This window comes from Nicotiana sylvestris, chromosome 12 (genome assembly GCF_000393655.2).
Source record: "Nicotiana sylvestris chromosome 12, ASM39365v2, whole genome shotgun sequence".
Taxonomy (NCBI): Eukaryota; Viridiplantae; Streptophyta; class Magnoliopsida; order Solanales; family Solanaceae; genus Nicotiana; species Nicotiana sylvestris.
Window position 1 is genome coordinate 138,109,803 of NC_091068.1, and position 69,647 is coordinate 138,179,449.

Genomic DNA, 69,647 nt, shown 5'->3' on the forward strand with positions numbered 1-69,647 from the left:
ATCGTAGAGGTTCCAAGTGTTGATAGTCTCTCAAGAACGCATACAACTTGTAACAAAGAGGCAAAATACAATCACCTCGCCTTTTTCCTATTTTTTTTAATGAATAGCTTCACTAAAAATTACTTACCTTATTTGACTTTTTCTTATGCAGTTAAATGCCATTGGGCATCCTATGGTATCCTACATGACAACCCGCAAGTGAGTGATGAATCTATTGGAGGGCTTACATCTAAAGTGAAGCCATCTTCAAAGGCATCATCTCTTCCTCATGAATAATCCCTAAAAAGACAAACTCCAAATGGGATAACTCGCGTTCCACCAATGAGCAATATCTATTTTTGAAGGAAAGAGCTTTGTCTTTAATCGCAAAAAGGAATTCATCTTGGGACTTTGGGAGGATATTTGTAATAGACTCTCCAAAACTCGTGCAGAATTGCTCTCATCTTATAGGGAGCAAATCATTGAGATTTTTGAGGATATGTAAAAGGCAAATATTTTGGATCTTTCTCCATTAGAGTGTTTACTGTATTCTCTTTTCGAGCTTGTTGCTTCACATGACCAAGAGCAATCTAATTTGGCTGATAAGACGAGTGAAGATGAGAAGTTAGAGCTGATTTCCAAAGCTAAAGAGCGTCTCGAATCGTTCAAACTTGAAGCAAGTGAGAAAGTCAAGAAAGTTTCCTCTAGTGAAATAAACTAAAGAGAGTTGTGAAGAAGTTGCAGACATTACAACAAGAGAGGGAGCATCTCGAAGGTGTTATAAAAGCGACTCAAAAGGAAGTTGAAGAGATTCAAGCAAAATTTTCAACTGCCGAGACTGCGGTCTCTTCATATGACAACGTAAATTTGCTGATTGTTGATGATTCAAGCAATCTGGAGGAGAAGAAGAAGAAGAAGAACGTGGAGACTAGCTGTCAAAAATTGATCAACTACAAGTTCTGTTTAGATTAGGCTATTAGCATTATTTTCCCTTTTATATTTATGTTAGATTGACCTAGTGGATATTTATTTAATCTTATATAAGATTGCTTCTGTTTTGCTTTATATTATCGGACTTTTATCTTAGTCGCTTAATTTTCAGCTTTACGCGCTTGTAACAAAAGATTCATATCATGTCGTAGGAAAGTCCCAATAAAGAACCGTTAGATTTTTCAAAAAATTATACTTCAATATCTAAAATATATACCCAAAACTTAGAATCAAACACCTTCTGAATCGCCCCAGATAATATTTTCAAACCAAATTTTGATTCCACCACGTTGAAAATTTCAGATTTGCACAGTCTCACCAAAAAATCATATCTTGGTGTAGAAAAGTCAAAATCGTAGACCGTTTGATTTTTTGGAAGATTAACTTAAAAATATATAACATATCCAAAATGCAAAATTTAATGGCCTAAGTATAGTTTCATATAATAGTTCGAAATCAATATTAAATTCAGACACACTGACGATTTCAGATTTGCATGACTTCACCAAAAGTTTTGTATTTTGATGTAGGGACGTCGAAATCATGAACCGTTTGATTTCATGAAAACTAAACCTCAAAATCTAAAACATATCCAAAATGTAAAATTTAATGCCTTAAGGATAGTTTTAGATTATAGTTCGAAGTCGACTTTGGTTTCCGATATGCTGACAGTTTTAAATTAGCGAGACTTTGCCAAAACTTTTATGTTTTGGTATGAAAGTCTCGGGATCACAAGACATTTTTCTTGCTATCAATCGAAATTCAAGATATCCATTCTCACAAATATCTTGGGTTCAAGTCTCATTGAATTTGAAACGTTGCGCCAATCCATCTTTCGTCTTATACTTGTGTTCCCTTTTGACGCCTCTCTTTTCTTCCCTATTATTTAGGGAAGTGAGTGGATATGAAAACCAACAAACTTGAATGTTATGCGAACATGAAGACATAGAGAATCCCCAGACTTCAATTTCAGATACTTTGTAGCCTCCTAAAAGATATTAATAATTTCATTGAAGACACCAATTTACCATAGCGGCTTGCCCCCTTTAAATCAAATGGAATCTAAAGTTTAACAGAATAATGGTATCTCAGCTCTATTTTCAAGTGTTGAATGAATGGATTATATTTCATTGTACTTCATTCGGACAACGATCGGGGGATTATGTATCTTTTGAACTTATGCAACTGAACTCAGAATGAAACTCTAAGCTGCCTACGTACCTCGGTGAAGAGGATCAAGTCATATCCTAGTGCAGAATGGGTGATTTTTTATTTTTTTTACGTCCTAACTTTTTCCTAGGCCACCTCTTTCGAGGTTTTCAACCTAGCGGACACTTTTTTGGTGGGCCGTACACAGTTTAGACTCATACGAGCTAGGAGTGTAGGAACATGCAGTTTAGGCTCGTGCATCAAGGAGCGTTTCAACTTCATGGATGATACTTCTTCAAAAACATGCCATTGATAGGGTCGATTCTCATGCCATTTGCATCAACCAGTTTGTAAGCACCACTTGAATAAGCTTCTTGCACGACATATGGCCCATCCCATTTTAAAGTGAACTTCCCTATAGGTTTATGGGAAGTAATAATGGGTCTTCTTATTCCAAGGATTTTATCTCCTACTTGAAAGGATCTTGGGCGGACTCTTTTATTGAAGGCGCAAGACAATCGATCTTGAGAACATTCAAGACTCCGTTGAGATTCCAACCTCTTCTCACCAAGAGCCTCCAACTCTGCTAATCGAAGTCGAGCATTTTCTTCATTAGTGAGCTCTTCTTGAATAGCTAATCGTAATGAATGTATTTGACGCACGAGTGGCACGACAACTTCGACTCCATAAATGAGTGCATAAGGGGTCACTTATGTTGTCGTGCGGTGAGTTGTCCTATATGCCCATAGGGCTTCTTCCATATGGCCATGCCAATCCCATTTGGATTTGGAGATGAATTTCTTTAACAAGTTGCATAGAGTCTTGTTAAATGTCTCGGCTAGACCATTGGCGGCAGCATTGTACATAGAAGAGTTATGTTGCTTGAAGCCAAAGAGTTCACAAATCTTGTTCATTAACCTATTGTTGAATGCCTTGCCATTATCCGTTATTATGTTACGTGGTATGCCAAAGCGATAGATAATATTTAATCAGAAGAAACTTGCAACATTTTCCTTCTTTACTTCCTTAAGAGCAACAACTTCAGCCTATTTTGAGAAGTAGTCAGTTGCAGCCAAGATGTATAGATGCCCACCAGAGGACTTTGGAAGTGGTCCAATAATATCCAATCCCCAAGCGCCAAATGACCAGGATGCAACAGTTGGGTGTAACACTACAAGAGGTTGATGAATAAAATTCGCATGGAATTGACAAGCCTTGCATCTTCAAGCGTAGTCCAAGCAATATTTTACCATCATTGGCCAATAATATCCCATCCTTTTTATATGAAAGTGGAGCTTTGCTCCAGACTAGTATGACCCACATACCCCAGAATGTGCCTCTTGAAAAGCTTGGAGTGCTTCTTCTTCCCCTAAGCATCGTAAGAGTACTCCCTCGAATGACCTTCTGTATAGGGTATCTTTGTAGTAAAGGAAGTGAGGTGCAGGAAACGGATTTTAGTCCTTCTTCTCGGATTTTCTGGAAGTATCTCATAGCTTAAGTAGTCGATAATGGGTTGTCGCCATTCTTCTTTCTCATCTTTAGAAACAGCGACAAGATGTTTGAGTTCATTTTCTTCACCTTCAACCTCATTTGGCGGCGGTACTACCAATTTTTGGCAGACAATAACTTCTGCTTGATCAGGCAGGGTTAACGATGAAGCTAGGGCAGATAAAGCATCAGCCTTCTTGTTTTCTTTCCTTGGCACATATTGAATAGTCGCGTCATCGCCCAACCCTATTAATTTTTTAGCATAATCATAGTAAGGGCGTAGTTCGGGTTTCTTGACCTCGTAACCACCGAAAAGCTGGTGATCACCAACTGAGAGTCACAAATACTTGCAATTGCAATCGTTTCATTTCGATAGCCATCTCAAGCCCAAGTATTAGTGCTTGTTACTCAGCAACGTTGTTAGAGAAGAGTTCCGTCAACGTAAAGGAGTAGAGCAGAGAACTTCACTTTGAGAAGTGACAAATACTACACCAGCACTAGCTCCTCCGCATGTGCAGCACCATCAAAGTACATCTTCCATGGAGGTTGAACTTCAATGACCATTTTGTCCTCATCAGGTAGTTCGTCATCCAACTTCCAATCATCAAGTATATGGTGATTTGCCAAGAAGTCCGCTAACGCTTGTCCTTTTATAGCCTTTTGAGGGATGTACACAATTTTAAATTGTTGAAACTGGAGGTACCACCTTGCTAGTCGATCACTAAGGACAGGTTTTGATATCACGAACTTGATGGGATTTGCTCTAGAAACCAAATGAACGACATGAGCTTGAAAGTAATGCTTCAACTTTTGGATTGAGAAGACTAGCGCCAAACATAACTTTTTGATTGGCGAATAATTCATCTCATTTGGTTTCATCATCATGTTCAAGTAGTAAAGGGAGTTTTCTTTCCCTGTACTATTTTTTTGGGCCAACATCACTCCAACAGACCTTTCTTGTGCGGAAATACATAGTATCAACAACTTTTCAGGTATAGAGGCTGCTAAAACTGGAGGCATCATCGAGTAGGTTCTGATACTTTCAAAGGTATTGCTACAAGCTTGGTCCCACTTGAAAGGGACGCCTTTCTTCATGAGGTGATTGAATGGTTGGCACCTCCCAGGTAGGTTTGAGGTGAATCTCCTAAGGTATGCTAGCTTTCCTTGGAGACTTTTCAATTCATGAATATCGCGAGGCTCAGACGTTTTCAAAATGGCATCCACTTTGGCTTGATCAATCTCGATCCCTCGATGTCGGACAATGAAACTAAGGAACTTTCCAGGAGTAACTCCAAAGGCACATTTAATGGATTCATCCAAAGTTGGTACCTCCAGAGCAATTAAAACACTATTCTCAAGTCATTCAAGTGGTTGCCCTTGTTTCTTGACTTTACCACCAAGTCATCCACATAGTATTCAACATTCTTGTGGAGAAGGTCATCAAGATATTTTGCATAGCCCGTTGGTAAGTAGCACCAGCATTCTTCAAGACAAAAGGCATTACCTTATAGCAATAAATACATTTAGAGGTGTGGAATGCAATAAGCTCTTAATCTTTTGGTGCCATGCGAATTTGGTTATAGCCCAATGAACCGTCCATGAAAGACATTGCCTCATAACCAGTAGTAGCATCGATCATCAGCTCTAGAATATGAAGCAAGAATTCATCTTTCGTACATGCATTGTTGAGATCCCCGAAGTCAACGCATACTCGAATCTGGCCATTTTAATTCTTTATAGGGACAATACTTGAAACCCTTGTTGAGTATTTAACTTCATGAATAAATCCAACTTTGATGAGTTTGTTAACTTCAGTTTCAATCAGAGGGACCAGGTCCGGCCTAAAACGCCTTTGAGCTTGCTTAACAGGATGCGTGCCATTCTTGACTACAAGGTGATGGACTGCTACTTTAGGGTCCAAGCCAGGCATCACTTTGTAACTCCAAGAAAAGACATCTTTAAACTCCTTAAGTAACTCCATATAAGTGTTTTCTTCATCGGCCGCTAGTAAAGCACTTAGATAAGTGGGGCTCGGTTCTTCATCAGTGGCAAAGACTTCTTTCAAAGCGTCCACTATTGTCTTTACCCCTTATTCAAGTTTAGGCGGAGCATCCTTTGCATTTTTATCTTCTTGAGGGCCCCCATCATCAAAGGATATGTGGTAACACGGTGAAAAATCCTCCAATTCTGCATTATCCTCCATTGAAGATAGAACACCGTGCTCGCTTTGTGCAGTAACATGATACGAAGAACCCACACTTTCTTCGTCTTTATCACGTTCTTTAGTGTAAACCATAGTGTATGGCTTCACCTTTAGTACCTCATCATACGAAACCATGACTTTTGTTTGTCGCCTTATTCTAGAAGGAACCAGATTTTGGAAATCCTTAGAGATCTTCTGAATTTTAGGCGAAACGAGTGTTCTTGTGTTTCGATAATTTATCTAGAACTTATTTCTCTTTTTTAATGGACCCACTCTCTCAAATACGGAAGTCCTCATAGTTGATTTTCCAAGTCGATCAAAGATAGAAGGCTTGTTAGAAACGACAGATTCATTTTCTACAGTGATATAATTGCTGCTCGCGCTTCTTATAGAGATGCGCACTGGTGACAGTTTTTTGTATCCCAAACCTTCACATGGTTGCCTCGTCGCAACTTCTGATGAGAGCTTCCCAAACTTTGATAGCTCATTGGGATTGTATCCAGCTTTTGCAAATAGCATGTAAGCGTTAGGATCAAAACCTTCATCTGTTCGCTTTGTATGGAGTGCTACATTCTGCAAATGATTTTGAGCCACAAACCCTGCAAATGGCTTTGAGGACAACTTTACCGCCTCAATTCATTTTACCGGAAGAGTTAACTCTTTTAGCATGTTAGTTTAGAGATTAGATGATTCACCTTCATATTTCTTCCTTTTTGGAACATATTGGAGCGCATGAGTTACTTTCTTGCCATAAGACACAATATCCCCTCTATAAGATTTATTCGAGTTAGGTTGTACCTCCTCAGTAACAGCTTTGGCTTTACCAGCAGCCACATCAGCTCTTTTAGTTGTGGGCTCGTTATTCTTGCTTTTCATGACATCACCATCTTTTAGCTCCTTCACAATGCGGTTCTTCAAGTAGAACTTTGCATCGGGTAAGTGTGACTCAGCCTCGGTGAATGGCTCATCATCATCAACTATCTTCTCTTCGACTTAACCCTCGTAGTATTTTAAACATTGATGGTAAGTAGATGGAATTACTTTATTCTCATGTATCCAAGGCCTTCCAAGCAGGACGTTGTATGAAATCTTTGCATTGATCATATGCATCCATGTACTTGATCGCATATCTTCAATAGTGATCCCCAACCTAATCGCACCTATGGCTCTTTGCCCTACTTGGTTGAATCCTTGGATCATCACACGACTTTCCGAGAGTTCGTTCATGGGAATACCAAGTTATTTCACTATGCAAATTGGCAAGATGTTCACTGAGGATCCTCTATCAACCAAAATTTGATTTACCCTTTCATTATGCATATATCCAACCAGGTACAACGGGCGGTTATGAAGAGTGTCACCTAGTACAAGATCGTCATTTATGAATGTAAGTTTTTCCTCGCACGCGTTAACTTCTTGAGGAATAGACTCGATGAGATTTTATGAAGATGGTGCCAAACGGTAGGTCATCACTCTTTTCTTCCCCTTTATCAGCATTGCAACAAGAGGCCTCAATACCATTATAGGAAATCTTCATGCGGAACCAACATGGAAAGAAATCCTCCAAGGTCACCGGATGTCGTGGCTTTTTAGGGTGGTGCACCTCTATTTTTGCTTTCTTCAAATGCCTAACTAGATTCTGTTTCATTGGTCTTTTTACCATCATTTTTTTCGTAAGTTGTTCTATTGATTCTTTTAGTGGGCTCCTTTTTTGGTGCCTATGACGAGTCACCAACGTCCAACCTTCATCATCATGAGGCTGATCGACTTTAACTTTGTTGTTCTCCATTAATTCTTCATCTTTACTTTCTTTAAAATCACATAATTCATCTGGGCTGAATGAGCCAAAGGTGATAGAGACTTGGTTTGCGCTTGGTTTCTCATCTTCAAGCACGATCTTCTTTTCACTAGCCAAGTCCATAAATTTGTCCTTAAATACAAAACACTTCTCTAGAGGGTGGCTTACAAGTCGATGGTATTTGCATTAATTTGGGTCATTCGTTTTACCAGCTTCATTTGGCCATTTCATCTCCGGAAGCTCAATAAGATTTAATTCGAGGAGTTCTTCAAAAATTGTTGGCACATCAGAATCCAGAAATGGGTGCTCCTTCTCTTGCATTTCTTTTAGAGTCAACTTCCCATTTGGTTTATCTTGAAAAGAAGTGGATTTCATACTCTGCTTTTTGCTCACCTTCGTTGTGAACTTCACAGGTGATGTGTTGACATTCATAGCTTCTTTTCTTTCAGACCTGGGTACAGACTTGCTCCATTTCCTAACTTCTTGCTTATCGTTCCCTTTGCGAGGCTCATAGATATGCAACTTTTCGTTTCCAGCGGAGGCCATGCTTAACTCTATGTCATGGGCACGAGTCGTAACTTCTTCAAATGTGCTAGGCTTGATACCTTGCAAGATGTAGCGGAGTCCCCAATGCATGCCTTGCATGCATATCTCTATGCCATAAGCTTCACTAAGACTTTCTTTGTAGTTGAGGCTTGCATTCCTCCAACGATTGATAATTTCGATAACTGGTTCACTCTTTCGTTGATGAGTATTTGTAAGTTCTATCATACTCATAGTATGTCTCGTGCTATAAAAGCGATTGGGAAACTCTTGCTCTAGTTGATCCCAGCTATCAATAGATCTAGCTTCAAGGTATGTGTACCAGTCAAAAGTATTTCCTTTTAGCAAGCGGACAAACTTCTTGATGAGGAAATCTCCATAAGTCCCATCATAGTTGCACATCTCAACAAAGTGCGCCACATGTTGCTTTGGATTACCTTTACCATCAAACTGTTGAAGCTTTAGAAGTTGATAGCCAACAGGGATCTTCAACATATCGACCCTTGCAGTGTACGACTTTGCATATGTAAGGGAGAACTTGACAGCAACTTCATACTTGTTCTTAATAGTTTCTTCAATGAACTCATTCAGTTGATCGTTTGGAATCATCCCTTCAGATGAGATAGGAATAGCCTTAGCGGATGCTACTTATCTTGGGTTAGAATCACTCTCTAGAACTTCTGGGAGCTTGCTAGTGTGTGGGTGGATTCTTCTTCCTCAAAATTCCTACCCTATATGTTAGCTTGTCGATTCTAGCATCTTGATTTGTCATGCACTTGGTCAAGCTAGTGATTGCTTCCGCCAAGTTTGCCAACTACTCCTCCACAGATTAAGTGTTTGTCGCCATGGCTTGCATGATTGTTGTGGGCGATGGAGAGTAGCATGGATTGTCACACAGATTAATCCTCAATTGGCTCACACTATGTGGTGTAAGTAGAGAGGATACATCACTTGAAGCATCATCATCTTCCTTCACAGCAGAGTTTTTTGATTCGGAGAGGTTAAGCAGAGCAAGAGTTTTCTTAATCTTTTCAATAATATCGCTTCCTTCTTCGGGTACGTTTGTGGAAGATCTTGCTCATTTTTGAGGATGAAGATCCGAAAATAGGGTTGATGCGGACGACGCTTGGAGTGCTTGTTGTCCTAAAAAGCTTGTCTTGATCTTTGTAGTCGGTCCAAAACTTCCAAAGCTAACATCGAGGATGCTTTCCACATCAGCATAGAACTTGGAATTGGCAGCCTTGGTGGACGTTGATTTGGAGTTGATTTTCTTTGAAGCCATTTCGATGTTCTTGAACTTTGGTGATCGAAAAGTTGAGATGAGAGGTAGAGATTGTCCCACTGGGCGTGCCAGAATTTGTAGACAATAAATTTGCTTCAAGAAAAATAAAATCAAGACCGAAAAATATTGCAACAATCGTAGTATTTGATTTCAAGTAATATAAGTATACAATCTCTATGAATCCCCTGATTCTTCTTTCCAATAGAAAATAAATTCAAGGGCCTTCAAGCTTGATCTTGAATTTATATTTTTGCCACGAACGATGATCTTGAATTTAACTAGCACGAACTTTGATTTGAACTCGTACTCCTTGAACCTTGATTTGTTATTTGTTCTTGAGCTTGAACTTGATTTCTTGAACTTGAACTTGATTGCTTGAAGCTTGAAACTTGAAGAGAAATTTGCGGCATTTGATCCACGAGCTCTCTCTTGCTTCTTGTTATAACTTCTGGTGTCTTTTATGGGTTATGAAGACCCCTACTTATAGTTGTGGGATGGAAGAGTTGTGATAAGAACAAACTCTTTCCGGCCAATTTAAAGTATGATAAGGCCGCATTTGATTGGCCAGAACATATCACTTGCACACGTGTCGCGATTTCATTGGCCTTTTAATGTGACTTGGCATGCCTTGTGATTTTGACACGTGGCATAATCCTATTGGCTCTTCCGTTTGACTTGGCGTGCCACGTCATTTGACACGTGGCACCAAATTGGGTCTCTAGGAAGATGACATTTCGGGCTTAATGAAATGGACTCATCACTTTAGCCCAATAAGACTTATTTATTTAATCCATATACATTAAACTTATATTATTAATTCATTTATATTAGCCCTTAATATTTATTTGGACTAATACAGTCCAAATTATTTTATTGAATTTAAATTCAATAACTTTTGCATGCTTACAATTCATAAACTTCAAATTCTGAAACAGTCTCTGTCGATAGCCTCCTCTTCTATTATCGACGAGCTTTAAACTATTTCACAAAGTAATGCATCTTATTTAGTATAAGTCAGAAATATAGCAGACTAACCACTAGAATGCTTGGACGATAACATTGATAGTTTCTACATTTTTTTGATAAGTGATAGTTTTTATACATGCAAAGATCCTTTCTTGTTCCCTTCAATATCCCCATAGGAGCTAGAAATAAAAGGAGAAAACCCCGTAATGTTTATTAAATGGATATGATGATTTTGTTGGCTGGATATAAGTAAGGCATTTCGTGTAAAGTTCCTCTATTGTCTGCGTGAATAGGTTGGGTCGTATTATGCTCTCTCTACAAGCCATCTTTTTAATTGTGTAATACTAAAGTAAAGGACTACCTTTTCGAAAGGGAAGCTTCATTTGAAATATTACAGGAGGAATGTATTTGAAAGGACAAAGATAATACTTTTGAAACTTGCTAACTTATGCGAAGGAATGAGTAAACAGTAAATAATCTGTCGCGGATTAAAAGTAAAAAAAATCTTATGAAAAAATGATATTGTATAGCTGAGAATTTTTTTTTTTGGAATTAATCCAGACCAAAAAGAAGAGAGGTCTTTGTTACTTTGATTACTAATATTTTTTTTTAAAAAGGAAAAATAATAATAATAATAATAATGCGGTTGGATAAAGATCCAAATATAGCAGTCGCAGGGGATTAGGTCCCAATAGAATACCCCAACAAGCCAAAAAATAATTGTGATAGCTTCCTACTACAAGAAAGGGGGCGTTGGTTGAAGGAAGCGTTCTGTATTTTTCGCTGACTCAGAAAATCTTCCCCTTTTTGCAAGTAAACATTCTTCATCTTTCTCATTCATCTTTCCATATAGAATTTTTTTTTAATTTAAATTTGTTTATTTTTCCTCTCTGCAATGATCTCACTTTGTTTATTTACATTAAAGACATAAATGATGCTGATCTTCCTTGAACAAATAATTTTCCTGCTTTTTTTCCTTAATTATTTTATGGGTTTATTCTTGTCTTTGCAGTCTTCTTATTGTCTATGTTTCTATTAAATTCATAGTAATATGTACCTATTCCCTGTTCACTGGATCAAACTTCAAACAACGGGAAGAGGGTGGGGGGGGGGGGAAGGGGGGATTCAGCTGCAATCCAGTTTGTAAATTCAAAAGATGAAACCTTTTTAAGTTGTGGAGGAATCTAAACCTTATTGAAGTTGATATCATGGGAATATAATTTAGTTATTTCTGCTGAGAGTAGAAGTAGCTGAGATTGTTGCTCTTATCATCTAATTTAGTCGTGACTCAAGTTAAGTTTGAAATTTGATCTGTTACTATTTTGGGATTGAGGCTATTGAGGCGTAATTGATTGATCGATATGGCTGTCAAACACTCGAGCAAAGTTGGAGTGTTTGATCAGTCAGTAGTTTGAGATTGAGGAATTGTTGATTGATTGATATGATGTAAAACACTCAGCATAGGGATCAGCTTCTGGTTCAAAAGTAATTGGATGGTTTTGAATTTGAGCATTATTTTATAGGAGTTGTATCTTGGCTTTTATGACAGGAGCAAATTTGACAGTATATGTGAGACTGTAAATTTATTTAAAATACACAAATACTTTTGAAAGGCTGACGTTGATAATTTTAATGCTATAAAGTGTAGAGGCAGTATGTCTAGTCTTAGTCCTTGGCAACCTGCATATGCAACTGTTGGACTGAGTTAAGAGGTAATTTATTGCTTATTTGATCAGCCTGAGACAAAGCCAGCATGAACCAGATAGATTCTCAGCTTGAATATTCAGTGTAATTATTGCAAAGGAAATTATGAGTCTTCTTGTTTTGCGTCGGGAGTCTTGTGTGACAAGAAAGTGCCACCGTTACTAAAAGGTAAGTTTTATAGAGCAGTGGTTAGGCCTGCCATGTTATATGGAACTAAATGTTGGCCGGTAAAGAACTCACACATCCAGAAGATGAAAGTAGCAGAGATGAGGATGTTGAGGTGGATGTGCGGGCATACAAGGATGGATAAGATTAGGAATGAAGATATTCGAGAGAAGGTGGGTGTGGCCCCCATGGAGGACAAGATGCGGGAAGTAAGACTCAGATGGTTCGGGCACATTCAGAGGAGGAGCACTGATGCACCGGTGAGGAGGTGTGAGCGACTGGCTGTAGTGGGCACGCGGAGAGGTAGAGGACGACCTAAGAAGTATTGGGGAGAGGTGATCAGACAGGATATGGTGCGACTTAGGATTACTGGTGACATGACCCTTGACAGAGAATTATGGAGGTCGAGCATTAAGGTTGTAGGTTAGGGGAGAGTTGGGAATATTTCTACAGCACAATAGAGTGAGACTAGCCAGTTAGGAGTTAGACTAAGAATGTCATTGGTCGTCTATTGATGCAGGGCTTTACCTTCTAGTTTTACTATACCAGCCATCTATTTCGTATTTCGTATTCTGTATTTCATATCTCTTATATATTGCTGTTATTTTATTATGCATTTCTATGGTACTAATATATCGGCTCCTGTTGCTTTTTTGAGCCGAGGGTCTCCTGGAAACAGCCTCTCTACCCTTCGGGGTAGGGGTAAGGTCTGCGTACATATTATCCTCCTCCCCAGACCCCACTTGTGGGATTATACTGGGTCGTTGTTGTTGTTGTTGTTGTTGTTATGTGCACTTCAACTTTTTTTTTCCTCTCGTGTTCCTATTGTTCTTCTCGTTTGAGTGAATAGTTCTTAATGAATGACTGTGAGATCAGTTCTATTGAAATAAAAAGAAGTCTTCAAGACCCATTTTTTGAATAAACTTGTCCATGGTAAAAATGCTGACTTCCAACTCTTTAGCATATTGCTTGCAATGTCTAGATATATTCGCAAGCTAGAAGAAAAATGGTGATAGCCGTATGTGTGTGTGTATATATATATATATATATATATATATATATATATTATATATATATATAAACATTTTAGAAACTCAGTATTCGATGCTGCAAATCCTTGATAGACCTTGTGATAATTTATTTATGAACTTTTTGAGCGGCCAAAGTTTTCATCTTTAAGTAAATGTAAGCAAAAGTTATACTCAAAACAATCTCTTTAGGAGAGCCAATTTTGCATATTTCTGTCAGATCCCCCTTCTGAAGTATGGCTACTTCATTCACAAATCATTTTCTTCTGCTGTGTAACCAAATAAGGTTCATTAAAGAAACCTTGTTGACAAAATGGACTTGTAAGCAAAACACCAAATATAATAACAATAACTATGTGTCAACCAAATTAGTTGAGCTCAGCTATATGAGTCATCTAAATTGAATTAGGGTTTCTCTAAATTTTTAGACTCATATATCTTAAACTTATAATACTCCCGATAAGCACTAGATAAACTTTTGTCATTTATCCTCTAAGGATGTTAGTTTCAGCTTATGTCAGACATGGTCATTTGTGATCTTCTTGTATATCCACACATTTATCTTAACATTCTCATTTTTAAGACACTCATGTTGTGGATATGTTGGGACTTAGAGGCGCAACATACAGTATTACTGATAACATAATTTTTTGATAGAATTTGTCTTTCATCTTGGTAGGTATTTGTTATTGCATAGCAGTCCTATAACACCTCTATTTCAACCACCCTATTTATTTCTATGTGGTACATCTTGTTCTCGTGCCATTTTTCTTTTAGTCTGAACAATAACTACAACAACAACAACCCAGTAAAATCCCACAAGTGGGCTTAGGCATCACATTTCCGTCTAGTCTCACTTAAACTTCATTCTTTCTGTCGGGCAAATGCCATATCTTTTCCCTATTCTTATATGGAATTCTCACAAATGTTACTTTGCACGTATGTTTATGTGGGTTCGAAACACATAATTAATGCACGATAAGAAAAGACAGCTTCATGTGCTTGCAACTGTCATTCTTCAAGTGCTATTAGCATGTCTCTCGTTGATTTCTCTTTTTTGTACTTTATTATGCTATTTCTTGAATCTGGACTTACTGTTTCACTTGGCAGCATGGATGTCAAGGTCTGCCTCTGCCTTCTCATACTCGGTGCTGTGTGTTGTACTGCTAGAGAATTAGCAGCCCCTGACCTCCTTATTAAAGAAACCACGGATGTTTCAGGTACTTTTCCTATTCTTTTGTTACAAGTGCCAATGGCTTTAGTATTGTGTTTGGATATGATTTTTGTAATATGGATTCTGAAATAATGGGATAGCTTTAAATTACACACACATAGGAAAATGATGACTGCTAAATAGTAAATCTGCAGCCGTAAAATTTACAAATTCTGTGAACAGCATTGATGTCCTTCTATGGTCAGCGACCTATCCATAATTAACGAGAACCTCTTGGATTTTCCAGGGTAGATGTCTAGTGGAAGTTTGTGATTTTCTTGCTAGTGAAAGCATTTCCTAAGCTAAGCTTTGAATATCCTTGCAGTTTATTCATTTACTAATTTTCAGTTCCTAAAAACTCTTATAGTAATGACCTTTCTCTTCCATTTTTTCCTCCCCAATCCTCTAAATTTAAACTGCAACATCAACTTTCTCTAAACCAAAGATTTTTTTTTTCCACCTATTACCAACCAACCAGTCTCTTGAGGAAGTACCGTCAATATATTTGCCATGGGGTCTTCTGTTTTCAAGTCGATTTGGTTTGTTAGTTCCGTTTATTTAAGATATACTTCATATGACTTATAATGAGATCGACATCGATTTTTCCTATGTGTGTATTATACTGTTATGTCAAATATGGCCTGTTTTTATTAAATAGAGGGATAGACTGTGGAAATACAAACTTGGAAGGTCAAGTGTTTCATTTTATTTGCTTGGTAGTCTAGGTCATAATAGCAGTTTACTTCATTTTAATAAGGGGTTCATGATAATTTGAGAAACTATGGTGAAAAGTTATCCTCAGAATCTTGACTTGGATGCTTGCCTGCAAATTTCAAATTAGCTACTTATATGGCTTTATTGTCTGTTTATCCTCCATTATTAAGATTTTGTTAGATGGGGATGTAAGTGATTTTTCCGTCCAATTATCTTTCTGGTAGATTTCTTTTATTCATGCTTACTAGCCTAATCTATGTTTAACTATATTCTTCTGTGGCAGATGCTATCATCTTGTTGATATATTTATGTGAAGTCATTTATATTACTTGATTGATTTAGGAGTATGGAGTACCTGAATAAAAACTTTATTATGACATAACATTGATCTTGGCTTTCTTGCAATAGCATTGTGGATAAGTAACCTACAGGCACAGAAACAACTTCAGTCTCTGAAAGACGTCGAAGGATTGTGCACATTGTGTGAAGAATATACTGCTAGTGCACTTGGTTACCTTTCTAATAACGAGACCCAAACAAAGATACTTGACCTACTTCTCAACACCTGTTCGAAGATGCCAATATACAAGCTCAAGGTACTTGTGATCTGACCTAAATGTCCATCTATTGACCGTTAATTGGGCCCAAATGATTAATTCACACTGTCAATAATGCTACTAAATTGTTAATAATTCCTAATCTCACACACACACACACACACATTTGCAATAAATTTATCACTTTGCTGTCTATATTTGTTAGTGTCGATGTATACTGGCAATTAGGTGATGCCTTGACGCTTTGGCACCTGCAGGAAAGCCCCTTATAAGGGAGGCGAAGTTCTCAGCCTGTGTTGCGCATAGCTTGATATTTTTAGGATTATGCAACAACATTGATAATGTTATTTTCTATCTTTTGCAACATTAATTTTCAAGTGACTTTCTCTTAAAATCTTTTGCTTGTAGTGCACTGCCCTGGTGGATCAGTATGTTCGTCCCTTCTTCTTAGTGATCTCCACTATAAAACCTGACGATATTTGCCAAAAGGTTGACCTTTGTCAGAAAGTGGTTTCCATCTCTCAACAGTTCTCTCAGAATGGCTGTGACTTGTGTCATCAAGTGGTTAAAGAGACACTTTTGAAATTGAAAAATCCTGACACTCAGGTACTCGTCTTTCATTATATATATACATTTTATATGTCGAACTATCGACAGAAAGGACAAAAGAACCATGTTTTCATGGTTAGCGTCCACTTACATTTAGCCGAGAGTCTGAACTATTACAAAGGTCGGAAGGTGGTTAATCTGACTCTCTAAATGCTACATAAAAATGTCAATCCAAAATTGCAAATTTGTTACTGATAATGATACGTCATTTGGAAGAAGTCACTAATTATGTGCATTTTGTTTGATAAGGTACAAATATCATAATATACTTGTATTTACCAACACATTTATGAAAATGTATTTTCTCAACTTTGTGAATGCATAAAAAATTATTTTTTAGCATTTCTTTGTAGCTGCAAGTTATTCATACAAGATAGTATGTATGTGTGTGTCTACTACTACGGTGGTGCTGGGACTCTTTTGGTCAAGCTTGCACATACCTTGACTATTCCACCGGGTACCTGCTAGTATGTCAATGGTTCGGTTCGGCCGATTAATTTATAAAATTTGTATAGTAGCAGTTTTTCGGTTACTCTACTATGTATAACCAAAGTTAGACTTTTGAAAACTGTCCCAATCATCTCGGTTTGTCTTCGGTATTAGTTTGGTTCGGTTAACTTTCAGTATTTTTCTTAAAATGTCATGTAAGGATTGATAGTAGAAGTTAGAATGTGATAACATATGTACTTACATAGGACTTTGGTAAAACTTTCTAAACATTTTTACTGTTTAAAAATGGATGAATCAAGGGAATATGAAAGATGGCTAGAAGAGAGATCCATCTCACTAAAAGAAAGTAAGCGAAGACAAGAGAAATATAAATCATACAATACAAGTAGGAATATATTAATCAAGTTGGGATTCAAAAATAGAGTTTATTAGAAGATTAAGTATCCAATAAGAGAAATGTAAATCATACGAGAAGAAAGATATTCAACCTTGTAGTTTGCTACTTAAGATGCAGGAACTAGTTTAGTTTCAATAGGTGTAGCAGAATATGTTTGGGAGCTGGGACTTTTTGTTATAATTACTTGTTGGCTTGTAATTGTTTTCAAAACTAAGGCCCAAGCAAAAAAAATAATGTTTTATTATTTTTAAACTTAATAATATAAAATATATTTTTCATGTGCAAATTTATTCGGTAGGGTTCAGTATTTTCTCGGTTTATTTTTATAAAAATAAAAAACCTACTCTAATTATTGGTACGGTAATATATTCATCTAAAAACCTACGGTTTTATTAAAAGAAACCTAATAATCAGTTGGGTACCGTACGGTCGGTCGGTTTAGTCGGTTTTTAAAGATCCATTGATATCCCTACCACCTCTCGCCAGAACAGGTTCCGAGTAAATCAGCCACGAAAACTTAGGCAGATAGAAAGATTCCCCTAGCTTTTTTGTTCCCTCTACTATGATTTGAGTCTTGATTTCATGGTTTTCATTCCCACTTCTTTGATAGCTAGCCTACACCCTTGGGTGTGATATCATGAAGAAATATTGTTGAGCATTGTTAGTAATTAAAAAGACTATGTCATTGGATTTACTGGTTCGAATCTGGCAGGTTGGATGTTTTATTTCATTTATCCTCATACAAAGAATGTCATTAAATTTACTATAGATGTATATGGAGATAGTAAGTGGTTGTCTTTTTTTTCTTTTTTTAGTGGTTAGTGACAGTATGTGGTTGTTGTGTGACAGAATATATTCACTTGTGATTATCTTCAGCAAACTCATTTTCTTCTTGTATTCTTTCAGTTAGACATACTTGAGTTGCTCCTGAAGGCATGTGGATCTGTTGAAAAATATGCTAATAAGGTAAAAACCCTCTGAAACTAATCTTCTATCATAACTATAACTTAATGCCTGCTTTTACTTCGTAAATTCCATCTCAGATAACTCCTTGAATTGTGATAGCTAACAACTATTGTACTTGTTTTGGACTTTTTGGTGTCCTTCAAAAGCTTTTGCAAGCCCCATGTGTCCACAACTATGTTGCTTGGACTCTCCGGAAATGCCACGGGGTGCATGTTGGATCCTCCAAAAGTAGTACATTTTTTGAGGATCCGACACGGGTGCGACAGCATTTTGGAGAGTCCATTGCAATATAGGTCCACAACCCTGAATTGTTAGAAGAAATGAAATGCTTGTCAATGAATGTTTCCTCCGCATTAAGGGGCAAGTTTGCAAAGGATATCTGATGATCCATTATATTTTACTTTGAGACATGCTGTAATACGTGATCACAAGACTTAATTGAGGAATAAGTGCCAGGATCAAGTTATATTACTTGCAATATTTCTGTATCCAAGAGCATTATGAAGTACTTGATGATTATACGTGGAAGGATAAAAGGTCGTCTGATAACTGTACTGATGTTTCTTTTCTTTCTTTGTCTTGCCGGTTTTTTCTTTGTGCCTCGTGATGTTCTGCAGTGCAAGAAAATGGTCTTTGAATATGCACCAGTGATCCTCGTTAATGCGGAACATTTTCTGGAGAAAAATGACGTATGCACCATCTTGCATGCCTGTGAGCCTGCTGTTGGTAAGGAGGAAGTGTTACCAAAGATGCAAACTTCAATGCATTCTACCTCTTAAGGAATACAGGTTATTGACACTAGCTTTGGGATGTGTTATAGTTAAACAATTGGATACCATTTTTCTGTTTGTGCCTTATTGTGTATAGTGTGTGAAATTGAAGTGCAAACTTCATCTCTTGTTTATATGCATTGATGTTTATCTAAGAACCAAATTTAATAAAAGTCGGTCGTTCTTGATTGCTATGAGCGCTTAGATTGTATAGTATTTTGTTGTCTTATTTTCTTGGGTTAGACGGGCGCCTGGCTTGCTCTAAAACCCAATTGCCCCCGCCTGCGCGTTATTTACACTAGGTGACCACTTTTGTCGCCTTGTATTTAGAAGTTGGCCACTCTTTCGAAATTAGACATTGTTTTGAATATAGTTTGAATTTTGAGCTTTAGATCAGGTTATTACTTTTGAACTTCAGACCATTGGTCTAATTTTGGAAAAATTGCCAATTTCTAAATATGAGGTCATAAAATTGTTGTGTGTAAATCGACGGGGGATTTGCAGCCGTACCCTATTTTTATGCCACCTTTTAACCTATACCATATTTTTAAAAACTATTGATTTTGTAACCAATTAACAAAAAATTCATAATAATATGACCATTATACCCCTTCGAAAACATATAAAAGATGCATCAAGCATACCCAGATTCAAATTCCAGATCTTCTCCGTATCTCCTCCATTAGTCCGTCTCTCCTGAGATTGCCTCTCGCAAACCAGATTTGAACCAGATTCAAATTCCAAAATACCAAAACATGCTAAAGTTTTTGTCGTAAAGCCTTTTCAAAAAATTTCGGCCAAATGTGTTGAAGTTTTTAGTATATTTCTAAAAACTTCAGCACCTGATAAGCTAAAGTTTTTTTGTTTGATTCAATAGTTTTTTTCGTAAAGTTTTTTTAAAAAACTTCGGCCCAATGTACTGAAGTTTTTTAGTATATTTCTAAAAACTTCAGCATCCGATAAGCTGAAATTTTTGTGTTGGATTCTATAGTTTTGTTATGACTTTTAACCAAAACTTCAGCTTAAAAAGCAGAAGTCATTTACTTCATGCTTAAGTTTTTTCAAACAAAAATATACTTAAAATTCATGATAAAAGACACAAACATATTTGTATGACACAAAAGTGAACTAAAAAAGTAATTAATGTATATTCACAAAATTCAAATTATGTTCAACCAATCCTCTAATAAAAAAATTCACACAGAGTCTCTTCAAAATCTCCATAATCATGTCCTTTTTGTTCTTCTGGAGTTTCATAGCCGCTATCTTTTTTTACAAAAACAAAAACTTCAGCTCTAGAGCTGAAGTTCGACAGTTACAGAAACAAAACCTTCAGCTTTAGAGCTGAAGTTCACCAGTAACAAAACACAAAAACTTCAGCTCACCAGTTAAAATACACAAAACATTCAGCCCCATGCTGTAGTTTTTACAAAAAAAAACACACAAATTCAAATCCAAAATAATGTAAAACATGAAAAATAAACTCCAACTCCTATCTAAGGTATCATCACTTTAATAGTATCATCTATTTAACTCTCAAAATTTTTAAAAATTTGGACGTCTAATCACTGAAGAATTTATAGAATTTTCATCAACAACATAAAAACTCGTTCAAAAAACCTAAAAACACAATCTTAAAAGTAAAACTAATGCACTTTCAAACTAAACACTAAGAAACTATTTAATCATAAATACATGACTATCAAAACCAAAACCAGAAAAAACCCCCCAGAAAATCGTAAAATAAAACCCAGAAAGTTAATGCAATGTACCTGTGATTAAATCGTAATGTGGGAACAACGACGAATAGCAGTTGAAAAATCAAAACAACGATGAAAACCCTTTGATTTCAGAAAAGAACAAATCAAAAAACGCGAATAATGGGAGAGAGAGACAGAGACAGTAAAGGACTAGCGTATACTTGGAGAGAAAGTAATCTTTTAATGAAGAAAGGCAAAATAGTCTTTTTAAAAGGCTTTTAACAAAAAAACGGCTACAGATGCAAACAGACTCCTCGTGCAATTTTTACTAAATCGACTGTCGTCCGTCAAATAAAATATCGTATAGCCACGTAATGAGTACTTGTAATGGTACATTCTCAACTCTTAGGCAATGATGAATTCAACGCTTAGATGTACACACGTATTAGATACCCGTCCCCATGTCTATGTAGTGGTGGCAAAATGGATAAAAAAATAATTATAATTCATATTATCCATTAAAAAATGGGTTGGATAATGAATTTCTTATATACGGGTCAAATGTGGATAAGAAGTTAAGAACTATATTATCCACTTAGAAAATGGGTAACGAATGAATAATTAATGGGTTTAACTTTTACATTTGTAAGGATTGAAATTGAGAGTTCTTCAAGTTTGGGTGACTAAGAATTCTCTCAAAATTGATTAAATTCAAAAAAGTCAATAGATAATATGAATATCTATATTATCTGCCGATTAACCCATTTTCTATTCGTATTGCATCACCCGTTTTCGACCTGTTCATATCCGGCATAACCCACCCGTTTGCCACCCTTATGTCCATGAAACATATATTTGGCAACTTTTCCAAATATCCTCACAAATGTCCACTAGCGATTATGACATTTTTTTTGCATCAAATCTAGAGTCATTTTCTCCATTCAAACTGTAGTTGATCATATCATAGAACATCATTTCCTCAAACTTTTAAGATATAATACAAGGACCAAGTAGGAGCATAGATAAAATTTCCTTATCAACTCTACTTTTCCCTCTCATATAAAACCTTACAATTAGATAACGACCTTCGCTTACCATTAGGAAAGTTAAAATAGGAAGGAAAAAAAACAAATCCTTCTATATGTCGTTTCCCACTATCTAGAAAAGGATATCCCTAATGAAGTCCATGATCACAATAATCATTTTACTATGAAAAAAGAGATTACTAGGAAATAGAAGTATCGGGTAAAAAGAAAAGATACATAACCCGGTACTTTTACCCCTCTGTTTCTTAGGCTTTCTAAGAGTACAAAATATAGTAGTAAAATACATTCTTCTACTAACTCTTCACATAATAGTTATACAACAGGTTTTGCCAAAGTTGGCATGGTAGTATAGAATCCCTATTCGCAAAAATGTGGTTTTGCCAAAGTTGACATGGTAGTATAGAATCCCTATTCGCAAAAATGTAAGTTCTTTTCTTCACGTCCCTCTAAGAATTTACCAGAACATGTGTATCCAAGCTAGCTAAAACATCACTTAGATATGGCCTTTCAATATAATACACCTTATGGGAAGATAGAACGATGCAACACTCGTCCTGATGAATGTGAGACAGCAGACGACAAAGAAGGTTTGCTTCCCAAGGAAGAGAATACAATAAAAAGAGATCAGCAACTTTGACTTACCCCAAGCAATGCGCTCCGAGGAGGGGCATTGCTCTCGGTGCAATCCAACACTTGCCCTGCTTTGCCTGCCCGCTCTGCTCCCTCTTTGAATGAATTGAATCCGCTGCTTCAGATACAGCATCAAAAAGTACCCCTTATTGAGCCTCAATTTGCATGGACTTAGTAGCTAGAAAATGACAATTGCCGCATAAAATCCGCTCTGTTGCTTCTTATGGATTTTCACAACGCTGCTATATTAAAATGGAATATGCACTTGAAATGAATATGGATCGAGTAATCTGTTTCTTTAACTAGAAAAAATCATTTATACTGAAATCAGTTGACTCGTAAAAAGCCAATCCAACTTTTCAGCTACTGGAAATCTGTCCGTCATGTTTATAGAAAAATCCACTTAACTGCGGCTTAAATTTCTGTTTCCATATACCTCGCTCAGTTCCAGCTCCTATCTCCCTCTTTTTAACTTCTACAATTACCAGTTTCTCCGTTAATCTGTTAATCTCCGCTACTAGTACAAAATTTCCGTTTTGCCCCTCGACTCTCACGGCAGCGCCATTTTTTCCGGTGACTCTCATCCCTTCCGATTTAGCTACCTCCTCAATCCTCCGCGTAATTCTCTCTGGTGGCTCCATTGAAACAAACCTTTCAACGTCCACTTTGTCTCTGCCACCTAAACAGTTCAATAATCCAGTCAAATTAACACCTGACGATAACGAGATTATATGAAATGCATTCAGAAACTTGCCGTCTTGATTTGTATCGGAGTTTTTGAACTGAAATTCGTCATCGAGCTGCGATTTCACCTCTTTGAAACCTTTTCGAAACCACGGATCGTTTCTGATCTGTTCAATGGAGATTCGAGTTTGAGGATTCGTGTCCAGTAGTCGAGTCAGTAACAGCTTTAACCCGTGTGAGGTCCACTTAGGGCAACGAAATTCGCCTTTGTAGATTTTCCGATACATAGCCATTAGATTTGAATCACTGAAAGGTAAATAACCAGCGTTGAGCACAAACAGGATGATGCCACATGACCATATATCCACCTTAGCTCCATCGTATCCTTTCTTCTCGAGGATTTCAGGTGCCACGTAAGCTGGAGTGCCGCAGAGCGTGTGGAGGAATCCGTCGGGTCGGATCTGATCCGCTACTGCGCTTAGCCCGAAATCAGTGACCTTGAGATCCCAATTCTCATCAAGCAAGAGATTCTCCAGCTTAAGATCGCGGTGGTAGACGCCGCGAGAGTGGCAGTAATCAACGGCAGAGATTAATTGCTGAAAATATCGACGGCTGAGATCCTCGCTAAATCGCCCTTTGCTGACCTTAGCAAACAGCTCTCCACCTTTAGCGAATTCCATGACGAAGTAGATCTTCGTCTTCGTAGCAAGTACCTCGTGGAGGTGTACGATATGAGGGTGACGCAATCTGCGCATGATAGAGATCTCCCGCTTAACATGCGCCGTGAAACCACCTTTCAAAATTTTCTGCTTGCTTACGGTCTTAATCGCCACACTCTGCCTCGTCCTAATGTCCCTAGCATGATAAACTTTCGCAAAAGCGCCGCAACCAAGGAGTTTCCCTACCTCATATTTTCCAAAAAGGTTAAGCTTGAAATCGCCGGCGGTTGCAGCGGCAGCGGATGACGATGAACTACTTTCCTCATGTAAGATCTCTGGCATTACTAGATCCAGAGACCACAAATGTACTACCAAATCTGTCGAAAAATTCTTCTTCCTTTTGCATCAAAGCAATACTATAGTTGATTAACTAATTCTAGAAAATTCTTTAGCATCTAAGCAGAAGAGAGAAGATTCGAATGGGTCAACGCGCAAATCTTAGATATTTTGTGAAAGTAGAAGATTGGAAAAAATTAGAGGTTGGGAGATAGTAGGTGAGTACGGGAATTGATCGACGTGTTCAAATTAACCACGTTACTCATTTACTAGTTGAAAGTTGCAACACATGGAATAGTTACAAGAGCATGGTCCCGCCAACCAGTGGCGGATGTAGAGTACATACGGGAATCCAGTAACTTTTGCGTAAAAATTTATATTTTTTTTAAAAAATCCATTAAATATTAATAAATATATAACTGTGAACCCAGTTATTATTGTATATTAATTTGATATTACAATAGGAACCCATAAACTTTAAATCCTGAATCCGCCGCGAACCGCAAATCTAACAAAGTAAATTAATTGCTAATCACATGAATCATGAGGGCAACTAGAAATGATGAAACGGAAAGTTTTAAGTTTAATAGAAAATGACAAAAAATTAATACATTAGGGAAAGCGAAGGACGCAAGGTGAAGGGAATGTTAAATTAATAATGGAGTTTGAAATCTCTACCTTGACTGTGAAAGACAAAAGGTTTATTTACCCTCGGCTCCGTCCAACACGAATCCAAATTAGTCGTGCTAGTAACTTTGGATATCAATGATTTAACTAAATAAGAAAGTTTTAAAAAGGAGTCTCGTAAGTATAATCAAGTGCTCGTGAAATAAGATTACGAGGACTCTTTGGTACATTGGCCAATCATGTAGAAATATAGTCGTTTTCAGTTTGCAGGCTTGTAACTGAAGGTAAGTTGAATAATCTTATCTTTTCCTTTTTCAGACAGACTTGTCAATTAGCAGAATAATCCATGGCAAAAGTCACTTTTAGCGCGCAATCAAAACTATTTATATTCAATCGCCACACAAGTACATAAAATTTGTATATTTGATTATTATTATAACACAATGTCATTTTTCTAGTAATCTATAGGGCCTAAGAAAGGAAACTAAAACATCAAGAGACTAATGGGTACACATTGTAGAAGGATTCTAACTATAGCTAACAGCCCAAGCTACTTCTTAACAAACGAATGAATTATTATGGTTGAGAGTCCAATTGAGCGTTTACATGGTGAAAAGACCTACACCTCATCCTATTGGGGTTCCCCCAATTTCTCACCGAACTCCAAATTTTGCTAAAAAGAAGATAGCAAGTGTAAATAAATCCATAGGCCAAGAGTATACTACAATTTCTCACCGAACTCCAAGATAGCTTCTACATGAGTTTGAAGGGTATACCACACCGCCAGTTAATTCAGTTTAGAAATAGGCCAAGGTTGTCGTAAAAATGGCGTGTGGTAGCCACTAAATAAGGTGGTGTTTATTTTTATCCACTAATTTTAATGTTGAGCAAAAATAATCACTACTCTATTAAAATTATTTTGAAAAGACAATTTTACCCTTTCTTCTATTCTTATATTCCCAAACCCTTATTTTATACGTTCAGAGACAAAATTTGAGAGCCAAAATTTCAGAGGTAAATTTCGCTCCCTCAGTATCAGTATCGTTCCTTGCATGCAAATCATTGTTCGATTTTGTTCCTGCCCAGCGATTCTCTGCGTGTAGTTTGTTGCACTTAATCTCTTCTCCTTTGTCATCCTCTCTGCATCGAACCAATGAACTGGTGTGTTTTTTATCTTGCTTTTATGCATTTTTTTTGTATAACTGTAATCGCGATCAATGTTGTGTTTGACATCAAGTATATGTGAAATTTCAAAAATAATGATTATAACTTGATTCAGTGTGGAATGAGGAGCGGATTTTTGTGAGGAAATTATTCAGAAATTTTTTGAAATTGAAATATGTTTGTGACTCAATCAATATATTTGATTATGTAAGGATATTTCATAAAAATAGTCGTACGAATTCATAAGCTAACTGTGTTTATGAATTTTTAGTTAACTGTGCTTCTATAAAAGTTAAGGACCAAGTGTCCTTAACTTTTGACCTTGGAAGTCGAAGTTCAGGACCATGTGTCCTTAACTTTTGAATTTGGAACTCAAACTTCAGGACCAAGTGTCCTTAACTTTTGAACTTGTAAGTCAAAGTTCAGAACCAAGTGTCCTTAACTTTTTAACTTGTAAGTCTAATAGCATGTTTGGCCAAGCTTCTAAAATCAGCTTATTTTGAGAAGTGCTTTTCTCAGAAGTGCTTTTGGTGAAAAGTAGTTTGTGTTTGGCTAATTAATTAGAAAAGTACTTTTGAGCAGTAATTAGCGTTTGGCCAAGCTTTTAAAAACTGCTTCTAAGTGTATTTTTCTCAAAAGTGCTTCTCAGAAAAGTACTTTTGGAGAGAAACTACTTTTTTCTGCTTCTCCAAAACTGCCTCTACTTCTCCTCAAAAGTATTTTTTCCTTCCAAAAGATTGGCCAAACACCCCAATTTTTGGCCAAAAGTGCTTTTGGCCAAAAAAGCACTTTTGATCCCAAAAAGAGCTTGGCCAGACAGGCTATAAGTTCAGGACCATGTGTCCTTAACTTTTGAACTTGAAACTTGAAGCTCAGGACCAAGTGTCCTTAACTTTTGAACTTGTAACTGTAAGTTCAGGACCAAGTGTCCTTAATTTTTGAATTTGGAACTCAAACTTCAGGACCAAGTGTCCTTAACTTTTGAACTTGGAACTCAAAGTTCAGGACCAAGTGTCCTTAACTTTTGAACTTTGAACTTGAAGTTCAGGACCAAGAGTCCTTAACTTTTGAACTTGAAACTTGAAGTTCAGGACCAAGTGTCCTTAACTTTTGAACTTGTAACTGTAAGTTAAGGACCTATTATCCTTAACTTTAAAATGCATTTACTTAGGTCCTGGATTTTAGTCCTAATTTTTTATGTTCTTTTTCTTTTTTATAGTGTGCTAATGGAAGGAGATCGTGTTTTCGAGTTTGATGTTTGGCGTAATTCGATGAGCTATTGAAAAGGAGATTTACAATATAAGGAAAAAATAAAAAGTTTCTTGTCGAACATGCAATGGAAGAAGTTGAGGGATGGTACTTTTGGAAACTTTTTCCGATTACAAATTGTGAAGTTTTGCGGTAAACTTATTCATTCTGTGTTGCTTTTTGAAATTGTAAGCAATGACCCTAATTCAATGACATTCAAGGTTTTTGACCATGAAGTAAAGTTTACAGGTGAAGTTTTTCATATAATTACTGGTTTAAAATGTTCTTCTTCAGTGGACTTCACAGTTTTGCGTGAAAAAGAGAATAGGCTTACGAAAGTCTACTTCCTTGTAAAAGATAGAATTGAGTTAGGTGATTTATTTTATTTTATTACTAGTCACCCAGATGGTACAACTGCATCATTTGTAGGTAGCGATGATGATGCGGTGAAGTTGACAACAATTTATTTTGTTGAATATATTTTGATGGGGAAGCAGAAGAATCGGAATGTGTCCGAGCAGCTAATAAAAATTGTAGATGATAATGAACTCTGCTCTTCTTTCAATTGTGGCTCTCTTTGTTATGAAACGTTAGTAAAATCATTGAATAGTTGTTTGAAGCCCAATGAGAATGAGAATGAGAATGAGAAAAAGAAAGATAAAGACAAGGACAGTTATACTATACTTGGCTTCCCTTTCACCTTTTGTGTTTGGATTATGGAAGTATTCCCAATTTTCCAGGAAAAATAATTTGTGAACTTCAGAGAATGTGGGTTTCCTCGGATGTTATGTTATTCAGATATGAAATCTCCACAATTTGATTCTCTGTGTAAAAAATACTTCCATAATGAAAATGTAAGTTAATCTGATTGCTAGCTATTTTTTTATTTATGTGTTTTAGTTCTGAAAACTTACATTTTTTTTTCTTATATAATAGTTGTATAAGTTGATTGTGGTGGCACCATTTGTTTCTATTGAAGAAGATGCGAAGCCTGTTATTGGCATGAGCCATTGTCTCAAGATCAAAGTTCAATGCCTTTCTCCACAAAATTTGATGAAGCCTTGCTTAAGGAAATTGTTAATGTAGGTTTTCTGTCTTTAAATAGCATTAGTTTTTTATTTGATTATTTTTGCTTAAGACACTTTTTTGTTTTTATGGTTTTTGATTCAAAGATTATCGGAGACGTTTAAAAAGGATATGCACGCAGAAGTTACTAGAATAAATCAAAAAATAGCTGTATCAGAAAAAAAGATTCAAAATGATATCAAGGTAATATCATTTATATCAGTGCTTGTAACTCTAAGTTAAGGACACCATGTCCTTAACTTTGGAGCTTGTTAGTCTAAGTTCAGGACCAAGTGTCCTTAACTTTTGAGCTTGTTAGTCTAAGTTCAGGACCAAGTGTCCTTAACTTTTAAACTTGAAACTTGAAGTTCAGGACCAAGTGCCCTTAACTTTTGAACTTGAAACTCAAAGTTCAGGACCAAGTGTCCTTAACTTTTGAACTCAAACTTTTGAACTTGGAACTCAAAGTTAAGGACCAAGTGTCGTTAACTTTTGAACTTGGAACTCAATGTTCAGGACCAAGTGTCCTTAACTTTTGAACTTAGAACTCAAAGTTCAGGACTAATTGTGTCCTTAACTTTTGAACTTGGAACTCAAACCTCAGGACCAAATGTCTTTAACTTTTGAACTTGAAACTCAAAGTTAAGGACCAAGTGTCCTTAATTTTTGAACTTGGAACTCAAACTTCAGGACCAAGTGTCCTTAACTTTTGAACTTGAACTCAAAGTTCAGGACCAAGTGTCCTTAACTTTTGAACTTGTAACTCTAAGTTAAGGACTGACTGTCCTTAACTTTTGAAATTGGAACTCAAAGTTAAGGACTGACTGTCCTTAACTTTTTAACTTGTAACTTGAAGTTTAGGACTACATGTCCTTAACTTTTTAACTTAATTTCTTTCAGAGGATTTAAAGAAAAACCTAGGATCAAAGATTGATACTTTGTTGAAGATTCTTGTCAAACCTGATGAAAGGAACACAGAGAGAAAATCTAGTATTCCAAGTAGTAAAGATGCAGTTGATAATCATTGTGATGGTACAGAACCTACTATTCCAATTAACAAAGATGCAAGTGATGATCAATGTGATGATACAAATGTGCATGTAGAAGATCATTATGAAAGCGATTATAGAGATGCACATCTAGAATATGAAACTGATATTGGCACTGAAATTGGGAAAAACTAGATATAGATTTTGAATTTGTTGTTATTGAAATTTATATTCAATAGCGTAATATATATTAAATATTTTGTGATTACAAAATATATGTAGAATTTATTGATGGAGTGAAAGTTCAAGATGTAGTAGAATGCCAAGACCAGGAAAATCCAAAAGAGACAGGAGTAACAGAAACAATTTGTAAATGTGGAGTGCAATATCAGGATTTAGAAAATCCATTGGGAACAAGTGTAAGTGAGATTGTATGCAAATGTGTTGAAGGAATATATGATCTCTCTATACCTCTCTCACTTAAAGAGAAATTTGGAAAATCAAAATTATGTCAATCAAGGTTAGATGGAATTTTCATGATATGTTGAATGTTAATTTTAGTAAACTATTAGTAAAGGGTATTAATTGTAAATGTTACAGAATCTTTTGAAGCTGCAAGGGAAGAAGATGAAGTGGACTATCAAGAGAGAAGTAGAGGACAATCTCAAGACTCAGAAAATACCCAAGGAACCAGCATAAGTGAGATTATTTGCAAATGTATAGAAGGAACATATGATCTCTCTACACCTCGATCTCTTACCGACAATATTGGAAGCCAAGAAAATTCTAGTGAAGATAATGATTTAACTGGCATGATCTTGACATTTGTAAAAGGTTAGACAGAGTTTTTTTTTTAATTTTATACATGTTTGTTTTAATCAAAGATTAGTAACAAGTACTAATTGTGTTAGCTCTTGTAAATATTTTGCAGAATCTTGTGAACTTGCAATCAAAGATCATGGAGAATAGTTGCAAGATAAAGAAAATGCACAGTTGCAAGATAAAGAAAATACAACCAATATGTCAGCTCGATTGTCTGTTGAAAAAGTACAAGAAGGCAGCGTGGACAACATAGGTATTGATTGTGTCCTAAATATTATATTCATAATTGAAATTGCCAGTACATTTCAAAAATTATGTCCTTAGTTTTTGTCTCTTCATTTGACAATTCGTTGTAGAATTGACGACTTGCAGCAAACTAATACATATGTAGTGTTGTCTTCTGAGCAAAACAAAGATGAAGTCGTTAACCAATATTCTAGGAAAAGGAAGAGAGATAGTATTGGTTTTGATGGTCCATCATTTTCTATTCTTACTCCTACTCCTCCAACTAGACAAATGAGCATTGATGAGGGTTTGTCTATGGAGGTTGAAGGAAATGTTGAAGAAGATCTTGGTCGAGGAAAAAGGAATAAGAAGCTTAGTTGGCAATTGAAATCTCCTTTTGAACAGGAAAGAAAAACAGGAACATCGATGTCGCACAATGAAAATACTCCCAAGAATACGGGTTGGATAAAATCAAAATATACTCGTACATGTATTTTTCATTATGCCAAAGATGATGCAAACTTGTGGAAGAAATTCATTGGGTGGTTGGGCAAGGAGAAAAGGAAAGGTCGCAAAAAGCGTAAGTCCCTAAATGTATTTCATTATTTGTTAACTTCTTAAATTCGTGTCCAGAACTTGTAATTTTAAATTTAGGACTAAGTGTATTGAGCTTGAAATTCCTAAAGTTAAGTGCCTTAACTTTTGAGATTGCAAGTCTAAGTTCAGGACCAAATGTCCTTAACATTTGAACTTATAAATGTAAGTTCAGGACCTATTGTTCTTAACTTTTGAACTTGTTTACGTTCAAGACAAAGTATCCTTAACTTTTGAACTTGTAAGTCTAAGTTCAGGACCTTTTGTTCTTAACTTTTGAACTTGGAACTCGAAGTCAGGACCAAGTGTCCTTAACTTTTGAATTTGTAACTGTAAGTTCAAGACCTATTGTCCTTAACTTTTTAACTTGTTAGTCTAAGTTTAGAACAAAGTGTCCTTAACTTTTGAACTTGTAAGTCTATGTTCAGGACCAATTGTCCTTAACTTTTGAACTTGGAACTCAAACTTCAGGACCAAGTGTCCTTAACTTTTGAACTTGTAAGTCAAAGTTCAAGAACAAGTTTCCTTAACTTTTGAACTTGTAAGTCTAAGTTAAGGACCTATTGTCCTTAACTTTTGAACTTGTAGCTGTAAGTTAAGGACTGCATGTCCTTAACTTTTGAGCTTCTTAGCCTAAGTTCAAGACCTTTTATCCTTAACTTTTGAGCTTCTTAGCCTAAATTCAGGACTAGATGTCTTTAATTAGGAAATGAGGACTAACTTCCAACTTTGATATTTTCAAAAATTTCAGGGGAGAAACTGATATATATGCCGATGATAATGGTGTGAGAAAGAATCCATGTAAATTGTACCATAAAAAAATCAGTAGCAAAATATTCTTCTTTGAGCTTTCAGATAGTAGCTTTGTACTTGATGATAAGGTTTGATAATTCGCAAGGCATTTATTTTCTTTATTCTTAATTTATTGTTTTTTAATTATTTATGACTGATGGATTTGTTTTATTTTTTTGGCTTTTTATGAAGCATATTGACATTGCCCTGTATTATTTGAGAAAGAAGGAATGCTACCACCCCCGTGCCTATCCTTTTTGTTGCACAACTACATATATACTTTTTGATAACTATATGCTACTTGTATATAAGGATTTCAATGAAGATGCTACAAATAATTTTTGGTGTGGTGATAATCAATTGTTTCTAACACCATATGTGTGGGGTGACAATCGTAGATGTGGAATTGCTTGGACAAAGGTTGATAAAATCTTTTTTCATGTCGGCTTCCTTCAAAAGATGATGATGCTATGACACAATTTCTTTTGGGGGTATTGGACTTCAATGAGAAAAAGATTGATGTGTACGATTCCATATATAGTGAGCCATATGAGGCAGGAATGAATCACATTGAAATGTATGCACGCATGATCCCCCACTTGCTAAAGTTCTCACAGTTTGAGAAAAATCACAAGCCTTTTAGAAATGCATTCAACAAATTTGATATTCAGCGGCAAAGATCACCACTCCAAACTGGATCGTATATGTTGCCATTTGCTAAATAATTTATATGTACTTTAGATTTATTTTATTAAAGATATTGTTTAATTGACTCCATATCTTACATTTTTCTTAGGACTGATCATGGTACATTCCTAATCAAGTATGTGGAGTTATTGATGATTGGAAAAGATGTGGAGAAATTCCAACCTGAAGACATAACAAACTTTAGAAAAGAACTTGCAGCAAATCTTTGGTCACATGGAGAGTGAAAAATAAATTCTGGTTATGATACACCACCAGAAAATGTCGGCGACGACTATGTTCATTACTAGAAATTCGGTAAAAAACGACCACAAAAACCGACTAAAGTTGGTCGCTTATAGGCCTAAAAGCGACCAAAAAGCGACCAAACATGCCTGGTCGCAATATTGCTGGTCCCTTTATTTTAGGGACCAAAGTTGGTCGCTAATTAGCGACCAACTTTGGTCTCTAAGCTAAATGGACCAATTTTTCTGGATATTGACTATAGAGACCAACTTTGGTCGCTTTATTAATTTAATAATATAAATTTGGTGACCAAAGTTGGTCTCTAAATATAAAATACGTTATTTATTTATTTATTTATTATTAATCATTAAAAAGCGACCAACTTTGGTCTCTAATCCAAATATTATATTTTAAAATCTGGAAACTAGAGACCAATGTTGGTCGCTTTTTTATTCAATTATTTATTTATTTTATTAAACTAGCGACCAACTTTGGTCCCTAAATACATGAATTTAATTTATTTTTTAAATATTAGCGACCAACTTTGGTCGCTATATCACCAGAAATTTTATTTTTTTAATGAAATAGCGACCAAGTTTGGTCGCTTTTTGTAGAAATCTGGGTAAATAGCGACCAACGTTGGTCGCTATTCTCCAGAAAATTATTTTTTAACATGAAAAGCGACCAAATAGAGACCAACTTTGGTCGCTTTTCTGTGTATTATTTTGGCAGAAACTGCCTGTTTTGGCAGCTACACCACCTGCCAGTCATACCAAAACCCTAACAAGCAACAACAACAACAATTCAAACAACAATTCCAATAACAATACCAAACAACAACCCAACAACAACAACAACAACACAAAAACAACATTAAAAGCTACATTAAAACCAAGAAAGTGTAAATTTCAATAGAACTACCAAACTAAGTTAACTCTTATTACAACCCAATGGAAAACAAATTGTATTTGTCTAGTTCAAATTGTCTTAAAATTCATTCATTGTTTGGTACATCATTATCATCACCGTCTGATGAAGTTTCATCATCATCACGGTATTGAGAAGGGTCTACTTGTCGATGACGGGAAGAATGATCACGGGGAGGACGGGAGGAACGACCACTTGGAGGACGGGACGAACGAGCACGGGGACGGGCAGCCTCTAGCGATGATGGCCGAGACCGGGGAATCGAAAAAGATCTAGCTAGGAGATTTTTGATCTGCCCTTGCATGCTCTAGCACTGAGCGACCACGCCAATATACTAAGCATCTCTGAGCTTTTATCTTTCCTTGGACGCTTCTAGCTCGGATGTGAGCTTTGTCACAGTCTCCCGCATAGTGGAGAGGCTCTCCCCATCAAGTTGCTCGGCTTGCGAGGAAGTCCCTATTCCTTGCATTCCACACCTATAGCGATGGAATGTCTTAGTAGGAAGGCCGTATACCTTCCCCCATTTTGGACCGCCTGCAGCCCGCGTCCATAGTCTTTCAACATCCTCGGTCGAAAGTTGGAATGGCGCGTCCGACTCATTAGGTGGCTGGCTGCGTATGAATTCCTCAACTTCAACTCTGAAGCGATCCTATAAGAAAAAGTAAATTGAATTAGTATTTCAAAATTTATATAAAAGTAAATGAAAATACTTAATAAAAAGTGAAAACTTACATGTACAGTTGAGGCACGTCCCTCGACCCACCTTTCTTGATCCGTCTCTTTCTTCTTCTTCACAATATGAGTCTCCTTGAATAGCTCATCTTGGTTCATCGGACGACCCAACTTCTTTTCCTGAAAACTCATAAATTTTAATTAATAAATAGAATAGATATACTTTGAAAATTAAAATAAATTAAGCAATTACGTACCATTCTTCTTTTTATTGTCCCCTGGCTGACCGCACCTCCAGTGTGCAAGGATCCTCCCTTCTCAGATGCGCGAGCTTTTTTTCCTTTTTCACTCTTCTGTAAGAACTCTGCAGTAAGCCATTGCCTTTGTAAATCATCCCAAAACTCCTGAAGCAACCAGCCAGGCTTCTGGTTCAGCTGTCTAGCTATGGAGAAAGAATGCGACAACCGCTTGCGAGCTTTGAGATTAAAATTTGCAGCCACGTCCGCGCTATACTGGTGTTCCCATACACACTTGCTCTGTATTTCAAAAGTTAAATATTATATGGAAATATCATAAATATAAATAATTATACTGCTTAAAAGAACATTTATACCTTAAATTCATTGAAAATTGCCTCCTTCAGTGAGAATGGGAATTCACGCCAAGACGCATAAGGGGCATCATAAAGCTTTCTGGTTGCTTTGGTGATTATCCTCGTAGTAATATTACTCGGGAGGAACCTGCAATTTAATAAATAAAACAAATTAATATCTTAGTAAAAACTGTACAAAAAAATAAACATAAAAATAACAAATAACTCTTACCCATCACCCTCAGGGACTATGATGATCCTGCCATACTGATCATAATGCACCTCCTCGTCAGCAGCAGTAGCATCATCAGCATCATCGTCCGAAACATGTGTATCAGAGGCATGTGTGGAAGGAGTAGGGGGTCAGAGCTACTATCCTGCAAGCGAAGGCCTCCAATAGGTGGAGTCGCTGATGACGATAGATGTGATCCTTGTGACTGCGACATAGCTGCACGGATCGCAAGTGGTTGTGATACTGACTGCTGTGACCCGAGTGGCTGTGACCCGACTGGCTGTGACACTGATGGCTGTGATCCATGTGGCTGTGACATGGACCGATGCGATCCATGTGATGCTGCTGGGTGGGATCCACGTGGTAGTGAGGCAGGTGGACTGTATGTCGGACGCACAGTCCGATGGCCCTGTGAAGAAACACCCGGGGTCTGCACGAAGGTGTAGGGCTGGTGATGTTGTGGCAACTCAGTATAGCCATGGGGTAGAGGTTGTGGCATAGTGATAGGCAAATCAAAAGATGGTGGAAAATATTGATGAGTAGTATCTTCTACCCTCCTCTTTTGCTTCCTATCCTTTTCTCGACCTCGAGAACCACTACCTTCATTGTTACCTCGACCCTTGTCTTTCATCTGCATAATATTATACATATTTAGATTGAAACATATAAGGAAACTATCTATAAACGAGAGTAATCGAAGAAACCAATTTTTAAAACTCATCGACGTATTCTTCCTTGTCAGAGAATTCTTCTTCCTCGTCAGAGAATTCTTCTTCCTCACTAGTTTGAGCTTCATCAGTTGATTCTTCTTCCTCATTTTCTATAATTCTTACTTCATTTATATCAACTTCTTCCAATATGTGTTCAGGATGTTCCAAATCATTTTCTAAAAGTTCGTCCACTATTTGGTGAACACTGGAGATATCGTTTTGATATGCAACATCCAACACATTCTCGACTTCGACCCTACCTACAGGCTTAGTTTTTATTACAACCCACCAATCAGACTTATTCCGCCGAAATGGATAAGGAGCATAATACATTTGCCGAACATTATGTGCAATTATGAAAGGATCATAGCGACCATACTCCCTCGTATGATTAACCTCAATTATGTTGTATTGATTGTGTACTCTCGTACCTCTTGTTGGATTTGGGTCAAACCACTTGCATCTAAAGAGAATAATTTTCTTAAATGGCCTACCTGAATATTCTAGTTCTATTATTTCTTTGAGCACACCATAATAATCAATATCTCCAACTTGGTTGCCATCACCACCTTGAACCCACACCCCACTGTTGTTGCTTTTTTTATTTTTAGAGCAACCCTCTGTATGAAACTTATAACCATTCACAACGTACTTGGAATATGTTGTGACCTCAACCCCAGGTCCCCAAGATATATCTTTCAAAAATTGATTTACACCATTATTTGGATCATTTACCTACATATTGTTAACAAAATTCATAAGTTAGCATAACTTCCAAACATTGTTTACCTACATAGTGTTAGAATATTTTAAGGATATACTTACAAATTGTTTGAACCACCTATGAAATGTCGTATATACAGCATCTTGGCCAAATTGACCCACGAAGTGACTGTGACACATCAAATATTTTTAGTAGTTGCATTGAGATGTAATCACAGTAAATTTTATATTTTGATAACTATTAAATCAATACTTACTTGAGAAATGGTACTACTTCGGGACAATTTAGCAACACATGAAGTGTAGCTGACTTGAACTCCATATCACTCAAATTTATCTTTCTACCATCCTTAGAACATCGGCTTGGTTGATTGAATATGGACATAGGCGGATATAATGGATCATTCGTAAGGTCGACCGTGTGCCTGTTGGGCCTATTCCTAGCACATGGCACGTTGTTCTCAAAATAATAAGAACAAAAATGTGCAGTTTCCTTTGCAAGATAAGCTTCGCATATAGATCCTTCAATTCTATTCCTCTGCTTAACAAATTGTTTGCATTTGCCAATTGTTCTACATAATTTCAGGTTAGCCAAGAACATTCAAATAAAACAGAAAATTATATATGGACTATAATATTACCTCTCAAAGGGATAGATCCATCTGCATTGAACATGCCCTCCAAGTCGTGCCTCGTGTACAAGGTGGATTGGAAGGTGTTCCATCACATCAAAAAACCCATATGGAAATATCTTTTCCATCTTACCCGAAGTTACACGAATGTTCTGATCCATCCGGCGTAGGTTTTCTTCCCTTAATGTGGAAGAACATAAGTCTTTGAAAAACAAACTAATCTCAGTGATGGGTTTCCAGATTCTTTTAGGCAAACCAGAAAACTCAATAGGCACTAAGGTCTCCATGAAAACATGACAGTCATGGCTTTTCAAATGGCTCAACTTCCCTACCTCCATATCAACTTTTTTCTCAAAATTCGACGCATAACCCTCAGACATCTTCAATTTCATTACCCAATCACAAATCTACCGTCTTTCCTCCAAAGTGAATGTGTAACTTGCTTTGGGTTTGAATAACTTACCATTGTTTGTTGTCTGCAAGTGTAATTCAGGCCGCCTGCAATATTCTTGTAAGTCCATTCTAGCCTTCGGGTTATCCTTTGTCTTACCTTTAACATCCATCACTGTGTTGAACAAATTGTCAAAATAATTCTTCTCAATATGCATGACATCAAGGTTGTGATGGAGAAGATTATCCTTCCAATAAGGCAACTCCCATAATATACTCTGTTTAGTCCAATTATGAGTAACACTGTATCCGGGGAATCTATAAGGTGAAACTTCAGTAACTTTACTGAAGTTCTGGACCCTCTCCCAAATTTCATCACCTGAAAGTATCGGAGGTGGATAATCATATTCCAGTTTATTCTTTTTGAAAGCATTTTTCATCCTTCTAAACTCATGACCCTCAGGCAAGAATTGACGATGACAATCAAACCATGATTGCTTTCGGCCATGTTTCAAAGTGAACGCTTTACTATTTTCCATGCAGTAAGGACAAGCTAGCTTCCCAGCAGTCATCCACCCAGACAACATTCCATACGCAGGAAAATCATTAATTGTCCACATTAAATTAGCACGCAAATTGAAATTCTGCTTGGTTGATATGTCATATGTTTCAACACCATTGTACCACAATTGTTTTAGCTCATCAATCAAAGGTTGCAAATATACATCTATCAAACTTTTCGGATTACGTGGACCGGGGATAATACAATTTAAGAATATATATGGACTAGTCATGCACAACTCGGGTGGTAGATTATAAGGTCTAAGAAAGACAGGCCAACATGAATACGGTGTCGCAGATACAGAAAAAGGCGTGAAGCCATCCGCACACAGACCTAACCGAATGTTCCTTGGTTCACTAGCAAAATCTGGATATATCCTATCAAAGTGCTTCCAAGCTTCTCCATCTGAAGGATGGCACATAACACCAGGTGGTCTTCTATTTTCAAAGTGTCATTTCATATGAGGAGCAGAACTCATCGACGCATATAACCTCTTTAGCCTAGGTATAATAGGTAAATAACGCATCGCCTTGATAGAGACCATCTTCCCGCTGGAAAGCCTCTTGAAACGAGACTTTCCGCAAAATTTACAACTGCTTAAATTTGCATCATCTTTATAATATAACATGCAACCATCTTCACAACAATCAATTCTCATTGACGAAAGTCCTAACTTAGAAACTAATCTCTTTGCCTTATAGAAATCACCAGGTAATTCGATTTCCTCGTCAACTATTTCACGCATAAGGTCAATGAAAGAATCCATGGCTGCTTGAGAAATATTACAATCAGATTTGATACTTAGTAATCTAACTGCAACAAACAACTCAGAGTGCGGACGTCCTTCATGTAGTGGACGACTAGCTTCCTCTAACTGTTCATAAAAATGTCTTGCTTCATCATTAGGAGTTTGTTCAACATTTTCGTTGGGCTCACCCCCAAAGTGCATTCCAAAAGCATTCACAACCATATCATGAATTCTGGAATCACTATTTCTATTCTCCTTCGACCTACTACTTTCACCAACAACCATGTTATGAAATATCCCATGGCTACCATCCATCTCTCCATGATTAGTCCACACAAAGTAATTCGCTATAAACCCCATCATATAAAGATGAACCTTAACTTCCTACGGTTTTCCAAACTTCATACAGTCGCACTTAACACAAGGGCACCTAATTACTCCTTCTTTTATGTATTGCGGAAGTGACATTGCATGTCTAATAAAGTCCTCAACCCCTTCTACAAAATCCTCCCGCAATCCCCGCCGATTAGGATAATTCCTATTGTACATCCAAGAACGATGTTCCATCTATTTAAATAAAGCAAGAACAAATTAAATTAGTTAATTCATAGCCTAATCTTTTTTTAGTTAACTAAAAGTCCAATTCATATCCTATTATTGTTGCTTCATAAAATGAAATTTAACCCCATATATAAATTAGTCTACCTAAATAGTTAATTTATTTGAACCCTAAAAGTATTAATAAGAACCCTAAAAATTGCAAATACTATATAACATGGAGAAATTGAACCCTAACATGGAGAAATTGAACCCTAACATGGAATTAACTTTGAACTAAACATAGTTGAACAAATAATATATAACTTTGAACCCTAATATATTGGAATTGAACCCCTAAAATCACCATTTTTTGGAAAAATAAAAGAAAGGAGAGAGAAACTAACCTTGGGAGTGGAGGTCGCCGGAATTTGCTGCTGCCGTCAGGGGTCGCCGGTGGCGGGGGCGTTGCTGCTACTGGAAGTCGGAGGGGGGGAGGGGTTTTGAGTGTTATAGGAGAAAGATTTTAATTTGGGAAATAATTTTGAAAGAATAGACCTAAAACCCATTTTGGCTCATGTTAAAAAAAAATAGCGACCAAACTTGGTCGCTATTTTGGTAGCCAAATTATTTTTGACTGTTTGACCAAAATAGCGACCAACGTTGGTCGCCATTTTTGACCGTTTGACCAAAATAGCAACCAACTTTGGTCGCTATATTTGAAAATAAATAAATAAAATAATTATTTTCCTCTTATATATATATATATTTATATCCTACAAAAGCGACCAACTTTGGTCGCCTTTTGGTCAACGGTCAAAAATGGCAACCAACGTTGGTCGCTATTTTGGTCAAACAGTCTATACTTAGTGCATAGTATAGCGTAAGTACATATATTATATATATAAGCTATATTCGATACGGTATTACCTAATACACTTATACTTAGTGCATAGTATAGCGTAAGTACATATATTATATATATATAAGCTATATTCGATACAGTATTACCTAATACACTTATACTTAGTGCATAGTATAGCGTAAGTACATATATTATATATATATATATATATATATATATATATATATATATATATATATATATATATATATATAAGCTATATTCGATACAGTATTACCTAATACACTTATACTTAGTGCATAGTATAGCGTAAGTACATATATTATATATATAAGCTATATTCGATACAGTATTACCTAATACACTTATACTTAGTGCATAGTATATAGCGTAAGTATATATATATTATATATATAGACACACACGCCCGCTTCGTAGTACTATTCATCCCTTGTATTACAAAAGTGTTAACGACTTACATTTATATTATTTACATAGTAAATACAAAAGTGATTTTTAATTTTGACCATATAGAGACCAACTTTGGTCGCTAACTGTAAATGAATTTAATTTAGCGACCAAAGTTGGTCACTAACAGTACATGAATTTAATTTAGCGACCAAATTTGGTCACTAAATTTTAATCAGATTTATTTATATTTTATATAATATTTAAATTAATAATAAAAATTATTAAACGTTAGAACTGGGTCCCACATTGGCGACCAATGTTGGTCTCTATTTCATTAAGCGACCAACTTTGGTCGCTAGCTTTTGAATTATATTTATTTATATTTTATTTTTTTTAAAATAAATATATATTTATTAAAATATTATAACTGGGTCCCATGTTAGCAACCAATGTTGGTCGCTATCAACTTATCCTTCAGTTAGCGACCAACGTTGGTCGCAAGTTTTAAATTATATATATTTATATTTTATAAGTTTTATAAAATAATAATAAAATTATTAACAAATTTAATGTGGGTCCCACTTTAGCGACCAATATTGGTCGCTAATCTCAGTATATATTTGACCAAGCAAGTCTGACCAGTCCAGTCAACAGTTTGACTAAATTTGCGGCCAAATAGCGACCAACTTTGGTCGCTAAAGTATTTCAAATATTTTTTTATTATTTTCGGCAGTTTGGCGACCAACTTTGGTCGCTTTTCTTGAAAGACCAAATTTGGTCGCTAATTTTTGGTCGCTTTTTACAGGAATTCTAGTAGTGGATAGTGAAAATGAAACTTCATGACCAAAGGAGCTATAGTTTAGTTGTAAAGAATCCATATGAATTCTGAAATATCTTGTAAATTGTTCACAAGGCTCTTTTATTTTGTTTGCATAACATAATTTTTGGTCACAGCTATGCCAAATTACAGTTTCAGAAGTAATATGAAGGCATCATGTTATTAATTTCTTTGTTTTTGTCAAGTATTGATTTGTCCATTTGCAATCCCTAAATTAAGTGTATTGAGCTTGTAAGTATTAGTTAAGGACCAAGTGTCCTTAACTTTTGAACTTGGAAATCGAAGTTCAGGACCAAATATCCTTAACTTTTTAACTTGTAAGTCTAAGTTCAGGACCATCTGTCCTTAACTTTTGAACTTGAAACTTGAAGTTTAGGACCAAGTGTCCTTAATTTTTGAACTTGGAACTCAAAGTTAAGGACCATGTGTCCTTAACTTTTGAACTTGGAAATCAAAGTTAAGGACCAAGTGTCCTTAACTTTTTAACTTGGAATTCAAAATTAAGGATCAAGTCCTCTACTTTTGAACTTGGAATTCAAAGTTAAGTACCAAGTGTCCTTAACTTTTAAACTTGGAACTCAAAAGAAACAAAAATCACGTAAGCGCAAAGAAACTTTGAAAATTCAGGTCATTTGCTCAAATAAAAACAATCTAAATGAATCCAATTTATAGAAAAAACTTAAAAGAGTAGATAAACATAAGTGGATATATCTACTATTCTCTATGCTTCCTTGAAAATGGATGGACTGCCAGAGAATATATACAAGTTGTTCTATTATGACCAATTCTTCTGCAACGACCACATTTGAATGTTATTTTTGATGACTCGGTAGATGGAATATGCCTTTTCTTCTGCCTTCTACCTGGTGGCACTTTGAAATCTCGAGGTTTAATAATTTATAACTTAACACTCTCTGATACAATCCAAGAATCAATATGTCCTACAAGATGTATTTGTCTTTCATATGTTTTCAGCCAAGATTCCTTTAAGTACCAGTGCGAGCAAAAGTTAGACTTCTTGATGATTGAAACGAAAACAACCACATGTTCTTTTATTGAAGTCCACCAAGAAAGTAATTCCTTCTTCCTCAACTCTACAATGCCATGAATCAACAGGGAAGGCCTTCAATATTGAAAAATTATAAATTAGTACATTATGTTAAATTATCATTAAAATAATAAGCTAAACAAAGAACATAATACTTACATTCAAAGTAAATGCTAAATCTATCTTTTTCTTCAATTCCTCTTCTACCCAATTAGAAACGTCATAAAAAATCCTTTTGCTTCATTTCTTCTTTTATAAAACCAACGTTGTAGCTTCACTTAGATGAAATCCATCATTCTTAATATAGGAAGCTCCCTTGCTTCTAATAGCACAAAATTCATTGACACAACTATGTTTGTTGTGAGCATGTCATATCTTCGTCGTGGACTACAAGAACGTGCCCACCTTTCTGGTGGTTCTTCCATCAAGTAGTCATAAGTCTTCTTATCTACTTTTGCTATATCTGACATGTATAGATCAAATTCTTTGCGCCTGTATACTCTTGAAGCACTTTGAAAAAGTTTTATGACCTCACTTTTCACTTTCCTTCACTTTAGGTTCTGCTCCAAATGATAGATACAAATCCCATGGTGGCTTTCAGGATATAACTTTGCAATGCCATATGCAATAGATTGATGCCTATCTAATAAAATATTTAATTTTCACGGCTCCCAATTGCATTGCAATGTTCACTAAAGTACCACTCATAGGAATTGTTATTTTCAGATTCTGCAATTCCAAAGGCTAGTGAAATTTTTTGGTTATTTGCATCATTTGAAGCTGAAATCATTAAAACACCACGAAATTTTGACTTCAAAAAATTTGTATCAACAGCAATCACTGGTCTACAATAATTCCAACCAGTTATTGATGATCCATATGCATAAAACATATAAGGAAACCTGAAAAATACAGTATAATAGAAGGTTAACAGAAGTTAATGACAGGTAGTCCTTAACTTAGACTAACAAAGTCAAAAGTTAAGGACATGTAGTCCTGAACTTCAGGTTATAAGCCCAAAAGTTAAAGACAAATAGTCCTGAAGTTAGACTAACAAGCTCAAAAATTAAGGACACTTGGTCCTTAACTTAGAGTAACTAGTTAAAAAGTTAAGGACATGTAGTCCTTAACTTAGAGTTACAAATTAAAAAGTTAAGGACATGTAGTCCTTAACTTAGAGTTACAAGCTCAAAAGTTAAGGACGTGGAGTCCTGAACTTAGAGTTACAAGTTCAAAAGTTAAGGACACCATGTCCTTAATTTTTTAACTTGCAACTCTAAGTTAAGGACCAAGTGTCCTTAACTTTTTGATTGCACACATCAAAGTTAAGGACATCACGCCCTTAACTTTTTCACTGGTTAAGGACAACATGCCCTAAAGTTTATAAAACAGACTAATAATCTCTTTTTTGATTGTTTACCTGTTGTTGTCGTCTATCTTTATGTTAGTATATGTTCCCAGATTTTTACTTTTCATCATATACAAGTATGAAGACAATAAATCATAATTCTCTTCAGGAGTTCCTCTTATTAAAGTTGAAGCACATTGAATATCACGCCACGCCTTGTGATACCCAATGTCTATTCCATGCAATTTTTGCATTTCTGCCATGATAAAAGCTGGTGTAACTTCAAACCTTTGGTCTCGAAGATTGTCAATAATGTAACCACTAATCAACTTTGAAGTTGCATGCCTTTGATCAACTTTCATAGTGTTAACTGGGCAGTCATAATTTTTCTCAATCTTTACTATCTTGAACAATGTTGAATCTTTAATTTTGAAAGCACGCACACACCACCCACACATATCATCATTGCATTTCAACGAATATCTTGTTGAGTTTGATCTAAAAACTTTGAATTCAAAATGTCCTTTAATTGCTATATTCGAAAAACAGTTAATTATACTCTTCTTTTTGTCAAATATTGATCCCACTTTTATTTCATCTAGCGAAGCATTTTCTCTTAATATTGTAGTTGGGGATTCTTTTTGTTTCGAATTTGAGCTTCATCTAGTTAGTTGAGTAGAGGTTTTTTCAGCAACTTCTTCTATTACCGGTGCACTCTCTAACACTTGAATACCCAAAACTTATTCGTTGTCAATCTTTATCATGCTTTGTCCTTCCACTTGAATAGAATCAAATGTTTGAAGCACCTCTTCAGTTATTGGTTGAGCTTCAACCATATATATTTCCATTATCTGTTGGCATGTATTTTGATTGTCATGTTGATTTTCTCTATTGACATGTTCAAAGGTGCTTGTAGATCCAAAAACTCTTTCCGAAACATCAACAATGAAACAACAACCCTTGAAGCGTGAATGACTTTTTAGTAACTCCCCAAGGATCTATGCTCAGCCCGTTCTTATTTTCCCTAGTAATAGACGCAGACACACCATATTCAAGGGGAGGTGCCATGTGTATGTTGTTCGCTGATGATATAGTTCTGATGAGACGAGATGCGGCATTAATGAAAGACTGGAGGTATGGAGGCAGGTTCTGGAGTCTAAAGGTTTCAAGTTTAGTAGGACCAAGACGGAATACTTGGAGTGCAAGTTTAGCAATGTGTCGGGGGAAGCGGACGGGGAGGTGAGACTTGACTCGCAAGTCATCCCTAAGAGAGAGAGTTTCAAATACCTAGGGTCTATTATCCAAGGAGATGGGGAGATCGACGAGGATGTCACGCACCGTATCAGGGTGGGATAGATAAAATGGAGGTTAACATCTGGAGTCCTGTGCGACAAGAAGGTGACACTGAAACTTAAAGGTAAGTTCTATAGAGCGGTGACTAGATCGGCCATGCTGTATGGGGATGAGTGTTGGCCAGTCAAGAATTCTCATATCCATAAGATGAAAGTAGCCGAAATGAGGATGTTGAGATGGATGTGCAGGCACTCTAGGCTGGATAAGATTAGGAATGAAGATATTCGGGAGAAAGTGGGCGTGACACCCATGGAAGACAAGATGCGGGAAGCGAGGCTTAGATAGTTCGGGCACGTGCGGAGAAGGGGTCTAGATGACCTAGTTAGGATGTGCGAACGGTTGGCTTTGATAGGTACAAGGAGAGGTAGAAGGAAACCTAAGAAATATTGGGGCGAGGTGATAAGGAAATACATGGCACAACTTCAGATTTTCGAGGACATGGCCCTGGATAGGGAGGTGTGGAGATCGAGCATTAAGGTTGTAGGTTAGGTTTTAGTTGAGCGTTTTCTTCGTTGTTCTGGCTAGTCTGATAGTGTTTTATATAGAACTGCTAGCGGTTATTGTTCCAACACACTTTCTATTTTTTGTTTATTATTTTTTTACTTTTATTTTATATTTTATTTACAATTTTTATTATTGCCATAATTATTATCCTTCCCACTTATTTATTGTCACTTATGGTGCTGATCATTTTTTTTTGTTACAGATATTTTGTTTTTGAGCCGAGGGTCTCCCGAAAATAGCTTCTCTACCTTCATGGGTAGGGGTAAGGTCTGCATACATTCTACCCTCCCAGACCCCACTAGTGGGATTATTACTGGGTTGTTGTTGTTGTATACATGTGTGAAGTTCTAAATCTTTGGATACAAGCATTCCCTTGCTTGTTCCTGGGTTGATATCAAACCATATCATTCTTTTAAACTTGTCTCTATCCAATTCAATAACTTCAAAGATCTGTTTAATGAAATATTCAAATCGAATTGGCTCAGGTACTAGAACAAGCTTTATTTAATGATCAATATACTTATAATATGCAGTCCATCTACCATTAAAAGCAATTATAATACATATTGTTTCCATCCTGCAAGTTAAGAGAATGGGAAATTCAGGACATATTTATAGAGCAATCCTTGTATAAATTAAGAACAGGAACTATAAGTTCAAGACCAAGTGTCCTTAACTTTTGAACTTGAAAATCAAAATTAAGGACAAAGTGTTCTTAACTTTTGAACTTGGAATTCAAAGTTAAGGACCAAGTGTCCTTAACTTTTGAACTTGGTATTCAAAGACCAAGTGTCCTTAACTTTTGAACTTATAAGTCAAAGTTCAGGACCAAGTGTCCTTAACTTTTGAACTTGTAAGTCTAAGTTCAGGATCATGGGTGTGTTTGGTACGAAGAAAAATATTTTTCGGAAAATATTTTCCAATTTTCCCATGTTTAGTTGGCTTAAATGTTTTGAAAAACATTTTCCTTATCAACTCATTTTCCTCCAATGGAGGAAAATATTTTTCTTATCAAGAGAAGGGAAAACATTTTCCAAAACTCTGTCCGTATATTCCCTACCCTCACCAACACACCTCACCCCCTCTCTCCAAAAAGGCTTTTTTATTTTAAATTTCAGTTTTTCTGTTACCACCCACCCTATTACCCCTCCACCCCATCCCACCCACCCCTACCCCAAACCCCCCTCCCGCAAAATAAAACCTTTTTTTTTGTAATTCAAATTCCTGTTTTTTCATTTTTCTGCACCACTCACCCCCTACAAATTGTTTACTTATTTTTTTATAATTTCAAATTTCTATTTTTTTTTATTTTTTTGCTCCCCTCCCCCCTCCCGGAAAAAATATTTTTTAAATATATTTTTCAGTTTTAGTTTTTTTATTTATCGGTTTAAAGGTTCAAAATTTTACAAGTGCCAAAGTTATGAGTTCGAAGGTTTATGTATTTGGAAGTTTACGGGTTCGAAAATTTGCGGTTTCGAAAGTTTAATGGTTCGAAAGTTTATGAAATTTGTGGATTCGGAAGGTTGTTGGTTTGAAAGTTTATGGCTTCATGTTTATTTTATCTAAATTATTTATGAATATTCTTGAGAAGTCATTTTCCTTAATTTGCATATCAAACACCAGAAAATGAATAAGATTATTACTTATTTTCTAAGAAAACATTTTCTTGGAAAATATTTTCTATGGAAAACATTTTCCGTTATACCAAACACACCCCATGTGTCCTTAACTTTTCAACTTGAAACTTAAAGTTCAGGACCATTTGTCCTTAACTTTTGAACTTGGAAGTCAAACTTCTGGACCAAGTGTCCTTAACTTTTGAACTTGGAAGTCAAACTTCAGGACCAAGTGTCCTTAACTTTTGAACTTGTAAGTCTAAATTCAGGACCATGTGTCCTTAACTTTTAAACTTGTAACTATAAGTTAAGAATGAAGTGTCCTTAACTTTTGAACTCGGAACTCTAAGTTAAGGACCAAGTGTCCTTAACTTTTTCAAAATAATTTGCAAAACTAGGACACTATGTCCTTAATATTCAGAACAACAACAAAAAATTAAGGACATTGTGTCCTTAACTTTTTCAATACAATTTGCAAAATCAGGACATTATGTCCTTAATATTAGTAACAACAGTCATGTTAAGGACACCAAATCTTTAATATTATGTCTGTCGACGCCCCCTTTTTCTACGGGTCAAAATCGGGTATACGATATTGGGAGGACAACTCTATTCTCTTTCGAGAATTGGGTTTAGAAGTTGAAGAGTCGCCACCTAATGATTATAGTGCATTAGGATACTTTTAAGAAAAGAATTGAGATGAAGAACTAGAGGTTGGGTAAGGGCTAGAAATTATCTCGAGGGGAAGGTGTTAGGCACCCCTCAAGATCCACTAGTGTGGTTCCCGGCCATGCTACAATTGTGACTTTAAAAAGACAAGTAGAAAAATAAAGCAAAAGGGCTTCACATAGTTTTGCAAACAAGTTTAAGAGTTGAAGAAGTAAAGAGTTTAGAAAATTAGTTTTAAAAGAAAACTTAAAAATTAATAAGTAAAAGGGACAGGGGTCCTAGGTTTACCGATAATATGGATCACATCAATGCAATATCCAGCAATCACTCCTCAGAAGAGGGGTCGCACGTGATATTAGCGCACCGGTCATCATATCCATACTCTACCCGTCCTACCCCGTTAAGGCATTAAAGCGCGGAATGGTATCGTTACTTATTGCATGCTATTACCCGCCCCAATCCTATCAGTCTCGGAGGCATTGAGACTACTAATCCTAAAGGGGAGGGAGTTAGGGCTTTTCAGAATTTTAAAAGGATAAAAAAGCTAGGCGACAGGCAATAACAAATAGCATCTAAAAGGGAGCAAATAGCAGTTAAGGCTCAAGTAGGCCTCCTCATTCAAAGTAGCAAATTGTTTAGCATGACTTACAAATACTGATTGGGTCTTTAATTAAGCAAAGTGTAGGACAGGCTGATTTATCACATATTTTCCAGATGAGGAGTCCGAATTAGCCCTGACTAGATGTAGTTATCAAAACTGATACAGTTAATCAATTACCTACCAGCTTGCCTAGGTGAAACTTATAGGTAGGATATCTAATAATGCAAAGTATACTGATTTTAAGGAAAAGCTTTACTGATTTTAGAAAAAGGGATCTGCAGATTTTAAGACGGGTTTTAGATTCGAAACGAGGCTGATTCAATTAATTGATCCTATAGGCATGGTTTCTAAGTGTCATTGATTTTAACAGTTGCAATAATCCTATAGACATGATCTCTAAATTAATTGGTTATTATTAAGCCTAAAGTTGTTTGCCTAATGGCGTATACATGCAGAAATACTGAAAGACCTATAGGCATGCTTTCTAGATGCTGAAATGTCGAATTGTAAAAGGTCCTATAGGAAGATTTTCTAAATGCAAAAATGTAGAGGTTATGCAGTACTATAGGCAGGTTTTCTATATGAAATATATGCAGAATCTAAAACATAATTTTTTATGACAAATGCAGGATCTAAGGTAGGATCTCTATATGAAAAGTATTGGAAAATGCAAAACTTGACATAATTTGCAGAAAGTAATACCTAATGAGCATGATATCTACCCTTGTGCATACAATAAGTAACCCTCCCCCATTTTTACTACATACCCCATAGTTATTACAAATTATTACAACTTGAATGAATCAGAAAGAGGGAGAAAGTGAAAATTACATCAGAACATTCCAACTACATCTAATCAGCCTAATTCCGACTCAAAGTCCAATAATATGAGATAAACCAACTTCCAGGATCAGATTTCCAAAAGACTTCCTCATATTTGGGGTGTGTCAGAGTTCCCAAGAGCCTCAAAGGGACTCAGGGCAGTGCTTACACCCCAAACACATTTCAGAATCAAGAACATAGTGCAGTGTGGAAATGTCAGCTCTCAGATGTCCAAGTTCAGAGGGAACTCAAAGTCCCAAAGAAAGGCTCAAAAGAGAGGGGCAGAACTTAAGATTCTAGGAATAGGTGTAAGTGCACAAGGGTTAAGGGAATCAGAGAGAGACAGGGCAAGCTAGTGGTCATGCCCAGCAATTGGGATGCTGGCACACCCCTGACCAGCCTGCTAGTCAAGCATTGAGAGTTAGGATCCATTGTGGATCAAGCCAAGGATTGGACAGTAATTAGGATACTGTTAGGCCAAGAGCTTAACTCAGCACATAGAAGGGAATAAGGGTAGAGGATTCATAACAGAAACAGAATCAAATAAAGGAGATATGAAGCACAAATTACAGCATATAAGCAATAAAGTAAACAATAAGCTTGAAGATGTGAAGTAAACACATAGGGGGTGAGGCAGAATATTTAAACAAAGGACATACCAGTTTCAAAGAAAATAAGTAAGCAAAAGTAGCCTTGAAAAAGCCAAATTGCAGACATCAGTTCTAAAAATCCCCAGCAAAGTAGGATCAGAAAACGGTATTGCAAGAAAGAGTGAGTTCAGTGTGTGAGTTGGTGTATTTTCGTGTGTTTCTGATTTCTGAGAATTGATTGATTATAGAAAGAGGGAGGACTAGGTCCTTATACAGTTTTTGAAAGCAAGTAAGGCAGGCAAAGAGTGCACAAACATAGAAACCAATCAATTAGTATCAATTAAGACAACTAGACTCCTTTAATTAAGGGGTCTAGGTCAAATGGCTAATCAAGATGGAATAAGGAGGAAAAAATCAATTTACTAAGGCTTGATTAAGGTAAGGAAACCATATAGTGCACAAATAATGTCAAGTACATAGTTGGTAATTAAGAAAAGATGGAATAATAGTGTTCTTTATAAAGTAAAAATAAGGTATCAGTTTGAAAATCAGTCAAAAAGGATCCCGGATCCAATTGTAATCACAAAGAACCTTAGGTAAATAAGGAAAGAATAATTCAAGCGTTGGTACAGAATCACAGAAGAGATACACAAGACCAAGTATTTAAGGAAACATCACAAGCCTAGGATTTTACACGCAAAAGGATCAAAATAAACAGCTAGTAGGGTAAAAGGGATTTAATCGAAAGAAATCAGTGATGAATCACTAGCATGATTAAAGGGATTTCAAAATCAATTCTGGGTGAAATCTTTGAAAGGGAAGGTTTTCCTCATATATAAAGCATACAGTCCAAACGAAAGAAAAGCTTAACAATGAAAATTTCAGAATCACAGGCAAGTAGGATTCCGAATTCAGTTCCAGGCTCACAGCGAGTCTGGAAACCTAGGGTTCCAAAGTGAAACCCTAGTGCCATCTACTCAAAGGGAAACCCCCAAATTTTAGGGTTTCAAATAGAAACAGAGGTGAGAAATCGTTCAAAGTCATTGAGAGAGGTAGACATACACAAATAGAAGCAAGAGAAACTACGAGTTTTAAGACAAAAGGTAGGCAAGAACATGCTGAGCAGGAATATCAATGAAACTTAGTAAAGTGAAACAAAATCAAAGCAGGAACCTAAACATACATAGCAAAGAGTGAGAAGCAATGACCTAAGTTAGCACGTGAACAAAGAACAGAAAAGAATCTTGCAAAATCAGTAAGGAAATAAGAGAACAATCTTGAACATAATAAGAAATAAACAAGCGAGCATAAACACACATAGGAGAGAGCAAAAGAGTCAGAAAACCTTTAAAGAAGTTTTTCCAGAAACCCTAAAATTGGATTCGAACAAATTTTGAATAGAAAATTTGGGGAAAAGCCCTAAATCGTCTATTAAAGACCCAACACGTCACAGATCTGAGAGAAATAGACGAGTATAGAACCTTAGAAGTCTTAAAAATGACAGACAAGACCCTAGGATGAGAAGGTCTTGAGGAAACTCGGATCCTTAGTCGGAGAGACTCATATTGCTTCGAACATGCCAGAAAATAACCGGAGAGGCCATGGATCTTGCAGATCTGAGACAGATCTAAAGGAGACCATGGAAGTCAGGCCTCCAATCTTTGAATAGCTTAAGTTAGTGGTGAGGGAGAGTGAGCACAAGCCACCTATGACCAGGGTTGCCATGGATTCCGGTGGGAATGAGACGGAGATCGGTGGAATAGGGTTAGGGTTTCGGAGGGCTAGAGAGGTTTTGGGAGATGAAAGGAGTTTGGAGGCGGCTGTCTTTGGGTAAATGAACTAGGGTTAGGGGTTTAGGGATTAAAAAAGGAAAGGATAGGTTATGGCCGTTGATAAAAAATGATCAACGACCAGGATTTAAAAGAAAAACCGAACGGGTTTAGCAATTGGGTCAAGGGGTCGGGTAAAAAATGAAATTGGGTTGTTTAATTGGGTGGAATTGAGGTTTAATTTTGGGCTAAAATTGAAATGACAATGGCTATGTGTTAAATAACCAATTTCTCCCTTTTTTAATTTATATAGAATAGTTAAAATGATTTTAAAAACAAATTAAAAGCACTGAACTAATTAATAATATATAAACATTAATCTAAAAATACTGGAAATGATTTTATGATTATAAAATGTTGTTAATCGTAATATAGGCTATAATTACAATTATATGCAATTTAACTTTTAAAAATACCAAATAAATTTGTAAAAATATGCAAAAATCACCTTAATTATATTTTGGTGTAAATATGAGAAATAAATAAATTATTCACCAAAATGATAATCTTGGGAATAATTATTGGATTTTGCACTACTAAAATAGACAATAAATTGGTTTTGAAAATCTTTAAAAATTTGGAAAAAATATCAAAATACTTGAGCATGCTTATGTATGCACATATATGTTATTTTAAAAGTATTTTGAGTACAGAAATACCTAGGGAAAAGTTGGGTATCAACAACTGCCCCTCTTTACCCGGGAAGGATGAAAGAGTTATCGGGTAAAGATAGGATGACCAATTTTGACCGAAAGAGGCGATTTATAAAGAATTTTGACTGAGTTCTGGTTCCTAAGCTGTCTACATATCCCTGGTCTCACAGGAATCAGGCCATATGTAGTTCAGGAACCATTGACGAAATGTGCCGACGGAGATTTGAAAGAGACGGACACGAAATCGGGTTTACGACATTTGGAAGGACAACTCTATTCCCTTTCGAGGATTGGGTCTTTGGAATTGGAGAGTTGCCACCTAATGATTATAGTGCATTAAGACACTTTAAGAAAGGTTTGAGTTGGAAAACCAGAGTTCGGGTAAGGGATAGAAATTATCTCGAGGGGAAGGTGTTAGGCACCCCTCAAGATCTACTAGTGTGGTCCCGACCATGTTACAATTGTGACTTTACAAGTAAACAATCAAGGCTCAAATAAGGACTCACATATAACATTGCAATTAGGTTGAAACTTATGAAAGTAAGTAGAAAGAGAGCAAGGATTTGAAAAGTTTAAATAATTCTAAAGGAAGCAAATAAAGAAAAGGGGTCCTAGGTTTGTGATTAATATGGATCACTTCAATGCAATACCCAGCAATCACTCCTCAAAAGAGGGGTCGCACGTGATATTAGCGCATCGGTCATCATCTCCATATTCTACCCTTCCCACCCCGTAAAGGTTATTAGAGCATGAATTGGTCACGAATGCTTATTGCGTGCTATTACCCGTCCCGTCCTATAAGTCCTAAAGGGTATTTAGGACTACTATTCCTACAAGGTGAGGACTAGGCTGAACCCTTAGGTTTAAAGGACAAAATGCTAAGCGACATACATAACAAATAGGACTGCACATAAAGGGGACACACAAAGACAAATAAAGGCTCACAGATCCCTCCACAAGCGAACACGTAATTAGCACACCTCAAACACATTTAAAGTCTCAAAGATAAGAGTTTAAAAGCAGGATTGTTGGAAAAAGTAAGTTTCAGTGAAAGAAGAAGGCTTAATTAAAACTGAGTGACTCGAAGAATGTTCGATTTTCAAAAATACAACTAAAGATAGCAGTAAGTATACAACAATTTAGGAATTAGTAAAGTATAGATAAAACTTGTTAAAACACACTTTGAAAATATAGTAGAGGCATTAAAGATGCAATAACCCGATGAGACATAGGATAAATACTTAAAAATAGCACGATTCTGGGCAGGAGAGGTAACCCAGTAGAAAACATAATAGAAAAGATGCGTGATTTTGAGATTATTTCAAAATAGGGCGGGAGTTTTAGTAAAACAGAGTGAACTTCAGAGAGGAAAACAAAAAGCAGAGTTCAGAATGTTAAAGGAGCCTGAGTAGTCTGAAATTGGTAAAACATGATTAATCGATTTTATTAGGCCTAAAACTTGCCTAGGCGTCGTATGTATTGCCTACTTTTCTTAAAGGTGAACATGCATATTAATCTCCAGTTTTAAAGAGACACACATACAGTTAGTCGTACTTGTATTGTTAGATTAAACATACTAGTGAAGTGTTCAGCAATTACAACTCAGACAAAATAAAAAACCTAAGTAACATGATGTCTAATGCATATAAAGGCTCCTAAAACATGGTCTCTAAATGCAGCGGTAATTTTATAACGGTAATTTGTTAGTTATTAACTAATCATGATTACGAAGTGAGTATAATAGCAGGCTAAAAGTAAAGAATTTAAAACATGATTACTAATGTATGAGATGCATGTCCTATATATGATATCTATTGCACAAATAGGTAAATAAAGCCCTATAAACATGTTTTCTACCCATTACTTAAAGTAAACACGCATAACCCTCCCCCATATTCACTATTCACCCCCAATAGTTTGTTTACAAATTATTACAAACCAGTATCATCTGAATTACAGTAAATAAGAAAAATAAGAAGTTATTCTATAGGGAGCCTTCAATCAGGCCCAGTCTTCCAACCTCAACCCCTTCGAGCTCACAACCTTTGCCATGGTCTAGGTGCGACAAAGCTCCCTAGGGTCCTATTGGGTCCCTGGCCAATACCAGCACCTAGGCATTTTAGAAGAATGCAGGACAGGTGCAGTGTGGAGTACCAGCCTTGTGTGTCAAAGTTCAGTGAGTACTCAGAGGTACTCAAAGCAATGCTCACACGAAGGGGGCAGAACCTATTTTCTAGGAGTGGTGTGAAGTGTTGGAAGAAGAACTTTCAAAAATAAGGGGGGGTTTGCTTTAAAAGAAAACAGCAGAACAACAGTTTAACCGTACATGATTGCATATAGGGGTCTTAGGGAAAGGGAGCAAATAGATCACACAATGCTAAAGGGGATACATGTTTAATGAACAGGACTACACAAAATTAGGGGATTCAGGGGAACTGGGAGGCAGTAAAGTTTAGGCATGCTAATGTGTAACAACAGGACATATGCATAGCAAGTAAAGTTAGGAGCAGACAAAGCAGACTTAGCATGTAAATCAGAAGACATGGTGAAGCATTAAAGCAAAGAATCAATATCACATTGAGCAAGAGAAGCATAAGTAGAAGAGAATCACAAAGATAATGAACTGAAACAAAAATAAACACATTGGTGTGAGACTTGAAAATTAATTAGGACATACCAGTAAAAGATCAAGAGCAGGATGCAAAGACAAAGTAGTAACACTATATTAGCCTTGGCTTTCAGCCGGCTAATAATAAGCAGGAGCAGAGAACAGCAATAGAGCCAAAGAGCAAGAGAGAAGGCGGATTTTGAAAGTATTCAGTGGTGTGTAAGTCCGAAGACTGTTGTGTGTTTGCAAAAGAGAATGAGTAGTATTTATAGTACTGAATACGAGTAATCAATAAGGCAGCAGTCCTTTAATTAAGGTACTGGCATCAATCACAATCAAATTAGTATATGGACTTCCCTTTAATTAAGGAACCAAATCAAATGGTAAAAATCAATCATTTAAAAGGAAAGAAATCACAAAGTAGGGTATAATCACATAAGGAAACAAAGTAACATATAGTATTCAATAAAGACTAGGTACATGACACTCTAATTAGGGAAATAGGTCAGGCAAATCAATCAACAAATTTGTGCACATATATAGGGCAAAATACCACTGTAATTCAGGAAAATAATTTTCAAAAATAATGAACGAGATTGAAGACCTAGGAAATCAGTATTAATCGAGGAGAGTATCCCACAATTAAAGCAAGCAGTTCAAACTATAGGGAAAATACGTAGAATCACAATTTCAAAGAAAGTATCACAGTCTCAAAGAGGGCTCGGATAATCGGTATAAAATCCTCGTGTAAGCAATCAGAGAAGCTTTAAGCAAAGAACGCAGAATGGTAGGGGAATGAAACACTAACAACGAGATTAAAGCAAAGAGCATGGAACTCGGAGAAGAAACAAGAAGAACACACAAACATGCAAATAATGCAAACACAATCATACAAAGTTAGGGTTTCATCAAACTTAAGCCAAACGTTTGAAAAATAGTACTGAGAATCATGAGTCAATACTCAAAATCAGAAAATAAAGTGATTTTGAAAAGGGGTTCAGAAACCGTAGTTTCAAAAGGGGAACAAAACATTTTAAAGTTTGAATAATCGTAAGGATCGAGTAGAGAATAGTGTAAAATACCAAGGTGTGAGTTAAAAAATCGTAAAAACTATAGAGATTTAAGAGGTTGGGTACAGATTAGGGTTTCATAAGAAACCAGTGAGAAGTAGGAGAAACCTGGCTGTGAAACTCAGCAATAATGGTGTTCATAGCACAATCGGACCAAAACCCATCGGAGAAAGGCCGGAGACAAACCAGGCAAAGCTTTCAGTGACCATCTCGTATGGTGGAGGCTTCTTGGGTCTCAAAAATAGAGGGAATCAGCGATGTAAGGTTTCACGGCGGCTGGTGGTCGAAAGAGGTAAGGCTGGAGGTAGCCGGAGAGGCGGTGGGTTCATCGGAGAAGAAGAGAACCAGAAGGTTATAAAGAGAAGGGAGAGGGAGAGTCAATATAAAGTGAGAGAGACCGTCTCAGAAATGAGGGGCTTTAGGTGGGGGGTAATTGGATTTTAATTAAGGAAATCAAATCTGGGCCTCATTTGATCAACGACTTTGATTAAATCGGAGTTGGTCCGGGTTGATTAATTGAAAATATAGGTCGGTCCAATTGGGGTTAGGACTCGGTAAATTGATGGCTAAAATTGAAAATCCGAATGGGCTATAAATGCAATGAAATGAGACTAAATGTTAAATAGCCAATTTTCTCTTTTTATTTTATATAAAATAGTTAATATAGTTTTTAAAACAAATTAAAAGCACTGAACTAATTAATAAGGTATAAGTATTAATTTAAAAATACTGGAAGCAATTTGATAATTATGAAATGCTGTTAATTGTAAAATAGACTATAATTGCAATTACATGCAATTTAGCTTTTAAGTACCAAATAAATTTGTAAAAATATGCAAAAAAATCACCTTAATTATATTTTTGTGTAAATATGAGAAATAAATAAATTATTCACTAAAATGATAATTTTGGGAATAATTATTGGATTTTGCACTGCTAAAATAGACAATAAATTGGTTTTGAAAATCTTTAAAAATTTGGGAAAAATACCAAAAAACTTGGGGATGCTTATGTATGCACATATATGTTATTTTGAAAGTATTTTGAGCGTAAAAATGAATACCTAGGGAAAAATTGGGTATCAACAGCTGACCCTCTTTACCCGAGGAGGATGAAAGAGTTGTCGGGTAAAGACAAGATGGCCCATTTTGACCGGAAGTGGCATTTTGAAAGGAATTTTGACCGAGCTCTGGTTTCTGAGCCGCTTACATATCCCTGGTCTTACAGGAATCAAGCCATATGTAGTTCAGGAACCATTGGCGGAATATGCCGATGGAGATTTGAAACGGACGAACGCGATGTTTAGATTGAGAGAGGCTTCTGAAAATCGATAGGCTGTGGGAACCGGAGTGGGATCGCTCCTGCTGAGACGGCCCTTGCCAGCCGGTGTACCTGCAAGTAAGCAATACGAGCGTATATCGTGCGTAAATTTAAACGTGATGCAAGTTCCTATCGGACCATGAATGCTGTCTTTGGACGGTTAGGGTGACGTCCTTGGACCATGACGTTCCGGGCTATGAAGAGCGTAAATAAAAATTCGCAGGCCATGAAATGATGTTCTCGGGCCATGTAGGTGGTGCCTCCGAACTATGATGCCTTTGAATAGGTTGGCGATCTTTCAGCCGGTACAGAATTTAAATGAAGGTGGCGATGTTGCAGCCGTGCGAGAAAAGTAAAGTGGCGATATTTAAGCCATGCAGGATGGAGACAATGCTTAGTCTCGGAAGGCAGATAGAGTAGCCTTATGCAGATAGAGGTAGAGCTTAACCTCAGAAGGCAGATAAGTAGCCTTATGAAGATGATGGGGACAGAGCTTAGTCTCGGAAGGCAGATAAGTAGCCTTATGCAGAAATGCGGATGGAGACAGAGCTTAGTCTCGAAAGGTAGAGGAGTAGCCTTATGCAAATGATGAGGTAGGTAGAGCTTAACCTCGGAAGGCAAAAAAGTAGCCTTATGCAAAATGCAGATGGAGACAGAGCTTAGTCTCGAAAGGCAGAGGAGTAGCCTTATGCAAATGATGAGGGAGGTAGATCTTAACCTCGGAAGGCAGAAAAGTAGCCTTATGCAAATGATGATGGAGGTAGGGCTTAACCTCAGAAGGCAGAAAAGTAGCCTTATGCATATGATGATGGAGGTAGAGCTTAACCTCGAAAGGCAGAAAAGTAGCCTTATGCAAAACGCAGATGGAGACAGAGCTTAGTCTCGAAAGGCAGAAGAGTAGCCTTATGCAGTGCAAGAATGTAAAGGACGATTAGTAGTAAGATCTCTTAGCTGATAACCGATTACGACAATATGACTGCTGGGGAGATTGTGTACGGATAGCAATTGCGGGCAAGTGATGATTCTGAGAAGTTGCATTCTTGGGAAAGTATGCATACATAAATATACTTAACGATACTGCAAGTCGAGTGTCTGCATCCAAAGAAAAATCGTGAGTTCTGTAAGGGGAAAAGGTTAGTTCGTCTTCCCTGAGCTCTTGACGTTGTGTGTCATTGGGGTAGCGTCGGTAAACAACAACAATTCAGATAATAGTTATGCATTTAGTAAATATAACGTAAGTATATAATCGAAAATAGTTTTCTTTAGATGAACCAACAACTGCGACGTGGTTCAAGACATTGCAACCTCTTTCGCTCCGGAATTTTGAGGATCCTCCTCAAAATTCTACCCTAGTTTGTTGAGCGGACATTTCTGACGGCTGTGCTGAATGACTAAAAAAAATCATCTTCGGAATTTTGAGGGTCCTCCTCAAAATTCTGCCCCAGTTTACTGGGCTGGCGCTTCTGGCGATGCATGGACTAAAATCAACTTCGGAATTTTGAGGGTCCTCCTCAAAATTCTGCCCCAGTTCCAATAGCGGCGAAAAATGGAATTTTTTATTAAATTGTGACCAAACTCATAGGGCTGCCTACGTATCCCCTCTTAAACGGGAATCAGGTCAAGCGTAGTTCAAATTACATCATAGAGGGAATCATAAGTGGTTACACATAATATTGTTTCACTGCATCTGAATTGATCGGTTTTGGCCAGACTTCTCCGTCCATTTTTGCAAGAATAAGGGCTCCTCCAGTTAGAACCCGGTGAACCATGTACGGACCCTGCCAATTGGGAGAGAACTTCCCCTTGGCTTCATCTTGATGTGGGAATATTTTCTTCAACACCAGCTGCCCCGGTGTAAACTTCCTTGGCTTAACTCTTTTGTTGAAGGCTTTGGACATTCTGTTCTGATACAATTAACTGTGGCAAACTGCATTCATCCTTTTCTCATCTATAAGGGCTAACTGCTCATAGCGACCCTCTACCCATTCTGCATTGTCCAACTCTGCTTCTTGTATGATCCTTAAGGAGGGAATATCTACCTCGGTGGGGATGACCGCCTCTGTACCATAAACCAGCATGTAGGGAGTTGCTCCAGTCGATGTGCGGACTGTGGTGCGGTATCCCAATAAGGCGAATGATAATTTCTCATGCCATTGTTTGTGCCTTTCGACCATCTTCCTTAGTATCTTCTTGATATTCTTGTTGGCTGCCTCCACAGCTCCATTCATCTGAGGCCTGTAGGCTGTAGAGTTCTTGTGTTTGATCTTGAATGTTTCACACATTGCTTTCATCAAGTCACTGTTAAGATTGGAACCATTATCGGTGATGATTGATTCCGGAATTTTGAACCGACAAACAATGTGATCGCGGACAAAATCTGCCACAACCTTCTTAGTGACCGCCTTGTATGATGCTACTTCGACCCATTTGGTAAAATAATTGATTTCCACTAAGATGAACCTATGCCCATTTGATGCGGCAGGTTCGAAAGGTCCGATAACATCCATTCCCCAAGCGGCGAATGGCCATGGTGAGCTTGTTGCAGTAAGCTCATTTGGAGACACCTTTATCATATCTGCATGTATCTGACAGCGATGGCATTTGCGAACATACCGGATACAGTCTGTTTCCATAGTCATCCAAAAATACCCTGCTCGGAGTATCTTCTTTGCTAAGACAAAACCATTCATGTGCGGCCCGCAGGTCCCTGCATGCACTTCGTCCTATAGCTTGGATGCTTCTTTTGCTTCGACACACCTTAGTAAACCCAAATCGGGAGTCCTCCTATACAGGATTCCTCCACTATGAAAGAAGTTGCTGGATAACCTACAAAGTGTGCGCTTCTGAGTAGCGTTGGCAAGTTCTGGATATCCCCCTATTGTTAAGTACTCCTTGATGTCATGGAACCATGGTTTTCCATCTGCTTCTTCCTTAACGTGGGCGCAATGAGCTACCTGATCATGAATCTTTACTGGGATGGGATCAATGAAATTTGTATCTGGATGCTGGATCATGGACGATAAAGTAGCTAATGCATCAGCAAACTCGTTCTGGACTCTGGGGACGTGCTGAAATTCTGTCTTTGTGAACCTTTTCCTCAACTCCTGTATGTGATGCAAGTAGGGAAGTATCTTAGAGTTCTTGGTTGCCCACTCTTCTTGAACCTGATATATGAGCAAGTCTGAATCCCCGATCACTAGCAACTCCTGAACGTTCATGTCAATGGCCATTTTGAGCCCCAAGATGCAGGCTTCATATTCGGCCATATTATTGGTGCAAGGGAACCTGAGCTTGGCGGATACCGGGTAGTGCTGGCCGGTTTCTGATACTAGGACTGCTCCTATGCCAACTCCTTTGAAATTTGCAGCTCTGTCAAAAAACAACCTCCAACCATCATAGGATTCTGCAATATCTTCTCCTATGAAAGATACCTCTTCATCGAAAAAATACGTTTTTAGGGGCTCATATTCTCCGTCCACGGGATTCTCGGCGAGATGATCCGCCAAGGCTTGCCCTTTGATTGCTTTCTGGGTCACGTAACCAATGTCGAATTCACTTAGCAGGATTTGTCACTTAGCGAGCTTGCCAGTGGGCCTGGGTTTCTGGAAGATATACTTCAAAGGGTCCATTCTGGATATGATATAAGTAGTGTAAGCACAGAAGTAATGCCTCAACTTCTGCGCGACCCAAGTTAGAGCACAACAAGTGAGTTCTAAAAGAGAATACCGGGCCTCGTACGGTGTGAACTTCTTACTGAGATAGTAGATGGCTTGCTCCTTTCTCCTTGTTTCATCATGTTGTCCCAGAACACAACCGAATGCTCCATCCAATACCGCAAAGTAAAGCAATAGGGGTCTTCCTGGCTCAGGCGGAAACAAGACTGGTGGCGTTGACATGTATTCTTTGATTCTATCGAAGGCTTTCTGACATTCATCAGTCCACTTGGTAGCAGCATCCTTTTTCAACATTTTGCAGATAGGTTCACAAATGACCGTGGATTGAGCTATGAACCGGCTGATATAGTTGAGTCTCCCCAGGAAACTCATCACGTCCTTCTTGTTCTTTGGCGGTGGCAATTCTTGGATAGCTTTGACCTTTGATGGATCCAATTCTATTCCTCGACGACTCACGATGAAACCCAATAATTTTCCAGCAGGAACCCCGAATGCACACTTGGTGGGATTCAGTTTCAGATTGTACCTCCTCAGTCTATTAAAGAACTTTCTTAGGTCTTCCATATGATCCCTAGCTTTCTTGAATTTGATGATGACGTCATCCACATATATCTCGATCTCCTTGTGTATCATGTCATGAAATATGGTAGTCATGGCTCTCATATACGTGGCACCAGCATTCTTCAAACCGAATGGCATCATTTTGTAACAGTACATTCCCTACAGCGTGATGAAAGCCGTTTTATTTGCATCTTCCTCATCCATCCATATCTGATGATACCCAGCAAAACAATCAACAAAAGACTGCAACTCATGCTTGGCATAGTTGTCGATAAGAATGTGTATGTTCGGCAAGGGGAAGTCGTCTTTGGGACTGGCCTAGTTAAGATCCCGGTAGTCAACACAGACCCTAACTTTCCCATCCTTCTTTTGTACTGGCACGATGTTGGCTAACCATGTTGGATATTCCACTACCCCGAAAACCTTGGCTTTGAATTGCTTGGTAACCTCTTCTTTGATTTTCAAACTCATGTCGGGTTTGAATTTCCTGAGTTTTTGCTTTACCGGTGGACATGTTGGATCGGTTGGCAGTTTGTGAGCTACAATAGATGTACTGAGACCATTCATATCATCATACGACCAGGCGAATATATCTTCATATTCTTTTAGGAATTCCGTGTACTCTTTCTTTTCTGATGGTGACAGGTGAACATTGATGCGCGTTTCTTTGACATTCTCTGTATCTCCCAGATTAACGACCTCAGTTTCGTCCAAGTTAGACTTAGGCCTATTCTCAAAATTCTCAACCTCTCTGATGACCTCTTCTGGTATAGCATCCTCTTCTGAATCCATATTCGTTTGTTGCGTTGTCTCGTTACAAGTCACAATCGTTGGTTCATTGTCAAGGCAAGTAACAGTAATGCTGGGAAAAAATAATAAGAGCGAGATATATAATAAACTATGCTTTGATTGAATTCATAATTGTTTTGGAAGACAATGCGGTAAAATATGATGCATGGTGCTTTTGTTTAGCCTTGCTACCCCGAATCTTTCCGGGCCCTGGTGGTTCTGATTGACCAATTGCTGAGGCATTCTCCTCGGTTCACAGCTTGTATAGTAGGGCCTTCCTCCCCTTCCTCCTCGAAAATAACACAGCAGTCCATATCATCATCCTCCAGGAACAGATTCTTCATGGCTGCTAGTGCTTCATCTTCCTCTGATCTATATATGATGTCTGTCGGCTGGAAAGTCTGCTCCAGGTGAGGTATCGGATGCTCCAGTGGATAGTAGGGGCTGCGCCATGGTGGCGACCAGTCATTGAACTCCTTCCAAGTGTATTCATACCCCAAACCAAATGTAGTACCATGTTTCTTTAGCTTGATGGGTTTGGTGATTCTTTGGAGGTTTTTGCCGAGTCCATTTCCAGGTTCGTACCCACACCAATTCAAGATACTTTCAATCTTGTTATCCCACCATTTATCCTTGTCTACAACATTGACCCTTTCAATGTGGTGGTATGTTTCTCCGCCTATTCTCCGTCTGCCTCCAATCATCGGGATGGTCTGACAACTATATATGGGGTTGCTACCATCGCCATGAATAATCACTTCATGGTGATTCCATTCGAACTTTACTGCCTGATGCAGGGTCGATGCTATAGCTCCAGCGGCATGGATCCATGGTCGTCCCAACAGCAAGTTGTAGGATGTTGGGACATCTATCACTTAAAAGTCAACGTCGAACTAGGTTGGTCCCATTTGCAGGCATAGGCTAATCTCTCCAATAATAGACCTTTGGGACCCGTCGAAGGCTTTGACATTGATGGCCCTATCTTTGATCTCGTGCAGGCTCTTTCCTAATGTTCTGAGAGTTATCAACGGACAGATGTTGAGGCTGGAGCCTCCGTCGATCAAGACTCTAGTGATGAAGTAATCCTCGCATTGCACGGTGATGTGTAGGGCCTTGTTGTGACTCAGTCCTTCCGGTGGCAGCTCATCTTCGTGGAAGGTGATTTTGGCTCTCCAGTATTTGCCCTATCATATTTGCCCTTTCACCTTTAGTTATGTTGCTGGGCACATAAACTTTGCTCAATATCTTCATCAAGGCATTTTTGTATGCGTCAGAGCTCTGCAGAAGAGCTAGGATGGAGATTTGCGCTGGTGTTTTGTTCAACTGCTCAATGACCGAATACTCCTTAGCTTGTATTTTCCTCTAAAGATCATCGGGCCTAGTTTCAATAGTCTGTCCAGAGGCTTGCTTACTGGACTCAGCTAGGTGCTCTGGAGTGTAAACCCTGCCTGTTCTGGTCATACCCAACGCATCAATTGCTTCTCCCGTCTTGGTCTTCCCTTTCCTCCTTGCTTCAGCTGTGTAATCCCATGGTATGGCATTTGAGTGGAACGGTATTATGTCTGACATTGCTACAGGAATAGGTACCCTTGGTGGTAACACAACAACTTCGAAAGGTGCAGGTGCCTTCGGGACTCCAAACTCAACCTCAATTGGTCCGGGCGCCTTTGCAGAAGAAGGTGCTTCAAATTTGAGAGGTATAGACATATTTACTTCATCGTCCTTGGAGGGTTGATTCTGCACAACAATTAGGTTAAGCGTGACTGCCGGTTTCTTTGGTTCATCACCCTCAGCAATCAATCCTATCGACCCCTTATGGTCCCAGTCATCTTCGATCTCGATCATGTGAATGTCTCCACCTTTATGATCAGGAAGAGGGTTGTTACGGACAATAGGAGTAGGCTCCTTTGCGACGATAACCTTATTGTCGATCAGAGTTTGAATCTTGTCCTTCAACGAGTGGCACTCGTCAATGATATGTTCCTTCATGCCGGAGTGGTACACATAGATCTTATTAGGGTTGACCCACTAGGAAGGATTTTCTGGAGTTATGGCGGGGATAGGGGAGACATAACCAGCAGCTTTAAGTCTCTCATACAACTGGTTAATTGGCTCAGTGATGGCTGTATATTGTCTGGGAGGTCTGCGGTCAAAATTTGGTCTGGGTCTAGGGAAATTTTGGCGAGTGGGAGGTGATTAGTAGTGAGATGGTTGGGAATTATAAGCTTGGTAAACAGGTACAGGTTGAGAGTATATGGGTGAAGTGGGTTGATATGTGAGGGGTGGAGATGATTGGTAAACGGGCGGTGGATTTTGGTTAGAGGGTGCGGGTGCTTGGTAATTCAGGCTAGGCTGATATGTAAGTGGAGGTGACGGGTAAGTGTGGTATTTTAGTGGTGATTTGGCCCCCTGTGCGACCATCACGACACTAACATCCTTCTTCTTGGACGTGCCACTAGATTGTAAAGTCTTGTTGGTGGCCTGCAATTCTTCAAGATTAGTAACCATACCATTCTTAATGTCTTCCTCAATTCTTTCTCCCAGCTTGATGATATCGGAGAATTTCTGGCCCTCGATCAGCATCAACCTCTCATAATATTGTGGATCCTGAGCCCGGACGAAGAATCTGTTCATCTGTTCCTCTTCTAAGGCTGGCCTAACCTTAGCAGCCTCTGATCTCCAACGAGTAGCATACTCGCGGAATGTCTCGGTAGGCTTTTTCTTCAAATTTTAGATGTAGAATACATCCGGTGCATTCTCTGTATTGAATCGGAACCTATCCATGAAATCTGATATCATACCTACCTAGCTTGTCCATTTCTTGGGGCCCTGGCTGATGTACCAGGATAAAGCATCCCCCTTCAGACTTCTCATGAAGAGTTTCATACGGATTTTCTCATCCCTTCCGACTCCAACCAGCTTATCACAATATGTCTTCAAACGGACTCTGGGATTTCCCGTGCCATCGAACATTTCGAACTTGGGAGGTTTGTACCCCTCCGGAGGTTCAACGTCTGGCTGAATGCAGAGGTCCTCATAATTCAGCCCCTCTGTACCTTTGTTTTCTTCCATGCCCTGGACTCGGCTGGTCAACTTCTTGAGTTCTGCTGCCATGTTTCTGATAAGAGAGTCCTTGTCATCAGACTCAGGTGCACTTGAGATTGGTTGAGTGTAGTGGGGTACGACATCTACGTAGATGGGAGTGTTGTGGAGGTGGTCGTTTGTGGTGTTCAGTTGTTCAGGAATGAGTAGTGGAGTGTTGTTTGGAGTGTGGCATGTGTTGCAGTGTTGAGCATGAGTGGGTTGTATCTGTGGTTGTGGGGTGTTCTGTGGAGGTGCGGGAATTTGAGCATTTGGAAAGTTGACATCAGGGGCGGTGAGAGAGAATGATAAATTTGCCAAGTTCCGAACTTGATCCAGTTCTTCTCGGAACTTCAATAGTTTCTGCTCAAGTTGGACAGCAGTTTCCTTAGCAACCGGGGTACCTTGAGGAATCTCAGTTCTTTCCTTTTTGGCGCTTGAATCTTCCATTCTACTTTTGTTCTTGTTCCGGATAGGACTCGGAGGAGGAGGAGGTGGAGGGCCCTTTGATCTCGTACTGTATGATGATGGTGCCAGAATGCACGAACTAACCTTTGGAGAGGGGAATAAAAATAAAAGAAAAACAAAAAAGGTAACAAGTTAGCGTGGATTATGAGGAAAAATGTTGCAGTATTTAAACACATTGTGCAAGGATATAAATCGTGTCCTGATTTGGGTGCCTCGTTGTGCCCGAGGTAGGCCTAACGACAAGTTAATTCAGAGAACTTATAATGCTAAATGACTCATTTTATTGATAAAAATAAGACGAATCCCAAAACGACGCTAAATAACAGAAAGTAAAATATCACCTAATAGCCGATGGCCTCATTACATTAAAAGCGAAAAGAGAAGACTCCTAACTACTTGGTCCCAGAAGGACCTTCCCCAGATTCGGCATCTTTGTCTCCATCGAACAGCTTCACCAGCTCGCGCAGTCCTAGCAGCAGATAAGCTCGGGCCAAATATCCACCTGCATTCCCTTCAACGTTTCTAGAAGAGAAGGCAAATTCCCTAAGTTTTTGCGGACGAGCGTCTGATTACTGGAGTGGAGGTCTTTCCACCAATTTAGCAGCCTTGGATGAATGTTGGTTACCATGCCAAATCTGGGGACTTCGTGCCTCATTTTCTGCAAAATAGAGTGTTAGACCCTTATCCCACCAGACTCGACTATTTAAACCAATAATTAGCATAGCAAGTATTTAGTTCTCCAAATAAATGCACAGAAAATGTAGGTGTCCGTTTGAGTTTCAGGGAAACCCGATGGACTTTGGACAAGGTTATCTTTATGAGTCATTATGTGGACAACATAACTAACTTGGCTAGGTTTGACCATGATGCATGCACAATTAAACAAAGTAAGGTTTCTATTGGGGTATTAGACAGGTACCCTTGAGCGGACAACTCAAGAGGGAAAGGCACAGAACCGTCGACTGCACCGCTGATCGACTGGTTTTACCGCAAATACGTCTTTGCCAAATTTAAAGGGTGATAATACTGGAAGAGCGCAACCACTCATTATAAGCATTGCTATGGTATTTGTTTGGCACGAGTGGAATATGATGTTGAAGATGCAGTTAACAAGAACAAATTGACATGTATTTTCACGTTCATAAGATAAATGATTACAATAATTGCAGTAATTACAACAGTATTGAAATAAAGCAGTAAAGGAAAGCAGTTAAAGGAAAGAAAAGACATGAAGAGCCAAGTCAGTTTCGAAGTGAAAGAATAAAATACAATAAATAAAGCAATTAATGAGATAGTAAAGTCACAAGCAACATGCAATGATAAAAGCCTAAAGAAGTCCCCAGCAGAGTCACCATGCTATCGACGCCCCCTTTTTCTACGGGTCGAAATTGGGTTTACGACATTTGGAAGGACAACTCTATTCCCTTTCGAGAATTGGGTCTTTGGAATTGGAGAGTCGCCACCTAATGATTATAGTGCATTAGGACACTTTAAGAAAGGTTTGAGTTGGAAAAACCAGAGTTCGGGTAAGGGCTAGAAATTATCTCGAGGGGAAGGTGTTAGGCACCCCTCAAGATCCACTAGTGTGGTCCCAGCCATGTTACAATTGTGACTTTACAAGTAAACAATCAAGGCTCAAATAAGGACTCGCATATAACATTGCAATTAGGTTGAAACTTATGAAAGTAAGTAGAAAGAGAGCAAGGATTTGAAAAGTTTAAATAATTCTAAAGGAAGCAAATAAAGAAAAGAGGTCCTAGGTTTGTGATTACTATGGATCACTTCAATGCAATACCCAACAATCACTCCTCAAAAGAGGGGTCGCACGTGATATTAACGTATTGGTCATCATCTCCTATTCTAACCTTCCCACCCCGTAAAGGTTATTAGAGCGTGAATTGGTCACGAATGCTTATTGCATGTTATTACCCGTCTCGTCCTATAAGTCCTAGAGGGTATTTAGGACTACTATTCCTACAAGGTGAGGACTAGGCTGAACCCTTAGGTTTAAAGGATAAAATGCTAAGCGATATATATAACAAATAGGACTGCACATAAAGGGGACACACAAAGACAAATAAAGGCTCACGGATCCCTCCACAAGCGAACACGTAATTAGCACGCCTCAAACATATTTAAAGTCTCAAAGATAAGAGTTTAAAGCAGGATTGTTGGAAAAAGTAAGTTTCAGTGAAAGCAGAAAGCTTAATTAAAACTGAGTGACTCGAAGAATGTTCGATTTTCAAAAATACAACTAAAGACAGCAATAGTATACAACAGTTTAGGAATTAGTAAAGTATAGATAAAACTTGTTAAAGCACACTTTGAAAATATAGTAGAGGCATTAAAGATGCAGTAACCCGATGAGACATAGGATAAATACTTAAAAATAGCACGATTCTGGGCAGGAAAGGTAACCCAGTAAAAAACATAATAGAAAAGATGCGTGATTTTGAGATTAGTTCAAAATAGGGCGGAAGTTTTAGTAAAACAGAGTGAACTTCAGAGAGGCAAACAAAAAGCAGAGTTCAGAATGTTAAAGGAGCCTGAGTAGTCTGAAACTGGTAAAACATGATTAATCGATTTTATTAGGCCTAAAACTTGCCTAGGCGTCGTATGTATTGCCTACTTGTCTTAAAGGTGAACATGCATATTAATCTCCAGATTTGAAGAGACATACATACAGTTAGCCGTACTTGTATTGTTAGATTAAACATACTGGTGAAGCGTTCAGCAATTGCAACTCAGACAAAATAAAAAACCTAAGTAATATGATGTCTAATGCACATAAAGGATCCTAAAACATGGTCTCTAAATGCAGCGGTAATTTTATAACAGTTATTTGTTGGTTATTAACTAATCATGATTACGAAGTGAGTATAATAGCAGGCTGAAAGTAAAGAATCTAAAACATGATTATTAATGTATGAGATGCATGTCCTATACATGATATCTATTGCGCAAATAGGTAAATAAAGCCCTATAAGCATATTTTCTACCCATTACTTAAACTAAGCATGCATAACTCTCCCCCATATTCACTATTCACCCCAATAGTTTGTTTACAAATTATTACAAACCAGTATCATCTGAATTACAGTAAATAAGAAAAATAAGAAGTTATTCTATAGGGAGCCTTCAATCAAGCCCAGTCTTCCAATCTCAACCCCTTCGAGCTCACAGCCTTTACCATGTTCTAGGTACGGCAAAGCTCCCTAGGGCCTCATTGGGTCCCTGGCCAATACCAGCACCTATGCATTTTAGAAGAATACAAGACAGGTGCAATGTGGAGTACTAGCCTTGTGTGTCAATGTTCAATGAGTACTCAGAGGTACTCAAAGCAATGCTCACACGAAGGGGGCATAACCTATTTTCTAAGAGTAGTGTGAAGTGCAGGAAGAAGAACTTTCGAAAATAAGGGAGGTTTGCTTTAAAAGAAAATAGCAGAACAACAGTTTAACCGTACATGATTGCATATAGGGGTCTTGGGGAAAGGGAGCAAATAGATCACACAATGCTAAAGGGGATACAGGTTTAATGAACAGGACTACACAACATCAGGGGATTCAGGGGAACTGGGAGGCAGTAAAGTTTAGGCATGCTAATGTGTAACAATAGGACATATGCATAGCAAGTAAAGTTAGGAGCAGACAAAGTTAGACTTAGCATGTAAATCAGAAGACATGGTGAAGCATTAAAGCAAAGAATCAATAACACATTGA

At 37.5% G+C, this 69,647-nt stretch overlaps 4 protein-coding genes across 4 annotated transcripts; 1 reads left to right on the top strand and 3 right to left on the bottom strand.

The window, feature by feature from the left end:
• Window positions 1–2,396: 2,396 nt before the first annotated feature.
• Window positions 2,397–5,587, bottom strand: LOC138883823 (uncharacterized). Its single transcript, XM_070164537.1, has 6 exons — window positions 5,356–5,587; window positions 5,200–5,250; window positions 5,001–5,089; window positions 4,099–4,935; window positions 3,520–3,922; window positions 2,397–2,752 (listed from the first exon to the last, which is right to left on the bottom strand). Exons 1-6 carry the CDS (start codon window positions 5,585–5,587, stop codon window positions 2,397–2,399), a joined length of 1,968 nt encoding a protein of 655 aa, XP_070020638.1.
• A 5,494-nt stretch (window positions 5,588–11,081) lies between these two features.
• On the top strand, window positions 11,082–19,159 carry LOC104224609 (uncharacterized). The gene is made up of 6 exons (XM_009776292.2): window positions 11,082–11,211; window positions 14,406–14,515; window positions 15,631–15,818; window positions 16,188–16,385; window positions 18,142–18,201; window positions 18,819–19,159. Exons 2-6 carry the CDS (start codon window positions 14,407–14,409, stop codon window positions 18,978–18,980), a joined length of 717 nt encoding a protein of 238 aa, XP_009774594.1. The 5' UTR covers window positions 11,082–11,211; window position 14,406; the 3' UTR covers window positions 18,981–19,159.
• A 2,642-nt stretch (window positions 19,160–21,801) lies between these two features.
• LOC104224607 (CBL-interacting serine/threonine-protein kinase 14-like) lies at window positions 21,802–24,262 on the bottom strand. The gene is made up of 2 exons (XM_009776291.2): window positions 23,102–24,262; window positions 21,802–23,026 (listed from the first exon to the last, which is right to left on the bottom strand). The coding sequence occupies exons 1-2, from the start codon at window positions 24,030–24,032 to the stop codon at window positions 22,707–22,709; spliced, it is 1,251 nt and encodes a 416-aa protein (XP_009774593.1). The 5' UTR covers window positions 24,033–24,262; the 3' UTR covers window positions 21,802–22,706.
• An 18,385-nt stretch (window positions 24,263–42,647) lies between these two features.
• LOC138883824 (uncharacterized) lies at window positions 42,648–60,582 on the bottom strand. Its single transcript, XM_070164538.1, has 5 exons — window positions 60,517–60,582; window positions 60,183–60,357; window positions 43,790–44,249; window positions 43,071–43,271; window positions 42,648–42,861 (listed from the first exon to the last, which is right to left on the bottom strand). Exons 1-5 carry the CDS (start codon window positions 60,580–60,582, stop codon window positions 42,648–42,650), a joined length of 1,116 nt encoding a protein of 371 aa, XP_070020639.1.
• Window positions 60,583–69,647: the final 9,065 nt, after the last annotated feature.

What these genes read in the sequence shown, in the direction of transcription:
- LOC104224607 (XM_009776291.2), bottom strand. Translation starts at nt 24,032, where the DNA reads ATGCCAGAGATCTTACATGAGGAAAGTAGTTCATCGTCATCCGCTGCC. An exon ending in CTCCGATACAAATCAAGACG is followed by an intron (nt 23,027 to 23,101) that starts GCAAGTTTCTGA and finishes TGAACTGTTTAG; the next exon opens with GTGGCAGAGACAAAGTGGAC.
- LOC138883823 (XM_070164537.1), bottom strand. Translation starts at nt 5,587, where the DNA reads ATGGAGTTACTTAAGGAGTTTAAAGATGTCTTTTCTTGGAGTTACAAA. An exon ending in ATACTCAACAAGGGTTTCAA is followed by an intron (nt 5,251 to 5,355) that starts GTATTGTCCCTA and finishes TTCATATTCTAG; the next exon opens with AGCTGATGATCGATGCTACT. An exon ending in GGCAATGTCTTTCATGGACG is followed by an intron (nt 5,090 to 5,199) that starts GTTCATTGGGCT and finishes TTTGTCTTGAAG; the next exon opens with AATGCTGGTGCTACTTACCA.
- LOC138883824 (XM_070164538.1), bottom strand. Translation starts at nt 60,582, where the DNA reads ATGGCCATTGACATGAACGTTCAGGAGTTGCTAGTGATCGGGGATTCA. An exon ending in TACTCAGAAGCGCACACTTT is followed by an intron (nt 44,250 to 60,182) that starts GTAGGTTATCCA and finishes TTTCGAATATAG; the next exon opens with CAATTAAAGGACATTTTGAA. An exon ending in AATAACAATTCCTATGAGTG is followed by an intron (nt 42,862 to 43,070) that starts GTACTTTAGTGA and finishes AAGAGTATACAG; the next exon opens with GCGCAAAGAATTTGATCTAT.
- LOC104224609 (XM_009776292.2), top strand. Translation starts at nt 14,407, where the DNA reads ATGGATGTCAAGGTCTGCCTCTGCCTTCTCATACTCGGTGCTGTGTGT. An exon ending in AGAAACCACGGATGTTTCAG is followed by an intron (nt 14,516 to 15,630) that starts GTACTTTTCCTA and finishes TTCTTGCAATAG; the next exon opens with CATTGTGGATAAGTAACCTA. An exon ending in TTGAAAAATATGCTAATAAG is followed by an intron (nt 18,202 to 18,818) that starts GTAAAAACCCTC and finishes GATGTTCTGCAG; the next exon opens with TGCAAGAAAATGGTCTTTGA.